Raw genomic sequence first — 54,585 nt, 5'->3', positions numbered from 1 at the left:
ATATATATTATAGGTGTTAATCACTCATATCACAGTTCAATATCTTTTTAGAACTGCAAAGATAGACACTATTTAGTATTCAAAGTTATAAATTCTATTCAATCTAACTTGTATAATTACTTCACACTGATTGCTGTTGTACTCTGCTGTGCTGTTCCTTGCAGAAATAAAGCTTCATGGAGGATCTTTTTGAGGGACAGTGTCATATGTCTCAACCCAATAAATAAACAATTATTTTTTTAGTACTGTGTAGAACTGAGCATTTAACAATTAAGACAGTTTTCAGATCCAGCACTTAATTGTTTTACCCCCAGTATAAGACACATTAAATTGATTTTTTTTCTATTTCCTAAAAAAAATGCCATCCCACAATATTTGCTTTTGTTGGTTTAGGCCAGGCCTGGCCAGCCTGTGGCTCTCCAGGTGTTGTGAAACTACAAGCCCCATTATGCTTTTCCAGTAGATTGCCAGCTGATGGCTGGCAAGGTATGCTGGGACTTGTAGTTTCACAACACCTGGATAGCCACAGGTTGGCCAGGCCTGGTTTAAGCACCGCAGCATATTTATTTTATGCAATTTCTGCTTCACATTTGGGAACACCCTCTTTGATTTTATCTATTCAGGATATGTATCCATTTCAGCAATACTACAGCTGTTCTCCCTCGTGGCCTGGTAAAATACACAATGACTAAATGTATCTAGCAACAATAGGGATATATTGTGTGTATCACAAACATTACAACAAAACTGGGGTGCAATAAAGGGTGAGATCACATATTAAAACAATAGGAAATTGATCCTATGCTCACACCTTTGGTAATATATTAAAGAACATTAAGACATATTAGAATGTATGCAGTTGCTTTAAAATGCACCATATATTACAGTATTTGTTAAGCTGGTCAAATTTCAAGGTGCACAGTGCTGATTTAAATCTTCTGTGATCACAACATTTATCCTTTTTTTGGATAAACTTGGATTTAGAAACAAAACTCTTATTGTAACTCCTCTTCCCCCACTACAGCTTGTGTTAAATGACACCCTCGTTGTCCAATAAATGCTGCTACTACCTGGGGAGTACTTGCTTTGAATGTTGTATGCAGATTAGTCTTACCTGATTACAATTGAATTCATGGTTGGTTGAGCGTGGAAACTGGGAAAATGGGAAGACTGTGGCATGAGGGATCCAGTTAAACTTGTGTTGCAAAATATGGAGCAAATCCTTGGTCTTAATGCATAGTGTATATTGCACTTTGTAGTAGGGAGCTGATTGTTATTTACATGGGCAATGGGCTTGTGTTAACGCATAGTATTAAGTTATTTTGCCATACAGAGGACCCTAGAACAAAGGGATTTATGGGAATTGTTGCATGAGGCAGGATTTTTATTTTTATTTTTCCTTTCTTTTCAGAGAATAATGTACAATGTATGTAATATTAACATAATAGTGATGAGTTATGCAAGAATTGATAAATTATTTATCACTCTAAATCATAACAATGTCTAAGGTACATGAAATAAATAAATAAAAGTTTCACAAACTGTGTAAGGTACAGGTATGACACCCCCCCCCCCCCCCTTCCCTTTATATTAGCCTGGGAATTTTAGGCAGTAAATAGATTTGGAAAATTGACAATATTCCCTGTATAATGTATTCTAGATACCGTTTAAAGGTAACCCTGATACAGGATAATGTAATTTATCCACCAGGAACAGGGGGGGGGGCAATGGCCTATAAGAATATAGATAAATCAGAGGTTGTTTTGATCAATCCCATAGATAGTAAGCTTGGGAGCAGGTCCTTCTCACTTCTTTGTCCGTTTTACCCAGTTTGTTTATTAGTTTACTATGTTTGTCCCCAATTGTAAAGCGTTACGGAATATGTTGGCGCTATATAAATAAATGATGATGATGATGATGATAAAAGTATAGCAAGAGAGTTGGATATGAAAGTAAAGTGAGTGGATTGGTTAAGGCAACTAAGGCTTGGTCTTTTGATCATAATGGATCATCTACAGACAGGGTTGGGGAGGAGTGTTCTCAGATGTTAGTCCAAAATGTACATGTGCTGTTGTGGTGGCAGGAAAAACTTGTCTTACATGTCTGATATTTTGGAAGCACTGGCCTAACTGGGCTGTTGAGAGAAGAAGAGAGGGTTCGGACCATCATCAGAGGTCTGAATCTAGAGACCTGGATGGACACCAACTAACCCTACGCCTTAACCAATGATCTCCATGGCCGAGTGTAAGTTGGACTATACCTATTTTTATTATTTGTAATATTATAAATGGAACAGAAGGAAGCTGAATTGAATGATAATATAACCCAGTGAACCTCCATTTGACCTTACTGGTTTCTAAGAACACAACATAAGTAACAGTGTCTCAGGTAATGTATCTATGCTCCCCTAAACTATGGACAAGACACAATCTATTATAGCCATAAACATTGTCCTTCCATCATCTTATCAATTCTCAATTCATGATATAAACTTAACATGGTTAAGGTTAAAGAAATCTGAGACTGGTTTCCCAGTGAGATGTCTGTCTCTCTCCATTTCGATTCTACAATAGTCCAAGAAGTGTGAGCTCAATGGAAGACCTGTTGTGTCGCTATTATTATTATCATTATCATTTATTTGTTAGGCGCCACAAGATTTCCACAGCGCCGTACACAAAGCAAACAGTAGACTATACAGGGTATAACAATACAGAACAATAAACAAAAATACCAATGCTTCAGAAACTCCAGTTAGGTCAATGCAGTAGAGGCGGAGTAGAAGAACAGGTGTGGAGACAAGAGGGAAGAAGGCCCTGCTCATTCGAGCTTACATCCTAAGGGTGGGTGAACGAACAGACACAATTGGAGGAATTTGAAGAGTGGGGAGAGGGACCGGGAGGAGAGAGGGTAGAACGTTTGGAGGAGATGCGGGTTAGGTAGAAGGTTGGTAGGCTTTAAGGAACCTGGTCGCTATGGAACCATATTATTTGCTTTTACAGCGTATCCTTAGATCTGGTCTTTGCATTTCCATTATATAATTTTTTTGTTCCTCTGACCATCCAATGTTAAGGAGTCTGCAAGAGAAAAACAAATGACACTGGAGATACTGCTACCATCCACCACATGTAAACACATCACAGTCAGAATAAAAACAAGCTACCTCTTGGCTGAATTTCAGAGTTTTGGTGTTGACACACTAATTCACAAGTTGATCCTGATTGGACCAAACTTTGGCAAATAATAAACGCTCAGAGGATTAGGCCAATTACAGTGTGTGGAATGAAAAGAAACCAATCAGAAGCCAATCAGCAGCATCAACAAATGTCACATGTCCATAGGTTTATAAAAGGAACTCACACCCTTAGACATTCATTCTTCCTGGATTGTACTAGAGGAAAAGTCTGTGGATGATCTCTGTGACTGTGTCCTTTAGTAACCGAGATTATCGTACACCCCTGTGTGCACTGACTTACTGCAGTAATACCTACCTAATTTATCTGTTCCCTTTTATATCTCTTATTTTGTACTCTATTCAAGTCACTCTGAACAGCGTAAAACACCACTTGTCGATCCAAGTGTAAAAATACGCAGGCAATTCACCACAATATCACGTGGTGTATATTTGTTACAATACAATAAGTGAAGCTTATTTTTTTATCACACCTAAAAGGGAGTTGAGGCTCGTGCACTGCCTTTGGAAAACAAAATCAAACTGTTACAAATTTGAGAAGGCACAAATAAACTACAATGTGGTCCAGAGAGCGTAACTCCCCCTCCCAGGGGCAAACGCAAGATTTGTAGAGGGGGATTTCCACACCACGCCACCAGTGGGCGTGACCAACATGCATGGGGCCATGGTTATAATTTTAGATAGTGCTTGGCTGCTCTCCAACTCCTCCTATCCCTATAATATACATGGGTAATGCTGCATGCACTACTGTTAGGTGCTCTCCCTTTTCAAGCAGAGTCGTGTGAAGCCACCTCAATTATACAGTGCCCCAGGCTTGGAGGGGGGTTTCCAGGCACTAGTAACCCCCCCCCCCCTCGGTTTGCCTATGTCTCCTACCATACATGCACACACACACATGCCCCTTAGAAGAGGGCTGTTTTCAAGATCTACTGGAATGCCATCTCAAGTGAGCTTAAGGAAGTTTTGGTGATTTCCACTGTTTTCTAGGTAACAGCAGCTACCATCACAACTTCAGTGATGATGAGGAGCCGATGTCCTTGCACTCTGCCCAGTGCACAGATTGGTAATAGAAGACAAAGATGAGGATGGATTGGAAGAAAAAGTCAATATCTTATACATTTATCATTAAGAGTCCTATTCCTAATACATTTTCGTTCATTCATCTGTATATTACACATATTCCTCTCCCTGTGTAAATAAGCATATTCATAGGAAATTCTATGTACCCGATCTCTTGAAGGTTGGTAGATCTCTGTATAAGCTCCTTGATGGCATTGTAGCCACGGCCTTTGAAATCATTGGAACTCAGATTCAGGTGTATGAGGTTTTTGTTGTTACTCAGCGATTCCAGTAGTGGAGCGTAATCATTTGTCAACCGAGTATCAAACAGACTGCAAGATATGAGATAAACACTTTGGGTCTGATTCATGTCCAAACACAACTTGCATGTAAGTTTAATTTTGAAATGGAGCATGGAACGTGTGCCTAGTTCTGACCATACTGGAATCCGAACATATCTCAAGATCATAGCTGGCAACTTTCTATTTTTTCCTTCTGGGAGATCTCGAAGGGGGAGGTGCGGTGGGAGGTCAGAAGGGGGCGGGTGCGGCGAACCGCATCATATTGGGCCCGGGCCCACTGCAAAATCGTTGGGGGCGGGACAAAATGATGTGATTCGCTGCGAATCAAGTTATTTAGGCTCCTATCAGGCAGGTTGCGGGAGAATTGCCTACCCGCAATTGGGGAGTCTCCCGGACATTCCGGGAGAGTGGACAAGTATGCTCAAGATATGTTTGGATTTAAGTGTGGGTGTAAGTACACTCTGCCTAAACAGTACTTTATTATGTAGACACACAAAACAGATTGCAGTATAGGTATATATATATATATATATATATATATATATATATATATATACACAATACAAAATAAACGGTCACATCAGAACGCATAAAAAAAAATTCATATCAAAACTATTAACGGTTGCTTAATTTTTTTTATATATTTTTTTTTTAATTACTTACATAAATAAAGATGCTTTTAATGCACTACTGAATATAAAAATCCATTTTTTTTATAGTCTTAGTTGCATATACGTGTGTTTTTTAATACAAAGACTATGCCCTGTCAGCCATTACTATCAGTCGGCATTTACATCTGCCCTGTAACTGGTGCAAATAATATGGATGACACCAGGCGGACTTATGAGAAACACAGGACTTTAATTGATTACATTGCCTATGTTAGTCCACCCCTTCCCTCCACCCATTCCGCCTCTCAAGTCATAGGCAGTATTAAGTGTGTTCGGACATGATTTGCATGCAAATACATTCATTGGTGCAATGTCCATTTCGGCGCAGCGCTATTTCACAAAAGATACACTACGCAAATGGACGGACGTCCAAACATGAATCAGGCAACACTTGAAATATATACAATTACACCACACTTATGGCTCAAATCCTATGATCCCTCATGCTTGCTGATTCCACAAGAGGGCGATGTTGAGACAACCCTCTCACTCCATATCCCTCACTCTGTAATCCCCATAAAAGGGAACTCAACCAATGTTGTACAAATATTTACTGATAGCCGATAATTTTTATTAAAGGTCATTTATGAATGCAGGAAATGTGGGCCTACAGAACAAGTGCAGTTTTGTTTTTTTGTGATAACAGGTCTTATTATTACCATATTGTCTCCATTGTTATGGGTGCACACACTATTTAGTGTGTCAAAATGGTAATATCTGTGGGGGAAATTGTGCTCATCCTGATTGCAGAAGTTGGGCAGATGGCAGGTTCCTTGCAGAATGCACACTAGCCAAAGAAATGCCTTTGATACTGTGCCGAAATGCAAGAGCAAAATTTAATTTAGTAGGTCATTTATAATGCTAAAGCAAAGCAGAGTCAATGTCGTGTACCCAGACCTCCCCCAAATATACACCCTCCAATCACAAAACACACCCCACCTAGAGACAACCACCTATACTCGCAGGGTAAAAAGGCCTCCACGAGCCTCCCTGATTTGCCTGAGAGGTAAGAGTTCTGCCTCCCCAAACTCCTCTCCAACCTTTAGTCTTCTCTTTCCCCAACCCCCACTAATGCCTAATCTTAATCCCAAATATCTATTCTTCTTTGATTTACTCCCAAAGCCCTTCCACAAGTCCCTTCTTCCCTTACCCCCAAATTTTTACTACTCAGTTCCTTAATCCCAAACATATCATTCCATCTCTTACTCCTAAGCCCCTCTCCCACATAATTTAGACAGCACATTGGGTTTACCCATGATCTCCAGCCTCATTTCGGTATAAACATCCAAGCAGTGGCCTTACCCCAGCTGCCAGCGTGCTATCGCTAATGTAGGCTGCATATCGGGACTATGTACAGGGTCAACAGTGGATTAAATTGTACTAACAACCAACTAAACAGCTAGCCCCAACCGGGGGTTAACATAGGCCACAGATGAACCAAAGCTACAACACTGACACCCCTTACTACAGCGACTCGATATACAATATTGCCATCCACACTACACTGCCATCCTACACTATTGTGTCGCTGTCAACAAATGCCAAAAATTATACATTTTGGGTATGATTCATTAGTGATCTTATCTACCGTTTTTTGCTTATCTTAAGCAAATTCACTATGTGGATGCTCAGAAAAGGGAGATAAGAAGCAAAATCCACTGCGTAAATGAAGAATTTCTTAAGTTAAGATGAAAATCCATCTTAACTTCACTCTTATCTCCCCGTTTCTTCTTAAAATAAGCATCTTAACTTTTGCACAAGATAAGATCACTAATGAATCAGGCCCTTTTACTTTTACTGTGATCGGCATGATTCCTATTAATTTCCTGGCTGTCGCTGTATATATTTTCATTTTGAAAAAAAATTATGCAGCTTCCATTAAACTATCCACCCCCTCTCACCCCACCCACGGACCGTTTACTGTACACTTCCGTCCCAACTTGATTCTCCTTCTCAAAGATGCCTGGGGGTAAATGTATCAAGCTGAGAGTTTTCCAGCAGGTTTGAAAAGTGGAGGTGTTGCCTGTAGCAACCAATCAGATTCTAGCTATCATTTTGTAGAATATACTAAATACATGATAGCTAGAATTTGATTGGTTTTTCAAACCCGCCAAAAAACTCTCAGCTTGATACATTTACCCCCTGGTGTATTAAAGAGGTTGGAAAACGATTTGTAGATGTAATGGGGATAGAGGTTAAACAACTGGCAACGTCCAATACCTATTCCTTCAATCGGTTTAATGGTGACCTCCCCACCAAACACTACTTTCTATAATACAGTAACATACGAAAAGATAGTGGAGCTGAAGGGTGAGTCTCGGTTCTCCACCTTAATTCATAACATGGCACAAAGTGAAAAGATATACCGTCAACTATAGCAACCAATCACGTCACCTAGTGCAGCCAGATTAATGAGAGATGTTATCTGATTGGCTGCCATGGGTTACAGTATATTATGCTCAACACTTTCTGTACTTGTCTCACCCTTGTATAGATCTGTTTATACTCACTGTAACTCCTCTATCCGGCAGGTAGGACTGGACAGAGCTGTCATTAAGTCACTGAAGTGAGGACCAGCCAGCTGATTACCAGACAGGTTAAGTCTCCTCAAGGACTGGTTCTTATTTACTGCAGAGGCCAAATTACTACAAGAACTCTCTGTTAGGCAATTACGCATCAAGCTGTAGGAAAATATAATAAAAAAGTTATAAAAGAGCCACCGAATCATGAATCATGATACAATCGTGACACAATCAAAGTATGTGAGTGTTACACCTGTACGGTAGACATCACAATATCACAATCCATATAATTTTTGCCAACTAGAACCTAATGGAGATGTTAAAAATGTGATGATGGGTCTATGTCTAATTTCAGCAAATTTGGAGCCAAATGTTATATTCAAGGCACATCCTGTGCAGAGGTTAGTGGTTGTATTGAAACAAAGTTTTCATCTAGTGGGTCCCACAAAAATAGTAAAATAAATAATTAAAACAAATATATTAATTCTTTATACAAATATGAAAGCTAGCTATCCATTATTTATCACTGAATAAAAACGTTAATGTTTTATCAGTGAAGACAACATTATTTTTTGTATGTTTATGTTACAAAAGAACCATTATTCTCTATTGTTATTATTATTATTATTATTATCATATATTTGAAAGGTGCTATAGTGCTCTGCAGTGCTGTAAACTAGGAAAAATAGGTCATAAATAAACAAAGTTAGACAAATAAAAGCAGACTTGAAAACAGGGTAGAGAGGGTCCCACTCGTGAAAGAGCTTACATTCTAATTGGACTGAAACAAAATGAGTATGGCCAGTGTCGGAACAATATTGGAACAGTTGTGAGGATACATTAGTGTGAGTAGTATAGGTGGGAGTAGCGTAAAATCGAATTAAGAGATTTACAAATTTTCAGAGAGCTTCTAAAAGTTTAGGCTGTGGGAAAGTCTGATTGGGCGAATTTCATAAGTGAGAAGTTCTGAAGGCGGGAGTGAAAGGTGGTTACCAGAGGTGAGGTGAGGCGCAGGTCAGAGGTAGATTTAAGAGGGAGAGAATTTTTAAATGAGATTTGAGATGAGGTGGAACCGGAGGCTGAAGGAGCAAATTACTGCCCCAAGAGAAGAGGTGTACAATGAAAAACGTAAAGGGCCAAGAACAGAGCCTTGTGGGACCCCAACAGATAGTGGGAGTGGAGGGAAAGATGGGCCAGAGGTAGAAACACTAAAGTGGCTGTTTGATAGGTAGGAAGTGAACCAGGTAAGAACTGTGTCACGAAGGCCAATGGAGTGAAGGGTGTGTAGGAGAAGAGGGTGATCAATAGTGTCAAAAGCAGCAGAGAGGTCCAGGAGAATGAGTATGGAGAAATGACACTTAGGGGTAAATGTATCAAGCTGAGAGTTTGTCGGTTGGGTTTGAAAAACCAATCAGAATTTAGCTATCATTTATTTAGTACATTCTACAAAATGATAGCTAGAATCGGATTGGTTGCTATAGGCAACATCTCCACTTTTCAAACCCACCAGAAAACTCTCAGCTTGATACATTTACCTCCTAGACTTTCTTGTAAGTAGAACATAGATCACTTTTGTGAGAGCAATTTCAGTGGAATGTTGGGGGTGGTTGAACACAAGTCACTCAAGTACTTTGAATGCAAAGGGGAAGGAGAGAAAAAGTGCCGTAGATGGAGAGAGGGGCTGGGTCAAGAGTTGGTTTCTTTAGACCTCTCTGGTCTCTCGAGGTAGCCAATTTCAATGGTGAAATGCGTTTGAAATGCCAATTGTACTCATAACAGTTTAATTTAACTTTTAAATCATTAATAGCTCTATTTTCACTTACCATTGTCTTGCTCTTTTACTATGTATCCCCTTTTCACTATTTCACCCTTACCAGTATAATACCATTTTATTAAACTATATTATTTATTTTAATTATTATTTTATTTAATATTTTTCTTTGTCCTATCAAGCACTATATCCTATTATAATCTTCAATATGCAATCCATGGCACATAACCCATCATCATCATCATCACCATTTATTTATATAGCGCCACTGATTCCGCAGCGCTGTACAGAGAACTCATTCACATCAGTCCCTGCCCCATTGGAGCTTACAGTCTAAATTCTCTAACATACAGACAGGGAGAGACTAGTGTCAATTTTTGACAGCAGCCAATTAACCTACCAGTATGTTTTTGGAGTGTGGGAGGAAACCGGAGCACCCGGAGGAAACCCATGCAGACACAGGGAGAACATACAAACTCCACACAGATAAGGCCATGGTCGGGAATTGAACTCATGACCCCAGCGCTGTGAGGCAGAAGTGCTAACCACTGAGCCACCGTGCTGCCCAACCCATGTATTAAAATACAATTTTTATATAGATTGTAATCTTCTGTCACAATATAAATAAATGATAATAATAATATTTGATATCTTTCATTTCTTCCTAGACTCCATGAAAAATATTCAGCCACTATAGTGGTATGCTGCAAACTTGTTTTTTATATGGCCAATAATACACTGATTAATTTGGGTGAACCAGGATTAATTGATTCTTTTCTACTAGAGGTATCACAAACATGTTTAAATATAATATTTGACAGGTTTAAGTGGAAGCTCAGAAAAGCAACAGTTGAAAAATCCACCATATCTCATACTCTGAGTCACATCTTTGTAGTCTGCACCAGGTTTTTAATTTTTTATCAAGTCAGCCAATCTCCGGTTCAGAGCTCATCAATTTCTGTACATATCTCACTCATGTATAAATCTGTTGTACTCACAGTAATTCCTCTATCCGGCAGGTAGGACTGGACAGAGCTGTCATCAAGTCACTGAAGTGAGGACCTTCCAGGTTATTATCAGACAGGTCAAGTTTCTTCAGGGATTGATTAGTGCTTATTACAGAGGCCAAATTACTACAAGAACTCTCTGTAAGGCCAGTACGTCTCAAGCTGTAGAAAAAGAGAATAAAAAAAAGCTATAAAAGAGCCACAAAATCACGAACCGCGAGTGGGTTGTTAAAGTTATTTCATCGTTTACCAATAATCATTGTCTATGCGATTTGCGTGGTTCCAACTCACAAAGCTATTAATTAGCGAAAGCAAAAAAATAACAATTAAGTAAATATGTACAACCGATACATACGCCACACTGTGCTGGATCCAGCTTACAGTCATTTAATCCTGAAGTCTGTGGTCAAAGAGACTGTAAGCTGATTCCAAAGAGAAATATATATACATTTGGTGTTACATTAAATACAATACAGATGACTTACCATGTTTCCATAGGTTCAGGCTCCAGGACAGTCCAGTATAGTGTAGTTCATAGGTCAGTTCAAATGACACCCTCCAAGGGTGGGGGTCAGCTCTCCAAGGGTGGGGGTCAGATGCATACTAATCTTCCTTCCGAAAGCTAGTTCAAACTGGTCTATTTACATTATACACACAATACCATTCTGATCACTAATTCCCTATATTCCATAACTAGCATACAGGAGGTGCGATCTCAGTGTAAGTGTAAGTGTATGCATGTGTTATTTATTGTGCGATTGAGTCATAACACATGGCGTACTGATTGCAATCGCACAGTAAAACAATATTAATCAATATACTTTCTTTCATCCAATTATTCGACTTTCACAGTGTGTAAAATACATACATAATACTGTATGTACATTAAATACATAGATAAAAGATCATAACCCAGGTACTTGCAATTCATGCTTTCAAAATCCAAATATTTTAACAATATTAGTACAGTCCCCCCTGCACAGGTGTTTGTGATGTGGTTGCACACTTTACTCTGCACATAGACATCCTGATATGAACACAACAGTTTTACATATCATTAATAGTAATCAGAACCAACTAAACCAGGCCTGTCCAACCTGCGGCCCTCCAGGTGTTGTAAAACTACAAGCCCCAGCTTGCTTTGCCGGTAGACAACCAGTTGATAGCTGGAAGGGCATGCTGGGACTTGTAGTTTCACAACACCTGGAGGGCCGCAGGTTGGACAGGCCTAAACTAAACTGTCCTAAGTAAACCCCACCCAGCAGCATCCCACACCCTAGAGAGATGCTAGATGAACAATTTGTATAATTACATTTTAGAACCAAAGACTGTGAAAGTCAAATAATTGGATGAAATTGTTTCAAATGAATGATCATCGATTTAATTGGTTAATATTTCACTTTAATAAAGTTTCAGCACATAGTCTTTTATATGTAAATGTAATATATTTAATAGTTTAATATAATAATGTTAAAACTACTTTAAAGTCATCTAAGGCTCAGGAAATAAGAAATGTATCATGTTTAGTGTCATACTGATCCACTTTTTACCATCAGAAATACTGTCGCTACTATCGGCTAAGCGATCGCACTCTCCGTACGCTAATTATGGATGATAAAGGATTAATGCTCAAAATGATATTGTGTTTGGAATGCAAATGGATTGGTTTTAACCAGTATTTCCTCCTGAGTGAAGACACGTAGGCAACAGTTGTAGTGAGTTGCCCCCACCCTCGGAGAGCATTGTTTGAATCGACCTATGACCTGCATTGTACTGGACTGTCCTAAATCCTGAACCAATGGAGAATGCTTTTACAATTATCTTGCATACTTTATGACATCACTGTATTTTATGTTACACAAATTGTATATAAACCAGGTACTGAGACCACCATTCAGTCTACTTTGACCACAGGCTGAATGACTGAATGACTGTTAGCTGGATCCAGTGCGCTGCATATGTATCGGTTGTACCTTATATCATTTTATTGTAATCTGTTATACTTTGCTAGTAAAATCTATTTGTGTGTTGGAACCACAATAATCGCATTGGACAATAGTTATTGATAGCAACAAAATGAACATTACAAGTCCAACAAAATAAAGGGAACATAGTCTGTTGAATTGAAGGATAAATAAAGCTAGGCTAAAATAAATATGAGTTCTGATAGTAAAACTAGTCCTGGGATCCTTCGCTGAAAGGTGCGGAGAGGTTCTCTTTCCAAATCCAGCTGTAGAGGGCTTGCTTCAATCGGTTAGGTCCCCAGTTTCGACCATCCACTTGGGGGCTTTTTCAAGCTATGAGGGTAGGAGTGAACTCTCTTTAAGTAATAAGGATTTATATATGTGTTGTTATTATTATTATTATTATCTTTTATTCATAAGGTGCCACAAAGGGTCCACAGCGCCGTACATGACATATACAGAAAGCAGTGATCCATAACACATAGCATGATACATGAAGAACAAAATACAAAGACCAAACATACTGAATGAATAAAAATACAGGTAATACGGTTATGTAGATCAAATTATATGAGGGACAGTGAGTGAGAGTGATGGCAGTAATCAGCGGGAAGTTGGCCTACGCTTAAGAAAACAGAGAATTTATACATAGTTCCGCTTCATTGTGACGTCACCGAAGACAGCGACATTTACATTTAAAGTGCTATGTTAATGTTAGGGTTACGGTACGCCGAACGTCGGTAACTTATGTGACGTCACAATGAAGCGCCGGCATCCAGCATCTTCGCATTTAGCAGCAGTCGCATAGCAGTGCTTTCGGTAATCTCCGCTGTTGGGGTTAAGGTAAGTGTACATTTTAATTAGGTCATTATTTCATTGTTACAGGGGTTTGTTTTTTTAGGTATACCGATTGTGTCGATATCGTACCCAACCTGTAGGGATCACATAGATTCAGCATACAGACGGAGCTTGAAAGTGTTAGTAGTAAATGTGAAACTTGTACTACCCTATTTGTACACAATCTAATAATGGAATGTATCATATGCACAAGAGTGAATAGTGTCTTGACAATTATTAATAAATTGCATATGTTGCATTTACCATAAAAAAAAAATGCAAATATCTGTTGGTTTCTTGTTTAAAGATCAAACGGGAATGCTCTTTCCAGTCCCGGCCCAAATGGAAATGTCAATAAAGTGATGCGAGTAGATGCCCATGAATTGGTATAATATAGCTGCCACACTAATGAATTAGGTAGCTATAGGGTCAATTCGCAATCAATCATCAGAAGCGGCTAGCAATGCTGTATCCTGGTGAAGCAAAAAAATCTATTTGTTTTAAACCTGCCGCAACCATGATCCCCATACCCGGCCCCCACTAATATAGATATCCCTGGGTGTTTGTGTGTAGGCTTGTTTTTACTTTTTTTATACTCTTATTTTTTTTTATCTATGCATGTTACTTTTTTTTTTCTCTGCTTTCTCTCTTGCTCCGATATTGGCGGGACAGTCCCACGGATTAGGGCTTTTGCCCTGATTCCGGAAGAGTTGGAAGTTATATCCCGTCTGTTGCATCCAAGGGCTTCATGGCTGGGGTCCTCTATTTGGCTACCCTGTCTGGGTTTTTCTGGGCCTGTTGCCGGAGGACCGGTGGAGGTGGTAGCTCTTGATCAGGAAGATGCTTGGCAGACTTCTTCCCATCCCTCTTCCTATAGGTAGGGGCTGAACTGCAGCTTGAAAGTGCAGCAGATGTGGTAATACTCGTGGCTCCTTGTCCTGGAATCAGAAGGCAGCTTGACATCTTGTGGAGAGAAGACACTTTTTGGCCGGCAAAGCTATGCAAATTTTCTCCCCAGTGGCCAGAGCTATGCAGAGCGGCTTTCCTCCTTGAAGTCCTTCCTCCTGACATTCTTTGCGCTTCCTTGGCCAGAGGAGAACTACCTGTGCACACTCCACACTTTATCCTCACCAGTGTTAGACCACAGTCAGCATTCAACCACCCAGACTTGAGGTACCACAAGAGTATTTATAGCCTGTCACAGTTTGGTATTCTGGACTCTTGGGGGAGTGATAGTAACTGGTGTGAAGTAGGCACACTGGTAATGTCAGTTCTATACCCAGACAGCGAATAGACAACAGATGCAGAATAAGGTACAATTAGCAATTTAATGATGCTTGAATGATCACAGAAAGTCTTGGTAATTAAGCACAAGGATCATAGGAACAGGGTGAGCAGTACCACCAGCAATGCAGTATGAGTGCATACAATATATCAGTATAATCAGTGTATTCCAATACAGCGATAGCAGGAACAGTCCAGCAACAAAGTGGAGATGGTAATGCAGCAGGTATATGAGACCACAATGAGGCAGCACGATACAGGAGGTACAAGTAACAGTCCAGCAACAAAGTGGAGATGGTAATGCAGCAGGTATATGAGACCACAATGAGGCAGCACGATACAGGAGGTACAAGTAACAGTCCAGCAACAAAGTGGAGATGGTAATGCAGCAGGTATATGAGACCACAATAAGGCAGCACGAAACAGGAGGTACAAGTAACAGTCCAGCAACAAAGTGGAGTGGGTAAGAGCAAGCAGCTCAGAAGATACGACCTGTAATAACCACTGAGCCACCGAGACAAATGTGGAGTAGATGATCTTGCGTGGTGCAGTCCATGGAGATGTAGTTTGAGCAGTATAGCCTTTGAACAGCAACACAGCAGAGGTAAGTGCAGTCTGAGCAGTATAGCCTTTGAACAGCAACACAGCAGAGGCACTGACGATCCAGGTGAGAGCACACAGAATAGGTAAGAACCTAAACAGCCAGGTAACTTGATGAACAGGCCCAGAGGAATGGGAGGAGGTGCCTTTTCAAGTTTAGAACCAGAACCTGAGACCAATAGGAATCTTGCCAGAAACAGACAGGTGCTCAGTCTGCACATGTGCAGATCAGACTAAGGGTTTGAGGCTGCTAATGAGGCACAGGTGAGTGTCTTAGTCTTTCTTTATGGAACCTGAATAAACGCCGTGTGACACTTTCCTACCCTTAAACAGCTATAGTAGCTGATAAGAGTAGATACTGCACTTGATCTTAGCCAAAAGGCAGAGAAGCGATCCCTATCTCAATTCCATATGTGCTGCTCATGTTACCATAGATATTATCTCATATATTCATATGATTTCTCATTTGTCTCACTCCTACACAGACCTGTTATACTCACTCTAATTCCCGTATACGGCATGTTGGACTGGACAGAGCTTTCGCCAAGTCACAGAAGTGAGGACCATGCAGACTGTTAGCAGACAGATCAAGTATCCTCAGGGACTGGTTATTTCTTATTGCATATGCTAGCTGGGACGAGGATCTATATGTCAGGCCATTGTTACTCAAACTGTAAGAGAAATTAAGAATAATTAAATTGGGATTTTTTTTTTTTCTGCCACTGCTTATAACTCTTAGAAAAAGTGCAGCACAAGAGAAGAGTACTTAGTTAAATTAGTTTTCATCATCATCATCACCATTTATTTATATAGCGCCACTGATTCCGCAGCGCTGTACAGAGAACTCATTCACATCAGTCCCTGCCCCATTGGAGCTTACAGTCTAAATTCCATAATATACACACACAGACACAGACAGACAGACAGAGAGAGAGACTAGGGTCAATTTTGATAGCAGACAATTAACCTACCAGTATGTTTTTGGAGTGTGGGAGGAAACCGGAGCACCCGGAGGAAACCCACGCAAACACGGGGAGAACATACAAACTCCACACAGATAAGGCCATGGTCGGGAATTGAACTCATGACCCCAGTGCTGTAAGGCAGAAGTGCTAACCACTTAGCCACAGTTTATAGTTTTATAAGATTAGTGAATAATTAGCCATTTTAAGTCACTCTGAACCCTATTTTGCCCCATAAATTACCTGATTCTGACTCATGAAATATTACATAATGCACCCCGCACCCTGTGGAATAAAGGATATCAGTTGTCACCAGTGCCACATAACAGCATGATAAAATGTAGATGTACTCATGCGCAATATATACTCTACTTGAGAACCATTCAAGAATAGCAATGTAATACAAGCAACAAAGAAACAGAGTTTGTGGTAAGAAGACCATGCTTTTTCTACAATGTTTCAGCTAGCCCCATATTAAGTGTAGCCTAGAAGCCCAACACCAGCAGAATATAAAAGGAAAACAGACTCAAACCCCTACAATCTATTTTGCATGCTGCGGCAAAACTGATTTTCCTTGCAAATCGTTATTCCTCTGTTGAATCACTCTGTCAGTCTCTACACTGGCTGCCTGTCTTCTACCGAATACAATATAAAATACTTTTACTAACCTATAAGGCCATCAACAAAGCTGCACCAACATACATCTCCTCTCTTGTCTCAAAATATCTCCCAACTCGGCAACTCCGTTCTACACAAGATCTGCGTCTCTCATCCACCCTCATTACATCCTCCCCATTCCCGGGTTACAGGACTTTTTTTCAGGCTGCACCCACTCTATGGAATTCTCTCCCTCGCACAATAATACTCTCCTCTGGTCTACAAACTTTCAAGCGTTCTCTGAAAACCTACCTCTTCAGACAAGCTTATAATATTCCTCAACCACCCCCTTAACCTCACCGCCTTTAGCCTGTTACACAATTTCACACAAGACAACTACCCCCTGACCAACATTGTTGTGTGACAGGATCATTTAGCTTATGAGTCACTTTTACCTTTGCAGTCTGGCTGGGCCAAAATGCAAAATGTAGACTTAACCTCATGTGTCAATCTCCCATTGTCCCATAGATTGTAAGCTTGCGAGCAGGGCCTTCTCACCTCTCTGTCTGTTTTACCCAGTTTGTTTATTAGTTTATTATGTCTGTCCCCAATTGTAAAGCGCTACGGAATATGTTGGCGCTATATAAATAAATGGTGATGATGATGATGATGATGAATTAAAATCGGAAAGTCGATTACCATGCCCCCACCAAAATGCAAGTTCTGTTCCCAACAGAAGCCTTGTACACCATAGAAAAGAACTAACCTGAAAATGTGAAGTGAATGGAGCAACGATAGAAACATAGAGAAATCTTGCAAACAATTCTTAATTCATGGATGCTAGACATTGATGTTAAGTGTAAAACAATGGACATGCAATTAATCTCCATCAGTTGTTCCCCAGTGATCATTGCATGCCATACGTAAAAAGCTCATAAAATAAGATATGGGAATTAATCTGATAATAGATGTTGAGGATAACTAGAGATGTGTAAGATGGGATTATGCTCAGATGGTTTCCTGTACAAACAAGTACTGAAACGCGTGAGGAATTCTGCTTCCTGCAAGCTTCCTCCTTCCAAGTTATTTGGCGGTGATCCATTTCTATGCCACAGTTATTAGTCTTATACTACTTTTTGTTTTCACCTATTAGGGGTTTTGTCAACGATTATTTACGCATCGGGAGACTTCCATGCCCTCGATGGCAACTTTTTGCCGCATTTGATGTAGCCCACTCATAAAGCAAATTTAACTGCAGATTTGTTCCCTTATATATGGTTTGTGAAGCCTCTATACATATCTCCTCATAGGTGGAGCTGCATTTATTCTTTAACATACAATGGACGTATACACGCTTAACTATTGACTTTTAAATTCTATTCTACACACAGCTGTTTGGTGTTGGATCAGTGGATGTATGGCTACAGATATACTTTTTGATTCTACTGTTTGAGCCTAAATTGTTTGAATTCTTAGGGGTATATTTACTAAACTGCAAGTTTGAAAAAGTGGAGATGTTGCCTATAGCAACCAATCAGATACTAGTTATCCATTATTTAGTACAGTCTACAAAATAACAGCCAGAATCTGATTGGTTGCTATAGGCAACATCCCCACTTTTTCAAACCCCCAGTTTAGTAAATATACCCCTTAGTCTCTGATGTGATTTACGATGTTGGAATCTTTAAACTTCCTCTATTCATTTTGAGAAGCTTCTTCGTGCGGCCTTATATGTGTAACTGTGCCTCTACTCTGGTATGTGCCAGATTAATATACTATATTAAAAGTCTAATTGCCTTAGGGGCCTCTCTATCAAACCTTAAATCCTGCAAAAATGCCTCTTTTTACAAGAGAGAGGCTATTTTAACTTCCGCAACAATTTATCAGCCCAATAATGCCTTAGAAACCATAGATTTCTCTAGAATTTACTATCTTAGGGCCTGATTCATTAAGGATCTTAACTTGAGCAACTTCTTATTTCAGTCTCCTGGATACAACCATGTTACAATGCAAGGGGTGCAAATTAGATTTCTGTTTTTCACATAAGTTAAATACTGATTGTTTTTTCATGTAGCACACAAATATCAACTTTAAATTTCAGTGTACAAATAAGCTATCAAGTATTTGTGTGCTACATGAAAAAACAGTCAGTATTTAACTTATGTGCAAAACAGAAAACTAATTTGCACCCCTTGCATTGTAACATGGTTTTGTCCAGAAGACTGAAATAAGAAGTTTCTCAAGTTAAGATCCTTAATGAATCAGGCCCTTAGTACTTAGTACGGCCATACCAATAGATCTCTGTGGGGACAGCTATTTAGCAAGCTGCGAATATCTTTAATTGTGCCCTTTAGACTAAAAACAAAGAAAAATTATAGAAAGTAGAACTCACATAAGAGAATAGAACATTATGCAGACCATACAATTACAGAACAATACAAATCTTACACCAGCTGTTGAATCCTGCACTCATGATGCTTTAATGCAGATGTTATACAATGAATATCTGAATCCGTCAGGCCACTTTGAGAGAAGCTGGAAAGCAAATAAACAGGAGATTACATTATACTTGTGACAGTAAAGAGACTTGTATCATATATAGGGTGTTGGGCCACCAGAAAAGCTTCGCTGGGCCTTTGCATAATTTTTGCACATGAGTAGAGCTATTTTCGAAGAGTACAACATCATTATTCCATAAGGACATTCCAGCAGCTGATATTTTGTTCATATTATTGGAAACACTGTCTAAGGAACTGATCCAGAATCTTGTTAATACCCAAGATAGTGATATATTTCCCTCAAGCTGCCATGCGATCAACTAAGAGACTGTTTTTTGGTGAAACATCCAGTCTGCTTAGCTTTCTGTCAAATATTCCCCAGCAGATTCCTCTCTCCCAAAGTCAATGAGCCATGTTAGACACAAAAATAAGCATTTGGACCTATCCAACTTTAATGAGCATGGTACTAAGCATGATAGGATGTTTGTGGGCAGCTCGGTGGCTAAGTGGTTAGCACTTCTGCCTTACAGCACTGGGGTCATGAGTTCAATTCCCAACCATGGCCTTATCTGTGTGGAGTTTGTATGTTCTCCCCGTGTTTGCGTGGGTTTCCTCCGGGTGCTCCGGTTTCCTCCCACACTCCAAAAACATACTGGTAGGTTAATTGGCTACTAACAAATTGACTCTAGTCTGTGTGTGTGTCTATATTAGGGAATTTAGACTGTAAGCCCCAATGGGGCAGGGACTGATGTGAGTGAGTTCTCTGTACAGCGCTGCGGAATTAGTGGCACTATATAAATAAAAGGTAATAATAATAATATTACTTATTTAATTTAGGAACAATGTCTATGTGGAGGTGTTTGCTTCTAATACGCTTTGCGTCACTTATTAACTTAAAGCATCAAATCCCTGATAAAATCAGCTGTGTTTTAATTTTTTTTATCACAAATCACTGTGGCGGGATTTAAGAAGATTTATTTACCTTTCTGATTTATGATTCTAGACTACTATGGCAACCACAGTCATGTGGCACATGATGTAGTGAGTAGAGATAGAAAGGCTTTTGAACACCCTTTGAACTCTGTCTGCACTATGTCACGCCCCCCTGCCATCACATGACATCCTGAGAGTTGTGAGCCTGTGTCTGTGTAGCAGACTGACTGACTTGTGTCTGGTAACCAGGGCCGCCGAGAGGGGGGGAGCGGGTACTAATTACCCGGGCCCGGGCATGTCAGGGGGCCCGGCCCGGGCGCTAGTGCCGACATATATTTATTTTTATTTTTTTCAAAACTAATTTTTCTTTCTTTCTCTTTTTTTTTGGGGGGGGGGTGGGGGGGAGCTCGGTCGTTGGTGGGGGGAGCAGGGTAGTTTAAAAAAAAACAAAAAACCATACTCACGAGATTGCGGCGCCGGCGTCCCTCCTCTCTGCTGCTCTGTGCTCCATTACTCCAGACTGACTGAATGCAGGGTGTGACATCATCATGTCACGCCCAGCATTCAGTCAGTCTGGAGCAGTGGAGCACAGAGCAGCAGAGAAGACAGGGAGGAAGAGAGAAGTAAAGGTAAGTGAAGGGAGGAAAACGGGGGGGTTAAAAAACAGGGGGGGTTGGGCAATAGCAGCATGACACAGGGGGGTTAAAAAAGGGACAATAGCAGCATGACACAGGGGGGTTAAAAAAGGGACAATAGCAGCATGACACAGAGGGGTTAAAGAAAGTAGGGACAATAGCAGCATGACACAGAGAGGTTAAAAAAGGAGGGACAATAGCAGCATGACACAGAGGGGTTAAAGAAAGGAGGGACAAGACAAGCAGCATGACACAGAGGGGTTAAATAAAGAGGGTCAATAGCAGCATGACACAGAGGGGTTAAAAAAAGAGGGACAATAGCAGCATGACACAGAAGGGTTAAAAAAGAGGGACAATAGCAGCATGACACAGAGGGGTTAAATAAAGAGGGACAAGCAGCATGGCACAGAGGGGTTAAAGAAAAGAGGGACAAGACAAGCAGCATGGCACAGGGGGTTAAATAAAGGAGGGACAAGCAGCATGGCACAGGGGGTTCAAGAAAGGAGGGACAAGCAGCATGGCACAGAGGGGTTAAAAAACGAGGGACAAGCAGCATGGCATAGGGGGTTAAATAAAGGGGCAAAGGCAGCATGGAGGGCGCAGTGTGATCATAAGGGGGCATAGCGTGGTGATGATAAAGGGGCACAGTAATATGTGTGTGATGGCATGCAGCTTTTGGCAATGTAGTGTGTGGGAGGTAGATGGTGGCTAATTAATGGCTGCTATTTTGTTTGCGGGGTAATGGGAATACTATTTTAATGTTGGGGCTGGAGGAAGGCCTAATAATTAATCATGGATGTTATTGATATAACGGTGGGGCTGGCTGTAATTTTCTAAATGTAGCCATTTTTTTTTCCAAATAGGTTCTCCAACATTCCAGGATCCAGACAAGCCGCAACTAAAGAAACCAGCAGCCACATGTGGTAAAAGTGAGAAGAACAGGCAGGACAGAGCAGCATAGTGTGTGAAATGTTGTGATTCTAGTAGGGACAATGCCAATATTTGGTGAGTGTTTGGTGAGCCCAGTGGGCGCAGGCCAAGACTGAACTCTTTCTGTACACACTGCATTCTTCCTATACTACACAAGGGTGCTAGATGTCCTGAAAGTCAGGAGTGCTTGTAGAAATGTCACGCTCCGCGGAATTCAGGACCTAGTGATTTTATTGTGCTAGCCACGCCACAACGGCGAAGTGCCACGCCCCCAATTGTTAGACAATGCCGCTGAAAAATTTACCGGCGACGCAAATTTTTTTTGCTTGCTCCACTATAAGGGGGGGCCCCATGAATTTGTTGTACCGGGGCCCTGAATTCCTCTTGGCAGCCCTGCTGGTAACCATTTCTGCTTGCCAACCAGAGAGCCTTTAAAGTGGAGATAATGATTTGTAGAATAATATCTATGACAAATCAGGAGTATGCTTAAAATGTACTTATCTTGCCACTTAAAGAAAATAATATATGTGGGATTGCTGATTTGAGTGTTTTTGATGCATTTAAATAGCCTAATATATTTGTGTCATTTGCTTTGAAACAGAAATACATATGTACTGTAATTAGAATTATCAGTTCATAACAACGAGGAAATTGCTTTCTTGACATTTGTAACTTATAAAGCCTTACTTGACATGCTTAATAGTGTGTAGAACTGGCGTCAGTCTCTCCCAGCACTCAGTCTGAATATTACAGGTCTGTAACTCAAGCTTTTCTGTCTCTCTGCAGGATTTGAGGACAAAAGCCAATGCTGAACAGTCCACAGGTGTTAGATGACAGTCACTGCAAAATGTAAAATTTCTATTTGATCCCAAACAGTATTCTACTAGACTCCGATTCTGGGACTCAAAGAGGCAGGCAAATACAGTAAGATATCTGTCTATACAAATATCTTTGTCTATCTGGATACATTTCTGTAGCCAACCAACTAAGTGTTTTAAAGCCATAGTGGAAAAATCTCCTAAACATTTTAGAAGGGATCTAGTAGAACTATCCAAAAATCCACACAGAAATCGGAGAAATATTTCAGCTCGGTTGTCTGCATATAATTTAATTTTATCAAGGGAACTCTGCAACTTCTCAGGAGAATAGTCCAGAAAATGGACCAAAGCGGCCAAAAACTCCTGGAGGGTGAGATGTAAGAAGGAGAAGGTCACATTAGGAGGTTGATCAGATTCCACCATAAAACTTGACAAGAGATGTGAGGAAGTGTCTACATTGAATGATCCCAAATCTTGTTCATCAAATACAATGAGGTGATTCATTACTCCATGTTCTGCCATCCACCCAATAGATGTCATCAGTTCCCGAGCACCACATTTGTCCTGGTTGTGATTGGACAGAATATTACTGACAAAACTCACAAAGAGTTGAGTGACTGTTTTGGGCAATGATGACATCAGCTGATCAGTTGTTGTTGGTTGGGCTTTGAAGCACATTGATAATACTGTACAGATGATCCAGCAGTATGATGGGATGTAACAGAAAGTGTAAAGTGTGTCATTCTCCCTCACATAATGAAACGCCTTCTGTGATAATTCTCTATTTTGGAAAAAGATTTCAAAGTACATCTGTCTTTCTTTGGGAGAAAATCCCATGATCTCCGATACTCGTTGAAAGAGATTGGGTTCAATTGACGCCAGTTTCGTTGGGCGACTGGTCATTAATATAGAACAACCCTTGGCAAGAGACTTTCTCAACAAACTAACCACAATCACTCCGAAAGTTTGTATCTGTTTTGTATTATAACACAACTGACTTGATGTGAAATCCATTTGGTGAATACTTTCATCTAAGCCATCAAATATAAAAAGCAATTTTTCTGGATCCTGTAAAATGTTTCCAAGCTGACGCTGAAGATACGGATATTGTTGAAGGATCATTGTCTCCAAGCTGACCTTATCCAGCCTGTTGAGTTCTCGGAATTTGAAGAAGAAGACAAAAGAAAATCTCTGGTAGAGTTTTCCAGTCACCCAGTCATAAACAAACTTCTGCATCAGTGTGGTCTTCCCTATTCCCGGTACTCCGCTCACCATCACTACACTTGGCTCACATTGTTTTTGGCGAGACCAGCGGAACAGCTTGTTAAGAGCCATATGTTCCATCATAAGACTTTCTTTTTTCATTATAGCCTCATGGTTTCTCCCAGTCTCTATGAGCTCGTGCTGAGAACGTTGTCTGAAATGATCGTCGGAAACAACAGTCATGTTCACATAACGCTCAGTAATGTAGAAACTTTGCTGTTTCTTTGTAGACCTCGGGGGTCTGTGCTCCACTAGATACTGAGCTTTCTCCAGAAGATGTAGCTTGTGCTTTCCCTGAATATCTAAAAATGAAGCAAAGTGGAAAATAAATAGCAAAAAAGATTATGATTCATTGATGAATATTTTTTCCTTAATCCAAATTTCTCTTTCACTTTAAAGGAAAATAATTCTCATAAATATCTTACAAGCTATCCATCATTAAATGCTGTTTTTGTTCTATTGAGGATAAAATGATAAAGAATAAAACAGTTTTATTTCAAGACCCATTTTTTGTTTTGGAATGAACCTTTTATTCTGCCCATCTGCTATAATACAAATGAGCCTTTCATGCTTCCCTACTAAACAATGCGTCTATTGTGTATTCAGTCGTGGCGACTGTGGTGGATGTCAACTGACAATGGACAACTCTTTTCATCTTTTTTCAGAGACTTAAACATATTGGTTCTACAGCCAACATTGTACTCTGCTTTGCTGACTGTCAACGGCAGGCAAATATAGGAGTAAGATGTCCATGGACTCCACGTCTGCAGATGAAGGACAATATCCAAAACTGTCAAAGAAAAATGGTATGGAAGAAAGGAGGATGAGAAAACTATATCTTCAAGTCGCAACTGTTTAAGGTGTTGCAGGCAAAGGTTCCAAGCAGGAGCTGAATGCATCCGATTGCTAAAATTTCAACCATCTACACCAAGTGGAAGTGAATTCATCACAACAAGTATGATATCATCCATAATCATGTAAAAGTCTATTCACCTGAAATGCTCCTTTATTGAATAGGGCCATGGGATTTCCAGTGTAATGGGGTGAGTGCCTTGCCGGCATTATTTACATTTCTCAAAGACACTTCTGGTATATAGAGACTGGGATATTAAAGAGAGTTAGAAGCTAGAACCCAGGACCAGATAGCATCTATCCCCTGGTTATTTCCCTAGATAATTTATTAATTTCCAGTCGGTATGGGAAAGTCTTGGAACATTCCCAAATTTGCATTAAGGTGCCTGTAGCTGAGTTCCATGTCCAGCAAGTCACAGAACATAATGAGATCATGTGTATACAATGCTAGGGCTCTTATATAAACTTCTTATCATATTAAATTAGGTTTCCACTACTTAGATACTTAGCAAGCACTTGTGCAGCTAAAACAGTTTTTTGGTCAATTGTTTTCACCTATAGCCCCAGTCATATTCCTCTCCCATGCCTCCATGTACCAAGACTTGGAGTGAAACATGTCATCTAGAATTAATTTGCTTATATTTGAAATGGCATGCTTACACTCCAAAGTGGATATGCAAAGTATCCCAAGGGGGATATTTTTCTCCGTAATGACCAATCCTTGATAAAAATGTGTCTAATTCATAGGCATGTTCAATGTCCATGGGGGAATAAAAGAAAATGTATGTTTGAACTCCAGGGGGTAAATGTATGAAGCTCCGATTTCTGCAAGTCACCGGAAATCGGTGACTTTGCAGGGGAAATTCAAAGCGTCGATGGCTTGTAAAGGCAAGTTTACTTCTATGGGTTTGAGACTGTAGAGCATATAATGCTTAAACTGTGGTCTCCTGCCCGCCTCCACCCCCCCTCCCACCACAGACACAGTCCTGGACCACATTTTGCAGTTCCAAATAGAAACTAATGTGCACCACATTGGTACAGAATGATAGATAAACGCGTATGCATTTTTGGGTCACGTACACAGTAAGGAAATACCAAAACAGAAATAAACAAACAAACAAACGTCCACTCTCATGGGTCCAAATATGTGTCAGTTTAAAAAAAAAAATCCAAATCACAGTTTTCTGTTTGCAGTGAATGCTGCCTTCTTAAATGACATTAGTGTTAGATGTGGTGGTGATAAGGTACTGGCAGCCAATGGCACTTACATGTGTCTGCATTTTCATTGGCTGTTTCTGTTTCCAAAATATTCACAAAATACTTAGCTGACCATAAAACACTGAAATTTGTAGACACCTAAAACGTGCTGAAAATTTTTGCATATCTCTACTGGTGATACATGGAAGCTTAACATTCTGTATATGAACTAGGGAATGCAAAACATCAGAATCAAAGCACATCATGTTGGTCAATAAATATTAACTAAAGATAGAACCTAAATGTCTCAGGGTTGTACTATTCCATCATATATAGCATAGGAATTATTTACCTTTCAATTCTGGAGTCAGATTGTGTCCATGTTCATCCAACAGTATCTTCTCCACCAGAGAGTCACCTAAATGCAAGTAAACAGTGGTTTTTGTCTATTCCGCGTGCAGTGGAAGTACTGCTCACTTGTAAACAGACACAACACATTTCCAATGCCAGGCTTACTAAATGGGAATTCAGCTTGCTGGTTCCTTCCAACATCCTTTTACAAAGGTGAGGCATAATTAATCCTGCTACATGATTTATGATTCTAGACTACTATGGCAACCACAGTCACGTGGCACATGCGCAGAGTTATTTTTCGTACAGTACACTCAAAATCGGCAGATACATGCCTTGATGAATCAGGCCCAATAAGTTTTACAAAATGCAGATGTACAAATGCAGTGCAGAATAAAGAAACAAAAGAGTAACTCGAAGATTGTATAGCGAGAGCTTCACAACTAGAAATGAACGTTCCACTGCAAAACTCACTTTGTGTGAAATTTGGCTCATCTGTAGTTCTGTTATATTTTAAATTGTGCAATGAGTAACTCGAAGTTGCATTTATTACACTATATTTGCAATTACTTAGACACAATTATATAAAACTGTCCACAAGACCAACAGTTACCTGTGTGAATGATTTCATCAAATATTGCCAGTAAATTAGGATGTGGGGAATCATACTTTAGAACATAGAGATTTTCTAAGAATCCTATCACAGCTTCTCTTCCTGCTGCAAAAATATCTTGTACCAACATCTCAGCAAATACAGAGTCACCGAGGTCCTTTCTCATCGACAAATAGCGCTAGAAGGGAAACACGGTAATAGAAATTATCTTATACACACTCTATAAGGAAAACAACTTCCCACTTAATACATATTTGAGATAGCGAACAATAAATAACAAGAAAACATTATAGGGCATTGAAATTTAACCCATTGTTCCTGGAGGTATTTTAACTCCCTTGTGAAAATGCCAATTGTCTTGTTTGGGTGATCTTCCAATTACTCCGCAATTAGTTAAATCATGTCTTTATTTATTTAGGGGAGCAATGGGAATTTCTGTTGGTAGCGTACTGAAAGAAATATCTTGTTTTTATTTTGTGGGCATTATACAGAAATCTAAAAAAAATATTTTCCATCAAGATTCCTCCACATATTGTCCCACTAATAGTCCAATGCCAGATTGTGATGGAAGGGTTAACAGGGTTGTGACTCATTGCAAGCTCCTCATATTTTGTAAATAACAGATATACAATGATCACTGTTATAAGTCCGCAAAGAATTGTTTTTCACTAGTCTCAGGGGGGAGAAGGGTTGGATTCATCGTTCAACAGACAGCTAGCATCCAAATAGCGGCAGTCTCGACTGGAATAATCAGAAGGCTGTGTCCAGTAAGCTGTCCTGAATTCAGAGTGCTATTAAGCAACGGGGCTCCTCAAATCAAGACATTTCTCAGCAAATTGTATTTCGCGGCTAAGTACCTATTCATTTTATATTAATCTTTTATAATAAACATTGTAATCTTACACAAGAATATAAGCGTTAGTGTCCATCCTGTGACACCAGGTATTTATCCTGAACTGTAATCAGTTCTTCAGAGCATAGGATTACCGAATATATCAACTGCATACAAGGTCTGACACTGTTAAAGGGCGGCGGCAAAGAAAAGTTACTGTACAGGGTGAGTCAAAAGTCGCAGTACACCCTTTTATTTCAAAAACTCTACAGGAATTGGGCCGATTGGCCGATTTCAAGATGGCGCCCATGTTTGGAACATACCGTAAAAGATAGACCACGTCACCCATACCTTACTGGAGTATTCAGGTTTCCCAATTCCTATATACATTTTTGAAATAAAAGGGTGTACTGCGACTTTTGACTCACCCTGTATATATCATTCAGTTGTAAAGACGATTGTCATGATATCAGATAACTTAGGCCTACTTACTGGTATTTGCGCTGCTAACAGGGAGGTGCGGAGTCTAAACATACCCCTGGTCTTCGCCAGGGACCCCCGCAAGGAAGTTTGGAGTCTGCTGCAGAGGCACGCAGGTCGTGGCCCTCCAAGTTAGCCATCAGTGAAGTAATGGGTGAAGTAATGTAGTCAAGCAATCCAAGGACATGCCATGCTTGTTGCTAGGTACAAAGGAACAGGCAGAAGCATAGTCAAGCAATCCGGAGCCAGACTGTGCTGGTACCAAGGTATAATGGGAACAAGCAGAGGCATAGTCAAACAATCCAGAGTCAAACCAGGAAAACAGTAACACCAAGGGATGATCCACGAGGAAGGTCAGGGAAGCCAAGTAAGGAACCAGGAAGTCAGTCAGGATGCTGGGAAGCACAGAGAAACGCTGGAGCAGAAGGGACATGGACCTTCTTGAATTAGCTTCAGCAAGAACCTCATTGGTGGCACTGAATGATCAGCTGACCGATAACCAGCATCCCGTTGCCTAGCAACGGAGACGTGTGGCCCTGAGCATGTGCCCGGTGGCCCAACGTGGAAGTGTGTCACCCGTCCCGTTGCTAGACAACGGGACGCGCTGGTTGAGCAGAGGATCAGTCGTCCGTCCCTGGCCCCGAGTAAAGGTGCTGGGACGGCGCCTGGCAATGATCCACCCTCTGGTCCTCTGTACAGTAAGGGTTATGCATATCTTCAACTATGTTATATAACACCCATTTTCCAAGTTCTTCTGGGAATTTGTGTATGCAAATGGCATGGGTGTAGGCTTTGCCTCACCTCCCTTATTCAGAACAGCACCTCCACCCAAATATTGACACGTGGCTTCTCTTCTGAAAGGTGTCCAGGAATATGAACACAAAGGGGAGACTTAGGGTACCCCTTACCCACCACTATAACTATGACCACAAACACAAAAATCACTTTATAGGGACACAAGTATAGATCACTCTCACCGTGTGCAAATGAGCTACTTGAGTTTGAACAAAGTCACTTGAATAAATAAAATGGAATTGCACACAGCAGGTAACAGGATACATAAGTTGATGCAAATAAATGCAGCTACAGATTTCCAAAGCAAATAGTACAACTTTCTCTGTAATCTCAAAACGGCTGCTCCTCATGGGCTGAATTGAATTCACACAAAATAGTGGGTAGCAAAATAGTGGGTAGTGGGTCAATTATCTTTGTTCAGCAGCTTAATTTTTTTTCTGTAGTCCTCCAACTTCTGACAGCAGTAGCAATTTGTTTGCTCAGCAAACATATATACCACTTGAAGCAGGTCAACTCAGTCTCTCAAATTTACCACCCTCTCTCCCTAATCTTCATTGCCCTTGTAAAAGATATATCAGATCAGGACTAACAAAAGGCATAATAAATCCACATTTTCAGGACTCCCCACACTATCCATAAACTCTCCTCTAAACGAGTAGTAGCTCAGTCCACCAGCAAATAATTAAGATAGTCAGCTATATATGCAATTCCTCCACTCCAAAGCTCCCTCCCTGACTTCCTCCAGGTCTGCTTACCAGAGCTCTCTACTTACTGCAGATGTGATCCAGTAGGTGAGTAGGTGTCAGATAGTCCAAAGAAGATATCAACTGGCAGTCGGGCTTCTCTCCCAAACATGAGTAGCTATATAGGCAAATATAGGTATGCACAAGATGGTTTATGTGCATTCTCCAATGTGCCTTTCTGCCAATTTCCAAAGTGCCCATCATATTGAGAAGTGTTCAATTGAATCTCTCAGGCTGTGAGTTAAAAACTGCCTGATTTTTCATGTAGCACACAAATACTTGATAGCTTATTTGTACACTGAAATTAAAGTTGATATTTGTGTGCTACATGAAAAAACAGTCAGTATTTAACTTATGTGCAAAACAGAATACTAATTTGCACCCCTTGCATTGTAACATGGTTTTGTCCAGGAGACTGAAATAAGAAGTTTCTCAAGTTAAGATCCTTAATGAATCAGGCCCCTAGTCATGAAATGTTCTAGCCGTAGGAACCAATCTAAGCTGTACCGAAACATTGATGACTTGGTAAACGCTAAGATCTCGGGAAATTCTACCCCCTCCTTGTAATGGATTGTTGGCAAAATAAAATTGTAGTTTTGAGTTTATTGCTTTATGTCCATGTAGGAAATACAATGTTCTTTTCAGGTATGTGAAGCTTAAATATTGACATATATTGATAAATATGGTAAGAGTTTCCATACCTCTAGCTTAAGTATAGTCAATAAATTCAATTCACTGAAGACTCGATCAGTGTCAGACTCCACGATGTAGATAAGATCTTCTCTGTAATATTCATATATCATCCTCAGGGCTGAATCTTCATATTGATATAGATGCTCACAGAACTTCTCTGTGTCAAACAGAGTTAGAGAAGAAAGTATATCATTACTACGAAGAGATAGCCGTCATACGGCTATATAAAAAAATGCACTGCGGAATTCATAGTAAGAACTTGGTAAATCTCTATAGTAAAAATGAATGTTCAGCGCTCCCTATTAAAAATATCAGTGGGTAAGCAGCCACCTGGGAGTAGGGGGATATAGGGATAGCTCGACCCTAATGGAGTATAAAATTGGTATAACTCCCTGGCGCTTGATCAGAGGGGATAGCGGGTAATTATCAAGGGTCAATACAGGGGTACCAACATACACTTGTATTTTCTTAGGATTAGTATTTGCCTTCGGCACTTGGAATAATGGTCAGGTATAGATTAATACAGAGAAATTTATTAACTGCAGTATTGGTGGGTAACACCCTCCAGTATTAATAACACTGACATAATAAAAGATGGCACATATGAAGCTGTTAGCGTTTTTGTGGCCTAACAAGCCTAAAGGAGACTTCATGATTGTCACATCTATATACTACTGACTTTGTTGTATCTCTGTATCTAGTGGACTCTACCAGCCCTATCAGAGACTCGTGTTTATATGGCGAATATGGACTTTGTTTGCCGCACTTAATTGTGGTATATCTTCTCTGTCTGTCTTTATGCTAACAGCTTCATATGTGCCATCTTTTATTATGTCAGTGTTATTAATACTGGAGGGTGTTACCCACCAATACTACAGTTAATAAGTTTCTCTGTATTAATCTATACCTGACCATTATTCCAAGTGCCGAAGGCAAATACTAATCCTAAGAAAATACAAGTGTAGGTTGGTACCCCTGTATTGACCCTTGATAATTACCCGCTATCCCCTCTGATCAAGCGCCAGGGAGTTATACCAATTTGGTAAATCTCTATACTATGTACAGGGAAGTTGTGTGCTACAAGTTTTTTTCATTGCATTTCTCTATTTTATAGATAAATATCATATTGGCATTTACACAGGTTTATTCCAGGCATCGGACAATGGCAAGTGAAGCCATAAGCTAAACGACCTTAAACTCAGGTGACAGGGTTAACGTTTGGTGCTTACCCATTTGGGGTTAAGTCTAACAGCCAATAGCATGTCCATGGGAGTGCTCCTAAGAATAGTATATAGCTTCTCCCAAGGCATGCTTGGTCCTCTTTCTCTGCTGGAGATCCCTCCCTTCGACAATTTTACAATGTACAGTATATATGTTTTGTTTAACCAATCTTCTCTCCCTTCGTTACAGTGCAGCCACAGTTGGCAGTAAATCATTTGTGAGACAGCGACCAATTCTTACCGTGCTATCGCTGATTGGCCGTAGGCCGTAGGTCACAGCCCTCTTCGAAGTACTTTGGCTCTTGGTCCCCTTGTGACATGGGATCCCTTGACCTGCCTTGTGCGAACATGTCATTGTGAGTCCAGAGGAGGAGTGGTCAGATTTAGCACCGGCCAATCGTAAAGAACTTTGGTCCTGTGACCAGTGGTAAGTGCCGGATGGCCATACTCTGGTTATTGCTATTGGTTGTGCTGCCTCGCAATTTGCCTTCTCCACCACAATTTATCTTTAATAAACTATGATCTATTAATTTGCCAACAAATTCTTGCGTCTTTAAAAGAAGTTTACATTATGATTTAAGAAATGGCGCTTAAACTGTTAAACAACCAATCACTCTGTAAATAATTGGTTCACTATTTAATATAATTATTCAACTCTGTTTGAGAATCTGTAAATTTTACAAGTCACATACAATTACAAAGCGCAAAGTGATACTAACCAGTGGCTTTATTTGCATCTTGGTTCCTCTTCATTGTTCAACAGGGTAAGCAAGCATAGCAACCTTCAACGGAATAAATCAGTATATAAATCACTTTATATCAGGAATGACAAAGTTACCAGCTATTATAGTATGAGAAGGTGATAGAAACTCTAAAAAGCAGCATCAAGTCAGTGTTTTGTATTATTTTGTTATTGTGTCAGGTGTCTAACGTCACAACAAAATGTTTGTTTCTTGTTTTGCGCATACACACCCATGTAAGCATCTTTGCTGATTTGGATGGAATTAAGATGTATAGGCCTCAGTATATGGGCGTAGATAATCTACTTTTACGTGGACATTTTTTTTTAGCATAAATAAGGCCCAGTTTGTGGCAAGCTCAGCATCAAGCCCTAAATCTTTAAATACTTTGACTGTGTATAGTGATCAGTGTGTATAAGGTGTGTGATATCAGTGTGATTGTGATGAAACGAGCTGGAAGCTATTTGTGTCTAAAAAAAGCTTGTAAGGGATTAATACTGGGAGTGTCAATTAATCATCTTGGCCTTGTCCCTTAATTAACCTGAATATGTCCCCATTGACTCTATCTAGACACCTTGGGGTCAACCCAGCAGGGGGCCAAAGGATGTATTGGAATGAAAAGGGACAGCTCTGTAATAGCCACTCTCAGAGGATCCCACTATCTGAAGCCACCCCTGATCCAGCCCCTGGAGCTTTGGTAGACTACATGGTATAGAGGAAAGAGTGAGAGCCAGGGGAGGTTGTTGCTGATTTTGTGCTGATCCTGGGACGATCTCCAGCATTGAGGTCTGGGCTTCTGCTGGACTGAGCATCCTGCTGGGACATCTGCAGCTCAGAAGAACTCTGTGGGTCTTTTTACTTGCTGGGCCTGATCTAACAGGGAGATGAAGAGCTAGTCTCCTAAAATGCTGGTGGAGGAGAGATTGTAAGGCCGAACGCCTGGGGTTCAACAAGTCAGGACATCCAGGTGACTGAAGCTCCTTAAGCTAGTGGGGTAAGGGACTGGTAAACCTGTCTGGCTGTACATAATATTCTAGCTATTGTTTTTATTATGATAAATGTACTGTTGTACCTTTCTAACTGTGTTTACCTGGGTGACTATAGGATCCCTAGAAGGTACTAGGTATGTTTCAATAGTGTAGTAAGGAATACCTGGGTGGCCAGCCAGTGTGAATTGGGTGTAAGTGGCACAGATTAACCCGGTTTCTTCACAATGACCTGGGTATACTGATCAGTGTGATGTCAGTGTGACTTGTGTATAGTGATCAGTGTGTATAATTTGTGTGATATCAGTGTGACCTGTGTATAATGATCAATGTTATATTAGGTGTGTGATCTGTGTATAGTGATCAGTGTGTATCAGTTGTGTGATATCAGGGTGACCTGTGTATAGTGATCAGTGTGTATCAGTTTTGTGTTATCAGTGTCATCTGAAAACATAAGACTTATTCACTCAATGCTTAGGACAGTATTAACTCCCATTGCAGTCCTGGATTTGTACGACTGATATATCATGCCATTAATGGAACAAAACCAGGGTTAATAAGGTGTGTCCCAGCTTGGGACTATTCATTGTGTTGATGTGATGTGAGTGTAAACAGACTGCCTGGTGTGTCCTGTGAAAACTTTCTTGTGTGTATAAAAAACTAAATGTCAGATGTGCCCCAGCGTGACATACTCCGTCAGCGGGACTGTGACAATAATGACACAAACAAAGGCAGCTCCCTGAGGCCTCGGGACAGGTAGGGACTAAAGTCATTGTGATCATCCTACTGCAAACATCAAGTCATTTTAACCTGTCACTGGATGCAGTCATGATCACACCATCAATGATCCGTTAAAGCCTATACTCAGTACTCCTATAGAAATGCTTATGGCAATTTGTGCAAGAGATTGGAAGGTGCTATTTCAATTCCCCCTTCAGTCATCTGAATGACTAGATACAATCAGTTGATTACATCCCTCATCCTTAAATCCTGTGAGTACAAAATTAAATGCCATCTGTAATTAAAAGTTGGACAGCAACGTTCTAAAATAAGTTACGCTGTAAACTTTAATTTATAAGTATGAATAAATAATCTATAAGAATTAAACATTGTAGAGAAATTGAAGAAAGTCGAGCACGGACAATACATTGCAGGTTGTAAGATACCTTTTTCTCTCAGAGACGGGTTGTTATTACAACTCTATAAATATCTAGTAATTATTCTTTCCTGGTCCTTTGTAACACTGTTCACGGTTTATAGATGTCCCAATGTGTTATTTAATGCAGCAAGCCAGGAGGGTGAAACGCGTGGTGGAATTCTCCCTCACCTAATCACTAGTGTCTATTGTTTGTTTTTTGTTGTAGTTCCTACTGATCTTCTGAAGTAATTTATCAATATGTCTGTTAAGTAAAATCAGAAGTCTAGGATAAGAATTTCAATGAAACGGAAAGTATTACCTTTTATTCTGGTTTGTAGACGGTCACCTTGGTGTTCATGTTCTATGTAATAGTCCAAATGACCAGTAAGACGGGAACACCTATTCATGACAAGGAAATTGCAAAAATAAATGTTGCTAGACTGGTCTGGCCGCATCTCCTGCCAGCATCCGTTATATGTTTTCTTGTATTTGTCAAAGAACAACTGAAGCATTCTATAAATATTTCTAAAACATTGACGGAAAAAGTTGTGCAAACTATTATGACCCTATTATTACCCAGCTTTCTCTCTATGATTTTTTTTTTTAATACAGTTTAGAAAACAGGAATGAACTAGGAAGTTAGGACAATGAAACATGAAACACGTCTTTCTGTAAATAAAGGATACCATAGAGGTATATTTACTGAACTGCAGGTTTGAAAAAGTAGAGATGTTGCCTATAGCAACCATTCAGATTCTATTACCATTTATTTAGTACATTCTAAAAAAATGTCAGCTACAATCTGATTGGTTGCTATGGGCAACATCTCCACCTTTTCAGCCCCGCGGTTTTGTAAATATATCTCCATGTCTACAGCATCAATATGATCGGACAATATCCTGATTTTAACAAGCCCTGTCCTTCATTTTCACTATGGGACCAACCAGGTCTAAGCTTTGATCCCTTGGTATGTATGGATTGTTGACTATATCTCACCAATGCATAAGGCCTCTGGAGGACTAAGATATGAAATGATTAACAGTATTGGATCAACAGTTCTATTACTGGTCCATACAGAGTAAAAAATAAATTAAATAAGGTTGAGTAGTCTGCAAACCGTACTGTCCACAAGAAATAAATTCACCTCCTGCACTGATGAGATTTAATAAGATCTACACATGTCTACAAATTGGACTGGTGGCTCTGCGTCTCTGGTTGTATCCATATGACTATATGGACATATTAGGAGCTGTTTGCATGTCTCTACCTAGAATTCCAAGGGTGATATTAAATCATTTACTCCTGGGCCGTGTGGATTAATGCTAGAAGCAGAATTTTGATAGAAGGCAGAGGGGAAAGTAAGAAAGAGAAAATGAAACAATTTAGGTGAAATCATTAAAAAGCGAATAGTGGTTGTAAATACGTATTTATTTATTATCTGGAAACACACATACAATGCAGGTGTCTAAAGTATTAAAGTAATTCTATCGTTTTAAAATAGGCATTGCCCAATCAATTGTATGTGTTTCCAAAGCACATGGTGGTTTATTTTAGCAGATGTAAATAATTAACAATTCAATACATTATTATATTATGATAAAGTACAGTACAACACAGCCAATACCGAAAGTTACATACATACATACCGCTGCAATCGCTGCGCTTCCATGGGTCCTGATAAAGAGTGCATAAATAATATATTATTTATGCTTAATTTTATAATATATAACAGAGATTCAGTCACAGTTGAATTAGCACACTTGCTTTGCACAAAATCAGCCATTCTGCCCCCCACCTGTGATTGTGGGTGGTAACTAAATACTTAAACAGGTTTTCAGCATTTTGTCTGTAATTAGCAAATGAAAGCCTATAGCCAGCTTCCAGACTCCGCCCACAAGAGGTGTTTAGTAGACAAAGAAATTAGCCTGGACACTTTTACTCCATGCTGGATTTCGGACTGATAGGTAATGTAGCTCCTAGGTGAACAGGCCTACTTAGGCCCTGACTAGTATGGAGTGTGCAAGGCATGAAAGGTGAGCGTGAGCATGTTATAATGTGTTGTTGAATGGAGGACATAAGAATGAATGATTATTTGTTGTAAGTGATATGAAAGTTTAAGTGAGAATGAAAGTTTGGATTGATATGGACAGAGTTATATGGACAGAGTTACATAAATGCATGCCTGGTTGGGATAAATGAAAGCATTTGTGTTTATACATAGTTAATGCTGTGCTGTGACTTGTGGAGTGCTGTACTATACATAGTCTGGATCCTGGTTGGGATAAATGATAGCATTTGTGTTTGAATTTGGATCGATTTGTTAGGCTTTGGGAATGGAGACGTTTGTGCTATGTGTGAAATATCATGTGTTAAAATTGGCCAGTGGACATTGTGCGTTTACTGCTGAATATAGAGCTATTTGTGGTGGATTGGCTAAATACTGCTTGTAATGAGTAATGTGTCTGTACTGAGTTCACATTGTTTAGTAACTGTAATTGTTTAGTAGGCCTTGTGGGCCTACAAGCATGGCAAGTCAGCCATTTTGGATGGTGACTACATTGCATAGAAAGTGATGGATTAGGAAGTGATCAGATTGTGGTTAAGTGATCAGATTGTTAGATATGCATAGAAAGTGCAGGTTATGTTGGTTTATGCATAGAAAGTGTAGTAGTTTGAACTGGTTGAAACCATGTGCTTGAAAATGGCCGCTAGACTTTAAGTGAGGTATGTTTGTGGTCTGTATGGATTCTCCCCTCCCCCTTCACTACACAATGCGCACACACACACACACACACCTTTAGACAATAGTTAGTCAAAATACACACAATTACATATATATCTATATTACAGGCAATAAGTATGATATATATTGCACTAAATCTATATTGTGTGTACAATATTGTTACGCTGTTTATTGTTCTATAATATAATACAACACACTTTAAACAAATCCTATATCTTGTCGTGATTATTCTTGAAACTTGTTGATATAAAGAAATATAAAAATGATATTTCATGGGTTAATTCAGAAATACCTTTTGCGAGGAGTTGTTAACGGTATTAAATGGTCATACATATATTTGCCAGTATATTAAGGAGATTGTAACCCAAAAAGGAGAAAAGGAAAAGATACTTTTACAGGTCCCAATGGAACAGTGTATCTGTTAGATAACTGTGGTCAGAGTAGACTGACCCTGGTGGGGGATGCAGGTAACATATACAGTCAGTGTTTCCTTGTGAACAATAGAGATGACGTAGCTTGCATATTTAGGTCCAGGCACAGGGTGGCTTCAGGATAAACAGTTCATAGGCTGATTCAATCTAAGGAATCTAAAGGAGGGGGTCGTCTCTCCAGGGGGTCTGCTCCTTTCATAGCCAGCATCATACAAAAGGTTTATTCCCTAATATCAATAACTAAAGTATGCAACGTGCGATCTCTTCGCCGACTGCACCGGACAGCTGCTGATGATTAGGGCTTCAATATGATATCAGGCATGACACCTTTCCTATAACCTAAACATTTAATAACACTAAAATGTACATATAATCATATTATATAAACAAATAATAAACCAAATGCTATTTGCTCATAAATTACAGTGTAACGGAACCAATATGAATTGTATAAATAACTAAATGTTGTAATGCTAGTGTGTGCGTGCGTATTTTACCGTGCGATCGCATCACGCCACGTGTTACCTGGCGTACGCTTCGCAATACGCACGGCAAACCAATATCAAAACAATATACTTTCGTTCATCCAATTATACGACTTCAACAAAAGAATTTTCTAAAGGGTAAATTATACACAGTGGTCAATCAGTATAGACGCGGCCATCATTACTTAATGGTGTAACAAATTGTCACATGATCCTATTAGTGCAGGCCTGGTCAATCTGTGGCTCTCCAACTGTTGTAAAACTACAATCCCCAGCATGCCCTGCCAGTAGATGGCCAGCCAATAGCTGACACGGTAGGCTGGGACTTGTAGTTTTACAACTCCTGTAGTGCCACAGGATGGCCAGCCCTGTACTAGTGAGTATATTTATTGCGGGATTCCCTAACTAAAGCAATAATGTAAGCAGAATTTAGCATAGATAGCTGTAAATGAATTAATTGTGGCTAAATAAGAAATGTACAATTATAATCAGTGACTCCCATCTCTAAGTTACAAAATGTGTAATACAGATATATGCCAAAAAAAAAAAGAATAACAAAAATAAGTTTACATTTTCTGCTGGGCCGAAATCTCACATTCTTTACACTGATACAACTTCTCTTTTTTAGTGAAGTTTGTTAATTGTAGAATTGTGTAGTTCTGATCCTACTGAATCTGACAGATCCGAGTTTCACTAATCTAAAGTGGAACCTTGGTTAACTTGAGTAGCTCAACTATTTGGTGATGATGATGATTTCGAATCTGAGGATGCTTCTTTAGGAGTCCTTCTGCTGGAGCTTGAGGAGGATCATGGTAGATGAGAATGATGATGATGATGATAAGGAGGATGATGACTCCTGTGTTGGAATTGAATGCATTGATGACAATGTTGTTGGTTGTGTGGAAGTAAGGTACCCTCCAGTACCACCATGTGCCCCAGATAAGATCATTTGCATGTCCAGCCAAAAGCCAAGCAAAGGTACCTCTTGATTGTGTAAGTACTTCTACCTCAACCCAGACAACCTATCATCATCATCATCATTATCGTCATTTATTTATATAGTGCCAACATATTCCGTAGCGCTTTACAATTGGGGACAAACATGGTAAACTAATAAACAAACTGGGTAAAACGGACAAAGCGGGGAGAAGGCCCTGCTCGCAAGCTTACAATCTATGGGACCTATGTAAATGTGTGTAGACTTTGTCAGACCAAATATGTGTAGATCCAATTGTAAAGTGTTACGGAATTTGCCGGCACTCTATAAATTAATGATGATGATGATGACTTTGTCAGACCAAATTATGTGTAGCAATCCTTGCGCACTGGGGCCGCTGTTGCCGAAGCTGAACGTTTCTGTTACAGAGGGGGGGGGAGTAGCTACAAAAAATATGCATGTTACAAATTATAGACAATAATCGAATATGAAACAACCATTGGCAAGAAGTAACAAGCATGGCAGCCAGCACCCTGATGCACAGCAGATCATTAGGACCATAGCTAATGGAGAGGAGGTCATGATAAAATAGACTGCATATTCATTTAAACACGAATGAAGGACGAAAAACAGCTTAGGGGGCTTTTATTATTTTTTTGCATCAGCTTGAAATTTTTGCATGACATCCAAAACCAAAACACAACATTGGTTTTAGAAAAAAAATGAAAACATGGGGAGTTTTTTTTTTTTTGTCTAGTTAATAGCTTGCTCACTGGAATGTTGTGTAACCTGCTGTAGTAGAATACATTGAGGTTGAAAAAAATATGTGTGTATTCCATCTGCAATGTGTTTGCTTTCAATTTAATCGTCTCTGCCCTTTTTCTCTGCCCTAATCTGTATGGCTGTGGCTGTCTCATGCTCCTCTGTAGTTATGTCTGGTAGAATATTCTGTATATGAACATATACACAATTTACTGTGTGCAGCATTCTCTAATAGGTGTTTAGCTAGTTACATAGCATGACAAAAGAAACTCTATCATATTACAAAAAAAACAAAAACCGCTTTCTGCTCTGAGACAGAGACGTATCACGTCCCTGCGCCTCTCTATGGTTAGGGGAAGGGAGTGGGTGGGCAGGCGTAGGCTTAGTACAGTAGGGGAGTGATAACGCTCCTTATGTGCTATGTTGATGGGGAAGCAGACACAGGGGCGTATCTGTTGCAGCTGCTTATCCCCTTGTGCAAGATCCATACTGATGATGATGATGATGATTATCATCATTGACCTTGCTATGGTTTAAAATACATACATATATATTTTTTAAATGAAAGCGGCCTCCCACCCCAATAAAAGCATAACCAGCCCTCATACTGCCAGCTTAGGTTGGAACTGGCAAAATCATGGAGACAAAAAGCGTGGGTGTGACAGGATAGACCGCCTATGCCACCCTGTCTGTTGCTGCTGGGAACCGGCTGGGTTTACTTTGCCGCCGTTCCCTTTCGTTATCCCAAATATGCCCTCTTGCCGCAGTGGGAGGGGCTTACAAATGCTGCCACCACTGGACTCCTTACCGGCATCCACTACCGGGTTTCTTCTGGGTAACTGACGCTGTGAGTGTACCCCGTTACTGGTGTACCTGGGCTGGTACTACCTCTTACTATGGATCCGGGTTGCTGTGGATGGATCCCCCCTGGCCTATCACACTGACCAGGACTAAAGGGTAGCAGGCAGAGCGGTGGTACCAGAAAAGCTGGGTCCAAACCTCAGAAACAGCCGGGAACAGAATAGATTTTGGGTCTCATCTGTAGGTCACAAGATTTTCAGCATGGAAGATATTTTCAAGCAGGTCTTTGAAGCAAGTGATTTATTTTATTGTTTTATTGTTTATTTGCTCTTCACTGGTTAAAGGTACCAGTGATCAGGTCAAGTGAAACAAGAAGAACAACTTTTAATACAAAACAGTGCTGTTTTTATACACATTTGAACACAGCCTCACTGGGTAACCCAGCCCCCTTGAGGTCTGAGCTAGTTTTAGAATCAGAATGTAACCTGTTTATCCAAACATGGATTTACTTGCAATTCAAAGCTAACAATATTTTCACTTATCTGTGATTCCCTGCATCTTATTTCAAAGGCAGGAAATCTACTAGAAAGTCAAAGGGTCTAATTAGCATGAATACGTTCTTCAGACGGTTGCAGAATACACATTCCCAAAGAAAGGTACAGACCCCAAACAAGCCATTTCCCCACATCACAATACACAAAAGACCTCCATTTCAAAGGCTTATTGTATCAGATATATACCTTTAATGCATCTCCTCTAGCAAGGCTAAACAAGAAACAAATTTCTTCCCCTGGTCTCGGAAATTAAAGATTTCCCTAACCAAAATATACACAATATCAAAAATAAGTTCATGTGCAATTATTTCCTTTAAATAAATTTATAACAGAAGTTATTTATAAGTGATCCAGTAACAGTGGGTCCCCCAAATTCACCAGTACCAGCACAAGGTTTAGCCAGTCCAGGCTACTGGCACTACAGCAGGAAAACCTGCAGCGTGGGGTCCCCCTACCATAGTGCAAAACCAGCCCTAGGCTGGTCCTCATGGAGCTGGATTCCCTAGGACCCCCAAAATAATGAGTCCTCCGGGGTACAACCAGCACTGTGCTGAAAAGCACTAGGGCTATTCCCTCACCCCTGGTGCAGTGGGTATGGGTTAAATGTAACAAAAATATATTACATTGACCATTGTGTCCCTGGTGCACTACAGATCCCAGCATCCAAGGCCTCCATTAAGTGTTGAGCATGCTGGCACTTGCAGTACTACACACACCAGATGCCAGGGCATGCTAGCACTTGGTGAACTATAAGAGCCAGCATGCCCTAGGGCTCGCTGTGACCTGTAGTGCACCAGGAAAAACTGTAAGTAAAACACCAAGATCCATGTGGGCATCCCTTCATGAGTTACGGCGCTGGACTCGCTCCCATCTTGAATGAGCTCACTATTTGATACCCCATCATGTCTGGTTTACTGCACGCTTACAAGAGCTCTCATGTATCTCTCTGACTCCTCATTGCATTACAGAGTCTTCCTCTCTGAAATCACACTTGATTTATACTCGTATATCATTTCAATTAGCTCCATACAGTCAAAATGAATTTTCCAGCATACCAATACCAGCGGAAATTCATGGCCAGTGCTAAAACTCAAAAGCACGTTAACTCAAAACTCCCACATGTCTCCAACATCCCTGGAACTGGGTTCTATTACATCCAAGAATCCTGCCACACATCATATGTCACGTCTTGTGGTTGTCTCCCTAAGCTATTTAACCAGAAGGTCAATATACAAAGGGTCCTGCTAAGTCACCGTTTACACCATCTTTACCATTTCTACCATTTCTGCAGCTGTTTTCATTATGTTGTCTAAGAGCTGAGTAAGCAACAGCTAGAACTTGAATTAGGGAGGAGGTGGGTGACATCACTAGATAGACTAAAACCAGCTGAACTGCATGATCTATATTTCCACAGGACATTGAAACTACAGGTCTAGCCTACGGGATACCCCTTCTAGTCCAACACGTGTGTTAACTGTATTCATCATGTATATATGTAGTTGATGCTGTATTTGTTAGTGTACCAATTCTTAAATTATACCACGGGGGAAGGGGGGGTGTCAAGATATGATATTATCCTTAGTATTATATTATAGTATATTGTAATGCAAGAATTTTGGCTGCATGTGTTTTCTGATGCCTCCCGCAGACTTTGTCACTTTGTGAACCCGCCAAAAGTTGGACGACATTGATCTTTGTCAATACCATATGGGTAGATGAGTGAAGAGCATGACTCAGCAGCTGGGAGGAATACTGGATGCCATTATCATGAGGATGCATGTCACTCACCGGACTGTGAGTGCTTCTTCCCGGACTATTAGGAACCGTGGACGTCCTCTATCCTGAGGGACTGCGCATGCGCAGCCCTTTCCAAACCTTCAGTGTATGTTCCTTTAACTTAATTGGCAGATCAGGCAACCTCCCTATATTAAGCACCTGTGGTCATCACCACATTGCCTGATCTTGGAGTCTCATTCCCCATGAGTCTCTGAAGGTGTTCCTGTGTTTCCTTGTTTATTCAGCCCTGCTGATTCCTGTGGTTTCCAAACCACTTCTACCTCTGTGGTTTCCAAACCACTTCTGCTACTGTGGTTCCCATACCACTTCTACCATCTACTGTATCATCGTGACTGTGAGCTGATTCCTATCCGCTGCCTCCGTGCACTACAGTCTTCTAACCACTTCTACTCTACCATTTATTATTGGGACTGTTAGCTGATGCCTATCCGCTGCCTCCGTGCACTACAGTCTTCAACCTGCAACTCGTCTGTGTTTCATCATCGTGACTGCTAGCTGATTCCTATCCGCTGCCTCCGTGCACTACAGTCTTCAACCTGCAACTCGTCTGTGTTTCATCATCGTGACTGCTAGCTGATTCCTATCCGCTGCCTCCGTGCACTACAGTCTTCAACCTGCAACCCGTCTGTGTTTCATCGTGACTGTTTGGCTGATTCCTATCCGCTGCCTCTGTGCGCTTCAGTCTTCAGTCCTTGTCAACGCTCCCGTGTTTCCTTGAGTCTGCCTCCACTATTGCTACCCGCTATTCTCCGTGATCAACAGTGCCTGTTCAACTCTGCTCCGGTGTCCCATCGTTACTGCACCTGCTGGTTGCTATTGGTTACCTCCGTGTTCCCGCAGAGACCCGCTGCTGTTACTTCTCAGCGCTAATCATCCATCTACTGCTGATCCGCTCTCCACGCCTTCCTGTGTTCCCTGCTGGTCTACCTACCTGTTACTGCACCTGCTGGTTGCTATTGGTTACCTCCGTGTTCCCGCAGAGACCCGCTGCTGTTACTTCTCAGCGCTAATCATCCATCTACTGCTGATCCGCTCTCCACGCCTTCCTGTGTTCCCTGCTGGTCTACCTACCGGTGCGCTGCACCTGCTAGACCCCTGCTTCACCCATCCAGGGACTTGTATCCTGCTGGTCTCCTGCCCTTCAGGTATCTCTGCACTCCTGTCTGACTGCCTTCTCCTGAACCACGGTATGCATACTTCCCATTGACTGTGCTGTGTATTGCATACCTTGCTTGACTGTGTTGGTTCTCCTCTGGAGTGTACTATCTGCTGACTCTACTGCCATCATTGACTGTGTTATCTCATGCCGGATTACTTCAAGAGACTTTCTATATTGGCAGTGTTGTTCAGTCATTTATACATTTATATTGTGCATATTACTGTGGATCAAAGTCAAGGTGCCCGTGTATATATTGTGTTGCAGTCTCTCCCCGTGCACCTCCTCACATATATATTCAGTAGTACAACTTGCTAGTGGCAGACCACTGACTCCTGTTTACAGTTTCACCTGTTCCAGTATCCTCTCACATAGCAGTGGTACAACTTGCTAACGCAGACCACTGACTCCCCGGATACCTCCACTTGGATTCCATTCCTTCACTCAGACAGCGGTACAACTTGCTATCCGCAGACCGCTGACTCTCATCACCTCCTCGTTTCTGTTGGACATTCCTCCTCACTATAGCAGTGGTACAACTTGCTACCGCAGACCACTGACTACCTTCACGTGTCCTTTGTCCATACAGTTCCTCGTGTATTACTACCTCCATATTGCCAGTGCTGCTAGTCATAGACTTTCCTGAGCATCTCATCATCTGCTATTTCCTGTTCCGTGATCACCCTGCTACCAGAGTACCATATTACCACCTATACTGCTCTGGTAAGCCTATCACCTGGTGATCCCTGGGTAAAGACTCCTAGTGCCCGTGACAGTAAGATCAGGCCATGACAGACCCAGATACGGAACCTACTGCTAAAGAGATGCTGCAGCATCTGGTCAGTCGTGTGGAGCAACAGGATGCTCGCCAACAGCTGTTACTTCAATGTTACCAATCGTTAACCTCCCAAGGAACATCTGGACAGACTGTTACAGCTAGTATTGAAGCTCCTGTGCTTTCCTCCGTTTCCCCAGTGCCATCCCAGGTGTCTACAGCTCCTACGCTTCACCTGCCTACTCCGTCAAAATATGACGGGGACCCCAAAACTTGTAGAGGTTTCCTTAACCAATGTTCAGTCCATTTTGAACTCCAACCTCAAAATTTTTCTACCCATCGTTCCAGAGTGGCCTATCTTATCTCATTGTTTTCTGGACAAGCCCTGGCTTGGGCCTCCCCTCTGTGGGAAAGAAACGATCCAATTCTACAAGATAGTGCCAAATTCATTTCCACGTTCCGAAGTGTGTTCGATGAACCAGGTCGTGTGACCTCCGCTGCTTCCAGCATTCTTCGTTTGCGACAAGGCTCCCATACAGTAGGACAGTATGTCATTCAATTTAGGATCTTAGCCTCTGAACTTCAGTGGAACACTGAAGCATTAGTTGCCGCCTTCTGGCAGGGGCTCTCCGATAAAATTAAAGATGCACTGACTACCCAAGAGCTTCCTTCGTCACTAGAAGATTTGATCTCTCTTTGCCATCGTGTAGACATGAGATTTCGTGAAAGAGAATCTGAGAAAACATCTTCTGCTAAAGCATCTCTTCGTTTAAACCCTCAATTTCGTCCAGTTTCACCTTCTGTGATTCCCATGGAGATAGGACGTTCCAAATTATCTTTAGAAGAGAGGAAACGAAGAGTAAAGAATAGACTCTGTATCTATTGTGCTGATTCCACACATATGCTCAGTTCTTGCCCTAAGAAATCGGGAAATGCCAGGCCCTAACTAGTTCTGGAGAGGTGAAGTTAGGGTCCCTGGAGTCCTCTCCATTGTCTATGAAATCTAAAGTCTGCGCTTTCGATGTTACGATTTCCTTTGCTACTAAATCCTTTGAGTCACAGGCATTGATTGATTCCGGAGCAGCAGGAAATTTCATTTCTAAATCACTAGTGAATCAATGGTCCCTACCAGTGATCACTTTAAAAACACCCATTACTGTGACGGCTATAGATGGATCACGTCTCATCAATGGTCTCATCACCCAGAGTACGTCTCCAGTAACCCTTCAGATTGGTGTACTACACCATGAAGAAATTTCGTTTTTAATTCTTCCTGTTACGACAAGTCCGATTGTCTTAGGCCTTCCATGGCTTCAATGTCACTCTCCCCAGATTGACTGGCGCACCCCTCAAGTTACGTCTTGGGGGCCTGAATGTCACCATCGTTGTCTCTCTCAAGTTATTCCTCTTAAAGTACAGCAATCTTCCATCTCATCTTCCTCCCCGGGACTCCCTCCTCAGTATGCTTCATTTGCCGATGTGTTTGATAAAGCTCAGTCTGAACGTCTTCCTCCTCATCGTTCTTGGGATTGTCCGATCGACCTTCTACCTGGCAAGACTCCTCCCAGGGGTCGGGTCTATCCTCTCTCGTTACCTGAAACTCAAGCCACATCTGAGTACATACAGGAGAATCTCCAGCGTGGGTTCATTCGACCTTCCACCTCTCCCGCTGGAGCTGGGTTCTTCTTCGTCAAAAAGAAGGATGGATCATTACGCCCTTGTATAGATTTTCGTGGACTCAACGCCATTACTATCAAGAATCGGTATCCCATTCCGCTGATCACTGAGCTATTTGATCGCATCAAGGGAGCTCGGATATTTACTAAGTTGGATCTTCGTGGTGCCTACAATTTAATTAGAATCCGTTCCGGTGACGAATGGAAGACCGCGTTTAACACCAGAGATGGGCATTACGAATATTTAGTAATGCCCTTCGGGCTGTGTAATGCCCCCGCGGTTTTCCAGGGTTTCATCAATGAGATCTTTCGGGACTTATTATATGTATGTGTCGTTGTCTACCTGGACGACATATTGATCTTCTCACAGGACCTGCCTTCTCATCACCAACATGTGGCAGAGGTCCTCTCCAGACTACGGAAAAACTCATTGTTCTGTAAATTGGAAAAATGTTCATTCGAGTTACCCCAGATTCCATTCTTGGGGTATATAGTTTCCGGAGTTGGCCTGAAGATGGATCCAGACAAAGTAAATGCTGTACTACATTGGCCTCAGCCAACTACTCTTCGTGCCATCCAGCGTTTTTTAGGTTTTGCCAATTACTATAGACGCTTCATTCAAGACTTCTCATCCATTGCATCTCCCATTGTGGCCTTAACTCGGAAAGGGGCTAATACTAAGCAATGGTCATCTGAGGCTCTCCAAGCCTTTCAAATCCTCAAAGAGTCCTTCTCGTCTGCTCCCATTCTGCGACAACCTGATGTGACACTCCCCTTCTTCCTAGAAGTAGATGCCTCTAATGTGGGCTTAGGAGCTATTCTCTCCCAACGCTCGGAGCAACAAAAATTACATCCTTGTGCCTTCTACTCTCGGGGTCTTCTGCCCGCAGAGAAAAACTATACTATCGGGGACAAGGAGTTGCTGGCCATCAAAGCTGCATTAGAGGAATGGAGATACTTGTTGGAAGGAGCTCGCCATCCGGTGACGATCTTCACGGATCATAAGAACTTGTCATATTTGCAATCTGCTCAATGCTTGAACCCTCGTCAAGCAAGATGGTCTCTTTTCTTTTCCCGTTTTGAATTAATTATAACCTTCAAACCAGCTGCTAAGAACAAGAAAGCTGACGCTCTATCTCGAGCTTTTGTGACGTCCTCTGATGTAGAGGAGGTTCCCAACCATGCTATTCTAGACCCCAAATGTATTTCTCTGGCTGCTTCATCCACCAAAATGCTACCATTTGGGAAGACCCTCGTGCCTCCTACTCTGAGGAGGAAAATCCTTTCGTGGTTCCATGCCTCTCGTTTTTCTGGACACGCCGGTGAACATAAGACCTTTGAGATTCTCTCTCGTAGTTACTGGTGGCCTTCAATGAGGAGAGACGTCAAAGAGTTTATTGCTTCCTGTGATTTATGTTCTCAGTTCAAATCCTCCCGCAGAACTCCAGCAGGGTTGCTGCGACCACTACCCATTCCGTCCAAGCCTTGGACCCATATTAGTATGGATTTCGTTACTGATTTGCCACCAAGTAAGAATCACAATACTATTTGGGTAGTGGTAGACAGATTTTCGAAGATGGCTCATTTCGTCCCTCTGTCCGGTTTACCTTCCTCGTCTACTCTGGCTGAACATTTCATTAAAGAAATCTTCCGCATCCATGGATGTCCGTCTGAGATTGTGTCAGATAGAGGAGTACAATTCGTTTCCAGATTCTGGCGGGCCCTTTGTAAAACCTTGGGCATACGATTAGCACTCTCATCGTCTTACCATCCGCAATCTAACGGACAAACGGAACGAGTCAATCAAGATCTTGAGACTTTTATTAGGATGTTCTCTTCAGCCAACCAAGACAACTGGGTAGAATTGCTCCCTTGGGCTGAATTCGCCCATAACAACATGTACCATGAGTCATCATCCAAAACTCCATTCTTTGTGGTCTACGGTCACCATCCGTCTTTTCCGGAATTTCCTGCCCTCCCGCCCACCCAAGTTCCTGCTGTGGAGACTGCTTGTCAGACCTTCAAAAATATCTGGTCTCAGGTCAAAACCTGTTTAAAGAAGACATCTAACAAATATAAGTCTTTCGCAGATAAGAAGAGGCGGGCTATTCCACCACTAAAAATTGGAGATCGTGTCTGGTTATCTACCAAAAATATTCGTTTGAAGGTTCCATCTATGAAATTCGCCCCTCGTTTTATTGGTCCATATAGGATCATTCAAGTTATCAATCCAGTATGTGTTAAACTTCTTCTTCCTAAGAATCTTCGGATCTCCAATGCCTTCCATGTGTCCTTGCTCAAACCTCTCATCATCAACCGTTTCTCGACTCCTTCCTCAGCACCGCAGCCAGTTCAAGTTCATCAGGAGGAGGATTTCGAGATTACTGAGGTATTGGATGCAAAAATTTCGCGAGGAGTCCTCCGTTTCCTCGTTCATTGGAAGGGCTTTGGTCCTGAGGAGCGTTCATGGATCAAAGCTGAAGATCTTAATGCTCCTGCCCTTCTGAAGAAGTTTTATTCCAAAAATCCGGACAAGCCCGGTTCCAGGCGTTCTGTGCCCACCTTTAAAAGGGGGGGTACTGTCACTCACCGGACTGTGAGTGCTTCTTCCCGGACTATTAGGAACCGTGGACGTCCTCTATCCTGAGGGACTGCGCATGCGCAGCCCTTTCCAAACCTTCAGTGTATGTTCCTTTAACTTAATTGGCAGATCAGGCAACCTCCCTATATTAAGCACCTGTGGTCATCACCACATTGCCTGATCTTGGAGTCTCATTCCCCATGAGTCTCTGAAGGTGTTCCTGTGTTTCCTTGTTTATTCAGCCCTGCTGATTCCTGTGGTTTCCAAACCACTTCTACCTCTGTGGTTTCCAAACCACTTCTGCTACTGTGGTTCCCATACCACTTCTACCATCTACTGTATCATCGTGACTGTGAGCTGATTCCTATCCGCTGCCTCCGTGCACTACAGTCTTCTAACCACTTCTACTCTACCATTTATTATTGGGACTGTTAGCTGATGCCTATCCGCTGCCTCCGTGCACTACAGTCTTCAACCTGCAACTCGTCTGTGTTTCATCATCGTGACTGCTAGCTGATTCCTATCCGCTGCCTCCGTGCACTACAGTCTTCAACCTGCAACTCGTCTGTGTTTCATCATCGTGACTGCTAGCTGATTCCTATCCGCTGCCTCCGTGCACTACAGTCTTCAACCTGCAACCCGTCTGTGTTTCATCGTGACTGTTTGGCTGATTCCTATCCGCTGCCTCTGTGCGCTTCAGTCTTCAGTCCTTGTCAACGCTCCCGTGTTTCCTTGAGTCTGCCTCCACTATTGCTACCCGCTATTCTCCGTGATCAACAGTGCCTGTTCAACTCTGCTCCGGTGTCCCATCGTTACTGCACCTGCTGGTTGCTATTGGTTACCTCCGTGTTCCCGCAGAGACCCGCTGCTGTTACTTCTCAGCGCTAATCATCCATCTACTGCTGATCCGCTCTCCACGCCTTCCTGTGTTCCCTGCTGGTCTACCTACCTGTTACTGCACCTGCTGGTTGCTATTGGTTACCTCCGTGTTCCCGCAGAGACCCGCTGCTGTTACTTCTCAGCGCTAATCATCCATCTACTGCTGATCCGCTCTCCACGCCTTCCTGTGTTCCCTGCTGGTCTACCTACCGGTGCGCTGCACCTGCTAGACCCCTGCTTCACCCATCCAGGGACTTGTATCCTGCTGGTCTCCTGCCCTTCAGGTATCTCTGCACTCCTGTCTGACTGCCTTCTCCTGAACCACGGTATGCATACTTCCCATTGACTGTGCTGTGTATTGCATACCTTGCTTGACTGTGTTGGTTCTCCTCTGGAGTGTACTATCTGCTGACTCTACTGCCATCATTGACTGTGTTATCTCATGCCGGATTACTTCAAGAGACTTTCTATATTGGCAGTGTTGTTCAGTCATTTATACATTTATATTGTGCATATTACTGTGGATCAAAGTCAAGGTGCCCGTGTATATATTGTGTTGCAGTCTCTCCCCGTGCACCTCCTCACATATATATTCAGTAGTACAACTTGCTAGTGGCAGACCACTGACTCCTGTTTACAGTTTCACCTGTTCCAGTATCCTCTCACATAGCAGTGGTACAACTTGCTAACGCAGACCACTGACTCCCCGGATACCTCCACTTGGATTCCATTCCTTCACTCAGACAGCGGTACAACTTGCTATCCGCAGACCGCTGACTCTCATCACCTCCTCGTTTCTGTTGGACATTCCTCCTCACTATAGCAGTGGTACAACTTGCTACCGCAGACCACTGACTACCTTCACGTGTCCTTTGTCCATACAGTTCCTCGTGTATTACTACCTCCATATTGCCAGTGCTGCTAGTCATAGACTTTCCTGAGCATCTCATCATCTGCTATTTCCTGTTCCGTGATCACCCTGCTACCAGAGTACCATATTACCACCTATACTGCTCTGGTAAGCCTATCACCTGGTGATCCCTGGGTAAAGACTCCTAGTGCCCGTGACAATGCATCACGGAGGATGAAGCAAACATGCTGGTGAGAAATAGAAGTGTGTATTTTGCAGTGCTGAGAACCCCTGGCATTGATGCATACTGTTAAATAGTTTTTGTATGTTTTTGTAAGTGTCTCCCTCCCAGCTGCCAGCAGAATTTGACCATGTATAGACAACTGTATGTCACGGACACTAGGAGTCTTGCCCAGGATTTCACCAGGTGACTGGGCTTACCAGTGTAGTGAAGTTCACACAACGGTCCACTGGTAGCGGGGTGACTAGCGGAACATATATCACAGCAGATGGAGAGAGAATGCCAATGAATAATAGGAAAGTTAGTGACTTGCAGCAATCTTTGGTCAATGAATCAGCGACTAGCTGATAGAATGGAAAGGCAGATTTGAACACGGAGATCAGGATGGACGTGAGTAGATGCAGGGAGGTAGCAGGGAAGTCAGTGGTCTGCGTACAGCAATTTGTACCACTGCTTATGGTGAAGAGACTTGTCCAGGTGCAGGTAGGTAGCGGGGAAGTCAGTGGTCTGCGTATAGCAAGTTGTACCACTGCTTATGGTGAGAAGACTTGTCCAGGTGCAGGTAGGTAGCGGGGAAGTCAGTGGTCTGCGTATAGCAAGTTGTACCACTGCTTATGGTGAGAAGACTTGTCCAGGTGCAGGTAGGTAGCGGGGAAGTAAGTGGTCTGCGTACAGCAAGTTGTACCACTGCTTAATAGGTGAGGATGTGTACAAGAGTCCAGCTGAGGACACAAGCAGGAGACAGGAGACTGTAGCAGGTATGGAAACCAGCGATGAGTAGCACAGGGAATCCACAGGAACTGAAGACACTAGTAGTACACAGGAGATAGTAGCGGGTATGGAAACCAGCGATGAGTAGATCAGGAATCAGCAGGAAACTGAAGACACTAGGAGAGCACAGGGAACACCTTCAGAGAATCACAGGGAATGAGACTCCAAGATCAGGCAATGAGGTAATGCACACAGGTGCCTTAAATAGGGAGTTGCCTGATCAACCAATTTGGATTGAAAGCAACAGTCACAAGAGTTCTTAGGAGCTGCGCATGCACAGACCATCAGGATGGCAGACGGCCGCGGTTCAGGATAGGTGCCGGCAGGAAGGCTAGGGAGCCACGCACTAGCGCAGAGGCACTCACGGTCCGGTGAGTGACACTGTATACTGCAGCTTTTTTTTTTCTTGCTCTGCATGCAATTCCCAGTCACTGTTATCATTCTGTGCTGTTGTGACTGTCTGGGGTGCATGTGCCAATGTAATCTTAAAAGATGGACATTTATGAACTGTCTGTTTTTCTTCAATAAAATGCAGCATCCTAAAGCTGTCAGAAGCTCTGTTTCTCACACACAAGATCAATAGGAAATACCGTTTCTATACCACAAAAATGCATCAGAGTGTTTTACATGTCAAATCACTGTATTTTGAATTCTGAAAGATCAAAGACTGCAACATGATAGGGAGCAACAATTCCTATTAAATGATGTGTGTCTGAAGGGAGCTTCTGCAAAGGTGGGGAGAAAAGTTAAAGAGTAAGGGAGGATTGTCGACATAGATGTTGGGTTAGAAGTGTATTTTAATTTCTGAGTCAGGATATTTCTGGAGATGTGTGTACAAAGATAGGGTTTTCTTCAAAGGTTATGTTGGCAGCTGTAAAATATTATTATATTATTATTATTATTATTATTATTATTATTATTATTATTAAATCAACATGAACCAGGAGGTAAAGAAGACCCTGCCCAAATGAGCTTACACTCTGACAAGCATGAAATGAAACATAAGGGTGGGGCACCACAGCTTGTTGTCTTCTTAGGTCCAGGTCCCAAATTAAATACTGATGGTCTGGTAAAGTAACCTGTGGTGTCCATGACCACATATAAAGGCATTCACACAAGCAAGATGAGATTTATAAAAATGAACACACAGAAAAAGTTTTCAAAAACACAGTAGAAAATACATTGTACTGAAACTGTGTCACAATCTGCCTCCTGCAGCTCCTGTCTGCCAAGAACTATGTAGGAAGCACTACAGAAAAATTAGAGACTTAATTGAGGTATTTACGTTGACAATTTTATTATTAAATGGGGCCACTAATGTATATTTCCATATTCTATATTGAATGGATGCATTATTATTTATTTACATTTGAAAAGGAGCCTGTGATATATTTACCCACTAATGGAGACACTATTTGAGATTTATTCACTAATGGGACAATATGTTTTATTTAGTATTACTATTTTCTACACATTTTAATAGTATTTACTATTTCCTGGTATCCTCCTCCAGCCAGAGGTACCAGGAGGGGTCCAGTGCCACTTAGCATTGGGCCTGACATTTCTATGTGTGGGGACCCAATTGTTTGTTCGGGGCTGCCTCTAGAGGACTAGGGTCGAAGCTGATTAGCAATGACCCAATATATAACGTAAGGTGAAACTGGATGCTTCCCATCTGGATTTACCAGGGGGTTTGCCCTAAACCGCAAATTGCCACAAAACGCTAGCTGTTTAGGGTTCCACCCTCCAAACAGCTCAATAGTAAATTTTCCTAATGGAGTCAAATTTTGGGAGAATTTATTTTATTGCAATGATCACTATATCAACAACCAAACCTGGCTTATCAAATATTCAATAATTGTTTTCCATATATATTGCTGCCATGCACCCATAATTTTCCAGCCCCATCAACCAGTGTTTTGATGTATACAATTTATTCTACTTGCTTGTATTTCGTACCATACAGTATAACATATCACATAACACCACACCATAAAACAGGTTTTTATTTTGAGAACCCCAGAAAAAAACATTGACATATATAAGTACTGTATATCATTACTCATTGATAACAAAATATATAGCACAGGAACTGTTCATAAGTCAAGCAGGAATTTATTTGTTTTTACAGAGAAGTTTAGATTAACACTAAGGATTAAGTTAATGACTCATTTGACAGGTCGTAACCAGGAGATGTTTCAGGAAAACCATTAAATTTCAACTCTCCTCCCCTTAAGTAGCAGATCCACCATTCTGAGATACCTGGAGGTCAGGAGATTCTCTCCTCCATTAATTCTTGTATATAATAATTCTCCAGGTAAAAGAGCCTGGAGAAGTTTATAAGTAAATATTACTCATAGGAGGATTGTTGCTACTCGATAGGACAGATGGAGCAACTTCTTTGTTATCTCTAATGACAACCTTCCATAGATCAGTGTTTACTTTAAACCACATCCATGCTTGTATGCCAGGAGAAGCATCAGCTCATATGTATAACAACTTGACACCTATGTGAACTGAAGTTTTCGCTGACCAAGAGCTTTACTCCATACTATGGGCACCAAATAAATTAAAAGGAGCCCTTCCCCTACTAAATTGGTTTGTTACAACTCATATAGAAAAATAAACAGTGTGATTTAATGAATTGTAGAGGAAAGAGAGGG

General features: G+C 41.3%; 1 protein-coding gene and 1 non-coding gene across 5 annotated transcripts; both read right to left on the bottom strand.

Moving 5' to 3' along the window:
• Window positions 1–2,548: 2,548 nt before the first annotated feature.
• On the bottom strand, window positions 2,549–34,887 carry LOC142108906 (NACHT, LRR and PYD domains-containing protein 3-like). Of its 4 annotated transcripts, XM_075192875.1 has the most exons (13): window positions 34,803–34,887; window positions 32,339–32,401; window positions 30,408–30,556; window positions 26,857–27,034; window positions 26,245–26,310; window positions 22,450–24,145; window positions 19,215–19,301; window positions 15,708–15,878; window positions 10,514–10,684; window positions 7,733–7,903; window positions 4,417–4,581; window positions 2,975–3,074; window positions 2,549–2,616 (listed from the first exon to the last, which is right to left on the bottom strand). In XM_075192875.1, the coding sequence occupies exons 2-12, from the start codon at window positions 32,370–32,372 to the stop codon at window positions 2,984–2,986; spliced, it is 2,979 nt and encodes a 992-aa protein (XP_075048976.1). In that variant the 5' UTR covers window positions 32,373–32,401; window positions 34,803–34,887; the 3' UTR covers window positions 2,549–2,616; window positions 2,975–2,983. The 4 variants fall into 4 exon arrangements, with proteins under 4 accessions (XP_075048976.1, XP_075048975.1, XP_075048977.1 ...); XM_075192874.1 differs by lacking the exon at window positions 2,549–2,616 and having other exon boundaries at window positions 2,651–3,074; XM_075192876.1 differs by lacking the exons at window positions 2,549–2,616; window positions 19,215–19,301 and having other exon boundaries at window positions 2,651–3,074.
• LOC142109467 (U2 spliceosomal RNA) lies at window positions 15,407–15,601 on the bottom strand. The gene has a single exon (XR_012680387.1). It is a non-coding gene; the product is annotated as a U2 spliceosomal RNA (small nuclear RNA).
• Window positions 34,888–54,585: the final 19,698 nt, after the last annotated feature.

Source organism: Mixophyes fleayi, chromosome 12 (assembly GCF_038048845.1).
Source record: "Mixophyes fleayi isolate aMixFle1 chromosome 12, aMixFle1.hap1, whole genome shotgun sequence".
Classification (NCBI taxonomy): Eukaryota; Metazoa; Chordata; class Amphibia; order Anura; family Limnodynastidae; genus Mixophyes; species Mixophyes fleayi.
This window is presented reverse-complemented; position numbering and strand designations above follow the sequence as displayed.

Excerpts from the sequence above, each read along its gene's own strand:
- LOC142108906 (XM_075192875.1), bottom strand. The coding sequence starts at position 32,372 with ATGAAGAGGAACCAAGATGCAAATAAAGCCACTG. Across the intron at positions 26,311-26,856 it reads TGATGAAATCATTCACACAG|GTGACTCTCTGGTGGAGAAG; the intron begins GTAACTGTTGGT and ends ACTTGCATTTAG. Across the intron at positions 4,582-7,732 it reads TGCCGGATAGAGGAGTTACA|TCTGTTTGATACTCGGTTGA; the intron begins GTGAGTATAAAC and ends CATATCTTGCAG.